Source organism: Cornus florida, unplaced genomic scaffold (genome assembly GCF_030987335.1).
Source record: "Cornus florida cultivar Cherokee Brave unplaced genomic scaffold, ASM3098733v1 CherokeeBrave_3.0.0_Hap2_Chr01, whole genome shotgun sequence".
NCBI lineage: Eukaryota > Viridiplantae > Streptophyta > Magnoliopsida > Cornales > Cornaceae > Cornus > Cornus florida.
The window spans coordinates 54,050,449-54,122,537 of NW_026775571.1; the positions used below are offsets into that span (position 1 = coordinate 54,050,449).

The 72,089-nt window shown below is 35.9% G+C and overlaps 3 protein-coding genes across 5 annotated transcripts; 2 read left to right on the plus strand and 1 right to left on the minus strand.

Annotated features, from left to right (window-relative positions):
• The first annotated feature begins 14,370 nt into the window (after nt 1-14,370).
• On the plus strand, nt 14,371-14,943 carry LOC132272446 (uncharacterized). The gene is made up of 2 exons (XM_059773596.1): nt 14,371-14,635; nt 14,720-14,943. The coding sequence occupies exons 1-2, from the start codon at nt 14,371-14,373 to the stop codon at nt 14,941-14,943; spliced, it is 489 nt and encodes a 162-aa protein (XP_059629579.1).
• An 8,428-nt stretch (nt 14,944-23,371) lies between these two features.
• Nucleotides 23,372-50,674, plus strand: LOC132297208 (CASP-like protein 5B3). Of its 3 annotated transcripts, none has more exons than XM_059794902.1 (4): nt 23,372-23,932; nt 30,048-30,132; nt 30,293-30,482; nt 50,422-50,674. In XM_059794902.1, the coding sequence occupies exons 1-4, from the start codon at nt 23,802-23,804 to the stop codon at nt 50,505-50,507; spliced, it is 492 nt and encodes a 163-aa protein (XP_059650885.1). In that variant the 5' UTR covers nt 23,372-23,801; the 3' UTR covers nt 50,508-50,674. The 3 variants fall into 3 exon arrangements, with proteins under 3 accessions (XP_059650885.1, XP_059650884.1, XP_059650886.1); XM_059794901.1 differs by having other exon boundaries at nt 23,375-23,932; nt 30,048-30,180; nt 50,422-50,661; XM_059794903.1 differs by lacking the exon at nt 50,422-50,674 and adding an exon at nt 34,545-35,002 and having other exon boundaries at nt 23,376-23,932; nt 30,048-30,180.
• Nucleotides 50,675-63,392: 12,718 nt separating this feature from the next.
• On the minus strand, nt 63,393-64,753 carry LOC132297245 (RING-H2 finger protein ATL16-like). Its single transcript, XM_059794904.1, has one exon. It carries the CDS (start codon nt 64,492-64,494, stop codon nt 63,487-63,489), a length of 1,008 nt encoding a protein of 335 aa, XP_059650887.1. The 5' UTR covers nt 64,495-64,753; the 3' UTR covers nt 63,393-63,486.
• Nucleotides 64,754-72,089: the final 7,336 nt, after the last annotated feature.

Sequence of the window (72,089 nt, forward strand, 5' to 3'; positions counted from 1 at the left end):
GAGTCTTCAACTCTAAGTCATCTTAAACAATATTTTCCTGAAAAATGTTAATAATATAGGGGTGAGCACCGCCGCTTAATAGGATATGGTGGATTACACAAATAATTTACATCCTTCAAAATCCCCAAGGATATACAAGGCTGCTTGGCATCTCAAGGATGAAAGGTCATACAACCTAAAGCCTAAACTCTATAAAACAAAAAGGGATTATACGCCCTAACTCTAATTTTCGTAGCATGATAGTCTGACTCAACTAAAGCAAAACACATAACCAAGTCATATAGCAAGAGTACCACGTCGACAAATAATAATCATAATGAACCATGAGCCAAATAAAGCACATTATCACATAATTGCTACCAAGAAACCGTAATGATAACAAGTTTATGTAATCTCTCATGAATTATGAACTCAATGCAACCCATGAACTCCATCATGACACAACTCACACATGTGAATGCCATGATGCAAAATGATAATCATGTGCTGGAATCACCAAAAACACATTCCGCACCTGTGATACCCCTCTGTTCTAGAGCCACAGGTGATCAAGTCCGAGCACAGATTCGAGGGATACCAAACAATTAAGTATATAAACAAGCATAGAATACAAGAAGATTTTTAAAAGAAAATAAAGAATAAATAAGCTGAACAAAAACTAAATAACAAATCCTCATAATATTTATAAAATGATCTAATATTCCAAAATCTCCAATATTATTACAACTCAGGAATCCATCTAGTGGACCCCTAAAAATATTCCAACTATAATTAAAATAACTAAACTGAAAAGGAATCCACAACTAAAACATGAATAATAGTCTTACGTAGTCGGAAGAGTGAGAGACTGTCTCTGCTCGGCACGAACAAGCTCTAAGACTGGAACCGTCCGATACCTGAAAAATAATAGTGGGTTAGGCCCACGAACAAGTTCTACTCTACTATAATACGAACAGAGACCCGATACGCAGATACATCCTAGATAACTCAGCAATAACTATATAGTCCATAAATATATATATCCACACTACGGGACTCTCACTGGACTACAAGGCAATCTTAACCTGATTAGTAGGCAACATGCAAAATGCACCTGAAGTGGACATGAGTGCCTAGACCTAACAGGGTAAACTTCAAACCATCATATCCAGCTATACATCCCAATGCATATACGCTCCCTAACCATCGATTCTGATACTCAAACTCATATCGTGGTATCATAAATTACATATATAAATTCTATCCTATCCATCCATAAGAAATCCAGTTAGTCATTCAACTTGTTCAGTTGATCTAACTTAAATATAATTAGCAAATAATTTAGTTAGTCATTCAACTTGTTCAGTTAATCTGACTTAAATATAAGTAGGATTTGACATTATAGTTAATCCATTCCCTTATTCCAGAATAGGTAGGAATTAGCGTTTTGATCTAATCCATCCCTAATATGCCACCGTCCCATACCGGTGCATATAATCCACAAATCCAATAATTGATGCAATTGATAAATTTAAACATCAATTTAAAAATCCAGAGCATGATATAATGACAATCAGAAATATAAACTGAGCACATTATACTGAAAAATACAGGAGTAAATGTATAACCATCCATTTAACTTGCTAACATGACGGCAATCAATTAAATCCTTCAAAGCTATTAACAGCATGCAAATTTAATTTTAAATCTCATGATGTTCAAGTTCATAACATGGATTAATCATTCTGGAATTTTATCATGCTTATTTAAATTATTTAGAACCATCCATACAAGTTCAGAACTACATTGGAGCCCTGAAAACCCAAAAATCATAAAAAAATACACCTACTGGTGTTTTCAAAAAGGGGAGCCGGCTCCATTCAAGGTGAAACCAGCTCCACTCCAAAAGGAGCCGCCTCCTTGCTATGTGGAGCTGGCTCCACTTTAATGGAGCCGCCTCCATTGAAGTGGGAGCGGCCTTCTAGTCTTCATCTTCTCCGTCTTCGGGTACTTTCTGACTTTCCAATTGCCCTTGTTAAGGTCCCTAACCCTCTATTCTAAGTCCCAGACAGTCCCAATTAATTATATGACATAATTATGCATCGTTAAAATGAATCAAAATATGCTTATGTGCAAGAAAATCAAGATTGAATCAAGAACATAAACCAACCATAAACAACAGTTTTAATTCAATTCAATTCAGTATGATTAATAGATCAATTTTAATGTCCATTTAAATCCTGGAGACTACCTAGGTATGCGCAGAACACAAGTCAAAGGGAAGGAGTAAGAGAAAGAACTTGCTTTTGAGATTTCAGATTAAAATCTCCATGTCGTCTTCCCAGATTTTTTGGTGACTCTAGTTGCAGTCGAAGCTCTCTGCTGTACTGTTCTAGCCTACACACAGCCTCCCCTTCTTCCTCCTTGGTCTTGGACTTTTACCAAAACCCTAGCCTTGGTCTCTCTCTGTTTATCTCTTTCCTTGCCTCTCTAACAAATATGTGAATAGGGTTTTTTAAAACCCTAAGGCAGACATATAATATACATATATATAGGTTTATAAAACCTAATTCTAAATACCTATGGCAAAGGAAGAGAAAAAATAAAACAAATACCTCTAATATGTCGACACCCTAATCCAACGTGATATCATATATCTATATATATAAACCATTATAATTATATAATATATATCATATTCTGAATATCACAATTAATGTAACTATTATTTTTAATTAATAATTAACATAAACATATATACTTATATACCCATATATATATGTATTACTATCCATAAGTAGTGACTGTACCCATTTAAATTCCCTATCGTAGTAGTCCATGAGACCTAATTGTTTGGTCCAGTACTACTATCCATCTCCATACTCCTTTTTAAATTAAAATTAAAATAAACAATTAATCATTTAAAGCTAACAAATAATTTACAAGCAATTTCTCACAATTAACAAACAATTAAAACACGCAATTAAATCACATATTTCAATTAAACAATTAATCAAATAAACACAAATAAACTCATAGCCACTTAATCAATTAGAAATTAAAATGCACATGAAATAACATAATTAAATTCTATTATATCCTTTTGAAAATTAGGGGTGTTACAGCACCTGCAATGATGATATGCCGGAATCGCCGGAATCACATTCCGCACCTTCAAACAAACTGGTGCACTTCCACATCCCATTGGCCAATGTCAGTAGGGGCTTACAACCTTGAGCCCACTTTTTCAAATGTGGATATATTTATCCATCAAAATGTCATGTATGCCATGCATACGCAACCCATGAATTCATGAACCGAAAAGTAACCACAATGTACCCAAGGCCAAAGTGGCATTCACACTATGACCCATGTATGATGAATATATTGTAATGCATTCAATGCCTAAAAATAAGTCTAACATTCGTGTAAACCAACACATAAGCACGCATGGTGCATGACAATATATATGCATCAAATGCCCCAAAAATGAATACAAAACCTCATTAAACGTCAAATGAATACCATATGATAAAACTACAACCCAATTCATTTCCCTCCTATCATGCTCATCATTACTACAACCGAATACAAGTCCAAGGCTAAAAGGATGTCTACTTACACACATTAAACATATTATATATCACATATATATTAAAAATAAACATGGCTCATATATACACATTTCACATAAGCATGTTTTACAACTCTCCGCATCCATAAGACCCAAAGAAATTGTAAATTACTAGCATAAGACACCCCTACCTCACTTTGAGGTGAAAACCTCGAATGATACCAAAACAAAACTACTTCAAAGATGACGTAACTTCAGGGTTGCGATAGGGACAACAAAGGCAACAACTAATCCTCTTGCGACACTTCCAAAATTCAAACCTGAGCTCAAACCAAAAACTCAAAAATGATCCAAACAAAAAACTATTCAGATAAAAAGTAAGGCTTTACCAAGGCTGACATATCTCTCTTCTACGGCAAAGGTTGAATCTTAAAGGAAGGCACTCAAATGAAGGAGAGAAGAACTAAATCTAGAAACAGAAAGGAAGAAAAAATATTGCCAGCTAAGAGAAAAGAAAAGTGATTTCTTTTTCTCTCTCCCCTCTTTATATACTAGGTCAAAAATCAAGTCAAAGTCAACCAATGGCTCCACACGACCCCAAAAAGCAAAAGTCTTCAAAACAAGCTCAAACGGACAAAACTCGTGAAAGTAAAAATATCGGTATAAAAAATATGTACAACAAAATTAACAATGTCAAAAAATAATCCCGAGCAGAAAAATCTGTCACGGACCCACATAGTGACCTCCCGGGTCAAAAATCTAAAAATGAACGAAATGATTAGTAATGCATATCTAAGAGTCCAGAACTTGAAAAAAAAGGCTAAAAGGAATCCCTAGAACACTATACACGTATCCCAATGTCATAAAATAAAGGAAAAAAAATTCAAAAAATTGAAAAAAGGATCGGTCTCTACAACCTGCCCTCCTTAAAGGGATTTCGTCCCCAAAATCCACGCACATCCTAAGGAGAACAAAACTATGATGCAGATACAGACATCATCCTAACCACACATCATCAAACCTCAAAAGATGACATCCAAAATTAAACGAAAGAACGAAAAATAAGGCTAGCCTTTAAATCCTTAAACACATCTCTAACGGATCAACACACAACTCTAATGTCAGTCACCAAAAGAAAACTCCAAAAACCAATACGTCGAATAAGAGCACTTGGCTAATGACAACATGGTAACATGGCTAGTGACTAGAACCCACCTACAACGTACTCGAATGCATGGTAGCATTGACAATGACTAGTACCAGCCTACTACATATACGTTAGTAAGGTAACATAACTAGTAACTAGCACCCGCTTACGGCATATAACTTGGTACGATAGCCTTAACAATATATATCACTAGCTCATGACATACCCCCACTTAATCTACCCATGAAACCTCTCAATACAAATGATATTCGTAAGCAATCATTACCAAAAACACTGTAGTAACGTGGCAGTGAGAGTTGGGGTATGGTCCTAGGACTTCTGGCCAATCTCAAAACTCTGAGAAGAATGCCTCAGGTACTATCACACTTAAGGCCTCCTCAATACAAACAAAAACTCCACATCTTTCATGTTAAAAATAAAACTCTTAGATCAAGACACTTAATCAAATCAAGGACCCCTCAACATTCCTATCACATAACTCCAAAATCATGAATCAAAAACCACACAAATATGTCCTTCACAATGATCAACATTACCAGATATTCCACCAAAAACCTTATACACAAAACTTCATTAATACATCGAGTCTCCAAATCAAATATCACATCTTAAACCTATCCTTTAAACAAAACATCTCCATAAGAGAATTAAAGATACAAGCATTAAACAAATCTCCCAATACAGTCGAAACCAAACTCCCGAAAGGACCCATCAATGATCATAAAACTAGACTCCATTACAATAAGTCACACCAAAAACAATACTATCCTCAATCATGCCTACACAAGGCTAAACAAAGAAAACCACAATACTAAATCAAAGTCCCTATCATGGACAACCAAATCCTGAAAAATCATAAGTCTACCATATAAGTCACACATCACAATCACGAAAACTAAGGTCACAAAACCCCATGCATCAGTGCATGAAATGGCAAAATACTTTAACATCATGTAACATGCAGATATGAACCCATGTCATCATAATTAATGAAATACCGATACAAAAATGACAATATAGGACCATGTCCCTCATCATAAAATATCACGTATAGTGACCGTCACAACTCAACACTCACATACCATATGCCCAAGATGTCATGTCACATAATCCAAATAACACCTTACAAATATGCCAAATAGCCAACATAAGGCAACCAAATAATCCACCTATTAAATAGAAATCAAATAACCAAAGGCATGCTACAAATCACTAATGATACTAGCATAATAAACCAATATAGCATATAAGAAATGCATCATTTCTATCATCACATAAATAAACACATATCCTCGACATGTTTCTAAGGCATGCTTGAATGATAAATCATATAAACATATAAATGAATACTACACATCCCTGCACTAAGTGCCAACATACGTTATTATAGAATCTCACGATGCAAGAAAAATGAAAGAACTCTCAATGTGACCGATTAAGCACCCAAGGTAAGTCTCTGAAACAGATGATATAATGTCAAAGACTTCGCTTCCTACATGGAAGTAAGTTAACCAAAATCCTTACTAAGTCCTTTCCAAGGACCCAATAACAACAATGGCGACTTCCCATAGGTTGGTCCGCTTACGAATATGCATAAACCCTGCATACATATTATCAATTCTCAGACAACACTAGGTCAAATAAAAAGAGAGAACTCTCCCCACCTTAGGGAGGTGAACAACCCATGATAAAACCCTGCATACACATTATAGGTAACCAAAATGAATATGGTACTCAACTCATGCTCTTACAAAGTGACCCCAACTGAACTCCGCATACATGCCATACATAATACGAAAAAAGAATACTTACATTACTAAGCATCTCAACGTAATCATACAATAAGGGAATGCAAATGCCAATATAAACCTACCTACCCACATAGGCGACAAGAAAATGAATGTGGACATATCTCCACACATAAATGCATCATGCATCATGATGTCCTAAATATGACTACGAAATGCAATAAATGAACCCTAAGGGTGTCGTGTCCTTAAGGGTTAAAATGAAAGGACACAATCCTAACAATAATCCAAAATCCCAAAACCGCTAAATCGACAACATACCTCAAGTCAGAATAAAGTTCTTACCCCCATGGCAAGACTGTAATGACCCGGTCATTTTCCTTCTTTTCATTTTTTTCGGTAATTTCTTTTTTCGTCTTTTTCCTTATTTCGTCTTTTTCTCGTTTATCGTTTTTCCTTGCATAACATCACTTTTTGTGCTCGGATTTGATTCCGGCCTTGCATGCATCCATGATATTTAATTTCAATGGTATCTACATTTTTACTTTTGTAGAAAAGCATGCTAAATGTTTACTTTTCTTGTAAAGGGCATAGGTGCATAACTTCTTGAAAATATTCTTGACTTTTAGGGTTTTAGTGTAATTATGTAAAGTAATTATTTTTCATCTTAGAGACCAATTTGTAATTTAATTAGGAAGATATTTTAGAAATGGGCCTTTTGTAATTTTTGTGAAGTGTGACAAGTATCACACTCCCATCGAGCCACTTGTTGGCATTGTGGTGGAACCATTTGGAGACTTAGTTTGATGACACATGGAGGGTGGAGATTCACCCATTTGTTGGCCTAGGATAGGAGCACTTGTTGGCATGGATGGTTGACAAGTGTAGGCTTAATATCAAGCCTTGGATGATTACTTAGGATAATGATAAGTGTAGGCACCATATTTTGTCTTGCATTTGTGTATGTGTGAGAGGTAGTGCAAGAGCACATAGTGAGTGGAGAATCCCACCACATTTAGTTTAGGGTTTGTGTTTTTATTTCATTTTATCTCTTTCCTCTAAAACCCTAACCTAGCCACCATTGAAGCAAAGCTTAGTTTGGAGCTTTAAGCTTCATTTCGGCCTCTTTCCAATCACCTTAGAACCTAAAGCTTCAAGTGCTTTAGCTTCCTCTCACTTTCCTCTACAAAACCCTAGATTGGTTTACCATTTTAAGCTTGGTTGCTTTGGATTATAGAGATTCAATTCTCTATTGAAGTAGGGGTGGCTGTATGTTTATCCTCTTTGAGTTTTATATATATTGGAGCTTAATATATATTGATTACATGCCTTTTAAATTCTTGTACTTGCATGTAAATAGAGATTTTATATGCTTGACTTAGGATTTGTGGATTAAAGCATGTATATAACTATTAAGTTATATAGGTAGGTTATTGTTTAATGATTTGCCTAATACTTGTGATTTCATTGAGGGTTTATTATGAATATCTTGAAATTGCACTTATGTGTTAAGTAATGGAAATTTCATTGAAAGTCTAGTATGAAAATCTTGTATGTAGCACTTGTAATTACTTGTAGGTAAATTACTATATTACATGGTTAGTAATTATGGCCTACATTAATATTAAATTCATATAGTATAATGTGTAGTATCATTAACTTGCCACTTTAGACATGCAACCTTAGGGCATGGTTTGTGTGGTTTCACCCTACTTGTGCTTGGTAGGTAGTTTCATGCATTGAGATTATATAAATGTCACGGACTTGTTGATTTTTGGAAGCTTGTATGAATATGAAATGTTTGATAGCTAGGGTTTGGCTCTAGTACGGAGGGTAAGAATTCTCCTAAGTCATAATGCGCACTAGGTTGTACCTTGTGGGTCATAATTACCCGAAATAACTTGTATGGTCTCGTGGCCACATATCCTAATCTTTCCATTATTTGATTTAGCATTACTTTCCAAGTTGTAAATCATGGATTTCTTGTAGCTTGTGATTTGGTAATCTTAGTTTAAATATGGTTAGTGTACTTATTTATGTATACTTGGATGCTATGTGTTTATCATTTCAAATATTTGTATAGCTTGAGATGATCCCTTAGAGTACCATGGAAACATAGACGTTAGGTGGAATGCATCCTTGTGATGGTCTATGTTTGATTCACATTATACTTGAAACTATAAGGTATGCGCATGCACCACATCCTACGAGTAACTTAATTACTCACCCTAATTGTTTGAGTTATTTTGTAGGTAAAGAAACTTGTTTTGGGATGCATCACATCCCTAAGTTACCTTGATACCTTGAAGTATTTTGATGTATTTTGGAAAATGTGTAAGTGTTAGCGTGTAGCATCTTTTAGTTGTAAAATATTATTTTTGTCTAGAAATATGTAATGTGTACCTAAGTACACTTTTTGGATGCTTATTTGGTATGTATGACATGAGGCCAAGAGCCATTAATTCTAAAGTTTAAATGTTTTAAAACTTGAGATTTTAGTACTTGGTACTGTTCATTGACTTTTTAAAAAAAAAAACGTGTAGACCGATCCGAAACTTCCAGGGGTCTTGTGGGTGTATTTTAATATTGCATTTTCAATTTAGACAATTTAAAAACCTCCTGAAGCCCCATTTCCTTTCCTTTGGCAGCAGCTCGGACGGATTTTTACCCTCTTGATCTTGGGGGCATTCTGGGCATTTAACAATGCATTTTTTTTTTTTTTTTTTTTTGTCCACATTGCCGTGTAGAAAACTTGATTTTATGGGGGTTTCTTCTTTAAGTTTTTCCAAAAAAAAGTCCATTTAGATGCCTATTTTTACTTTCAGTTACAGCAGCAGCACTGTAACTGTTATGACCCTCGTCAGGCCGTTAAGACATTGTTTTTGTTTTTGACCTTTCTCCCACGTCCGGACTCCAAATCGAGTAAAAAAATTTTTGACCTTGACTAATTTTTCGTCGTCTATTCAAAGGTGTGCTTGGTTATGCCTGGATATTTCTGAATAATTACCAGTTTACCCTTTTTGCTTTATATGTCCGTTTTTCTTTATTTTGCCGTTTTTCCTTCGTCCGGATTCCAAATCATGCAATTCTTGAGTCCATCACAATTAGTTTGTTATTGTCTTTCTAGTGGTGTGCTCGGTAGCACCTGAATCCATATTTTTGTCAAAATGACTATTTTACCCCTGGGGGCTTATTTGTCATATTTCTGATTTTTTGCTTCTGTGTCAGTTCTCATTGTGTTCCACAACCTCATGGAAGGTTATCAAAGTGTCTTATAGGCGTGTTGTGCCTTAGGAAACTATTGTTTTATTTCTTGCTTCTGCATTAGGATCCATTATCGGGTTAATCTTTGATTCATCACAGGACCCACTGGCTTGAAAAACCAGGGCTGTCACAGGTGGTATCAGAGCTTTTAAGCTTGAAAACCTTAGGACGATGGGTTTTGGGTGCATATCAAGCTTTTATTGACTTTCTTTGATATGTGTACGTTTTTCTTGATAACATGTTTTGATTTAGTAACATGTTTACGTGCTTATATGGTAGTATGTTTAGGAGTTTTCCTTAACTGTTTTAGTATGTTGTATATGCTTGTATGCCTTAGCATTTTGTATATGTTTGTTGGGAGTTAGCATGTTGTATATACTTTTATATTTAGCACGACTGTATATTGCATACATTTCTTGCTTGTATTATGTGCTACTTGCTCCGTGCATTCATGGCGTGAGTTGTATTAGGTCTTAACAACTTGCGTTGTTGTTGACCTTGTCCCTTATGTGTGTAGCACCATGGTTTTGACTCGCAGAGAGTCTTCTCATCACATAGGAGTGGATGAGTAGGTTGAGGAGCAGGTTGCAGACATCGGGCTCGCACGGGGTCCAGGGAGGCCCAGGGCTCAACCTCGTGGTGTGGATCCTAATCCACCATGAGCGCCGACTTATGAGGAGCAGATCGCACAGGGAGTGGCTCTGGGGATGTCAGAGTCTATTCAGTAGATGTTTCGTCAGCATATTACAGGGATGCAGATTCTGGTACCGGCACAAGCACCAGCACCAATTGCTAATGAGGCATTGGACTACTTCATGAAGTTACAGCGGGTTAAGATCGACCAGTTTACAGGAAGTATGGATCCGCTTGCTTCAGAGGCATGGTTTAATTTTATGGTATGCAAGCTCGATAACATGGAAATACCTACAAACTGATTGAGGATCTCCTTGACAGCTTCTATGTTCATCGGAGATGCCGATATCAGGTAGAGGTTTATGACCAATATCCATGATGTAGAGGTGATGACTTGGGAGGAGTTCAAGACATTGTTCTTTGACTGCTTCTTTCTGAGGGCTATGAGGCAGGATATGAGAGTGCAGTTCACAGGCCTTTATCAGGGCATGTTGAATGTCATTAAGTATGAGACACGCTTCACTTCTCTTTTCCGCTATGCACCAGAGATAGCAGCTACCGATGAGCTCAAGGTAAGGAAGTGTTAAGATGGGTTACATCTTGATATTAGGCCACGGATTTCAGTGTTGGATTTGAGGACCTATGGGGAGGTAGTGCAGAAAGCTATATTGGTTGAGGTAGAGGACCGAGATCAGCTCAGGATCAAGGGTTCATATAAGTAGTCTCGTGGAGAGGCTTCATCAGTATCTGTTGAGGCCAGTAGAAGAAGGTTAAGGCCAGGGACAGTTCACGTACTCAGGGACAGTTACAGCAGGCTCGGTCTATACCTGCAGTTCCAGTATCTTCGGGCTCAGTTCGGGGAGTGATTTGTCACCACTGTCAGCAGCCAGGGCATATTAAGCCTCGCTGTCCACAACTTCAGCCACAGGCCAGTCAGTCTCAGGCTAGCAAGCCTACAGCTTCGACGAAGGGGGTTCGCAGAGCTTGTCACTATTGCAAGCAACCAGGTCACTTCAGGAGAGAGTGTCCGAAATTGCAAGGCGGGACACAGAGTGGCATAGGTTCACAGGCCACACCGGCATAGTCAGCAGTTGTGCAATCAGGTTTCAGGGTGCCTCAGGCACCGCAGTTAGCGGCTTTACCAGTTGGTTCATATCTGGTCAGAGGCTCCACACCTACTGCTTCCGGACATCAATCGGGTCACCAGGGCAGGTCTCAGCAATTAGGGGCTCAGGGACGAGTCTACACATTGCCACAGGCCGATACCTCTGCAGGGACTTCTACGCTTTGAGGTATCTTTCCAGTTTTTAGTTTTTGGGCTAAAGTTCTTATTGACACGGGTGCGTCGCATTCATTTATATCTGCATCATTTGTACATTCCTTGGGGCTGGAAGTCACACTATGGGATGGTTTCCTTTATGTTGACACACCAGTAGGGGTCCAGTGTTTTTGGACTGTGTTTGTCGGGGTTGTGCTATCGAGATAGCTAGGCGGACCTTAAAGTTTGATTTTGTTATTTTTGACATGACGTACTTTAACGTCTTTCTCGGGATGGATTGGTTATCCTTCTTTCGTGCTATGATCGATTGCTTCCGCGGGAAAGTGACTATTTGTACTCCTGAGGGAGACTGTTTTCACTTTGTGGGAGATAGGAGCGATTCCCACCCGGCAACTGTTTTTAGTATTGGTGATTGGAGTCGCCACAGGTCTTACTTGGTTAGCCTATTAACTGAGGAGGATAGCAGCTTGGGCCGTGATTTTTTGGTAGTTATAGTCGAGTTTTTGGATGTCTTTCCAGAGGAGTTGATAGAGCTTCCTCCTCTTTGGGAAGTTATCTTTCCATTGACGTCATTCCCGATACTACGCCGATCTCTACTTGATGAACTGAAAGCTTAATTGGATGATTTGAAAGCTAAGGGCTTTATTCGTCCTAGTGCTTCACCCTCGGGAGCACCGGTTCTTTTTGCAAAGAAGAAGGATGGGTCTTTGAGACTTTGTATCGATTATCGCAAGCTGAACCACGTTACGATCAAGAACAGGTATCCTTTGCCTAGGATTGATGACTTGTTTGATCAGTTGAAGAGAGCCACTTGTTTTTCTAAGATTGATTTGAGATCGGGTTACTATCAGTTGAGGGTTAAGGATGAGAATATATCCAAGACCGCTTTCCATACACGGTATGGCTATTATGAGTTTCTAGTGATGCCATTTGGTTTGACTAATGCTCCAGCAGCTTTCATGGACTTGATGAACCGCGTATTCAGTGACCATCTTGATCAGTTTGTTGTGGTTTTTGTTGATGACATTCTCGTATACTCAACTTTGATAGAGGAACATAAGTATCATTTGAGGACAGTATTGTAAATCCTTAGGGATAATCAGTTGTGTGCTAAGTTCGAGAAATGCGAATTTTGGCTACCAGAAATGAAGTTCCTTGGACATGTTGTGTCAAGGGGCGGTGTTACAGTGGATCTGTCAAAGATTAAGTCGGTGATGGATTGGGAGCGTCCGAATATAGTGTTTGAGATTCGGAGTTTCCTTGGCCTAGCCGGCTACTACCGGAGATCTGTTCGGGATTTCTCTCGTCTAGCGGCACCTATGACTCGACTTACCCGCAAGGGGGTCAAGTTCGTATGGAACGAGGCATGTGAGTTTCCTTTTCAGGAGTTGAAGGTCAAGTTGACATCGGCTCCAGTTTTGATCATTCCTGAATGTGGTTTAGGTTATATGATCTTTTGTGATGTTTCACGGGAAGGTTTGGGTTGCGTCTTAATACAGACAGAGCAAGTGGTTGCTTATTGGTCTCGACAGTTGAAGACTCACGAGTTAAACTATCCGATGCATGATTTGGAGTTAGCAGTAGTTATCTTTGCCCTGAAGGGGTAAAGACACTATTTGTACGGGCAGAAATTTGAGGTTTTCTCCGATCACAAGAGTCTCAAGTATCTCTTCTCTCAGAAGGATTTGAACTTAAGACAGTGCAGATGGGTCAAGTTCATAGAGGACTATGACTTTAAGTCACAGTACCATTGGGGTAAGGCCAACGTAGTGGCCGATGCATTGAGTAGGAAGTCACGGGGAACTCTTGCTAGCGTTTCCATTCATATATGGAAGATGCTAGAAGAGCTTGCAGATCTTGGTTTATAGTCTTATGAGGATGTTTCACCAGCTATTTTGTTTAGCCTTATGGCTCAACCGGCTCTTGTTAGCAGAGTTATTGAGGCACAGTTGGAGGATGAGGAGATGAAGGCCATCCATATTCGAATTTTAGGCGGCGAAAGTGTAGAGGGTTGGACCTTACATTCAGATGGTGGTCTCAAGTACAAGGGGATGATGTTTGTTCCTTTGTCTTGTCGTGAAGACGTTCTTCGGGACTTTCACCACTCTCGGCTTGTAGTTCATCCTGGTGGTACAAAGATGTATCACAATCTGCGATGACAGTTTTGGTGGCGGGGCATGAAACGGGATGTTTCACAATTTATGGCTCGATGTCTTACTTGTCAACAAGTGAAGGTAGATCATCAACGACCGGTAGCATTGTTGCCACCATTTCCAGTAGCTGAGTGGAAATAAGAGTATATCATTGTGGATTTCGTAACGGGACTTCCGAGGTCTCAGGTAGGGAATGATGCAGTTTGGGTCATAGTTAACAGGTTGACTAAGACGGCATACTTCTTGCCCATGGCAGTGACAGATAGTGCAGGAGACTAAGTGGACTGTATGTGAGGTAGATTGTCATGCTTCATGGAGTTCCTGTATCCATTATTTCGGATAGGGATCCACAGTTCACGTCTCACTTTTGGTAGAGTTTTCAGGAGGCTCTTGATACAGGGCCTCATTTTAGCACGACATTCCATCCTCAGACTGATGGTCAGTCGGAGCGTACCATTCAGATATTGGAGGATATGTTACAGACTTGTATCTTAGATTTTGAGGGTAGTTGGGAGGACTACTTGCCTTTGGTTGAGTTTGCCTATAACAACAGTTACCGGACCAGTATTGGTATGGCACCATTTGAGGCGTTGTATGACAGACCGTGCAGATCTCCAATTTGTTGGACCGAGGTCGGTGATACCATTGCCCTAGGTCCTGACATTGTCATTAAGACTACAGATAAAATCAAGTTAATTCGGCAGCAGTTGGCTACTGCACAGAGCAGACAGAGGAGTTACACTGATAGGAGGAGACGATTATTGTCTTTTGAGGTAGGGGACCATGTCTTTCTTAAGATTTCTCCGCGCAAGGGGCTTCTGAGATTTCAACAAACTGGCAAGTTGTCTCCTAGGTTCATTAGACCATTTGAGATTTTGGAGCGCGTCGGTGAGGTTACTTATCATTTGGCGTTACCACCAGACCTGGATAGGGTTCACGACATCTTTCATGTCTCTACGCTGAGGAAGTACAAGCCAGATCCATCATATGTTTTACAGTGGACTGATGTGGTTGTTCGTGAGGACGTGACCTATGAGAAAGGTCTGGTCCAGATTCTTGATTCATGGGAGCAGGTCTTACGGACTAAGAACATTCCATTGGTTAAGGTCTTGTGGAGACATCACAGCGTCGAGGAGGCTACCTGAGAGTTCTAACAGGAGGTTCACTCTTGGTATCCCCATTTGTTCTCTCTTTCAAGTACGACTTGATTTCGGGTAATACCCCGATATTTTTAAAGGATTAATTAATTAGGACTAATTACTTTATTTTATTCTTCAATGATTTATTTTATTTATTGAGTGCTAGATTAATTATCTTATTTTAATTAAGTTATATTTCGTGATTATGTATGATGATTGATTGTTTGTGTGGTTGATTATTGATTGAATTATTAGTGTGTTGATTTTATTGGTATTGTGTGACTCAGTTGTAAATTCTTGTTTGTTTATGTACTTCATGTAATTAGTTATTTTAATTTCAATATTTAATTAATTATCTTATTTATTTAAATTAATTGGATTGGGTTTAAGGAAAGTTGGACCAAAAGACGTGGTCTTGGGCTTGTATGAAACCTTATTAGGATAATTAATGAAGGCCCGTGGTTATTTAATTATTTAAATGATCACTTTTTGTATTAATTATAAATATATATATATATATATATATAAATATAATTAATTAATAGTTGTTATGGAATATATATATAGATATATATTTATTGATATATATATGTATATATGATTTAATTAACTAATGGGTTAATTATGGAAGGAATATAAATTTATATATATATATATGTAATATAATATATGTTTATAGATATAAATTATTTAAAGGTTATAATTTTAATTCATAATACAAGTTGGAATAGGATTTGGAATTTAATGTGTATAAAAATACACATAAAGCTTTAGGGTTAAAGGTTTTACACGTTAGAAAAATAAAATAGACAGAGAGAGAGGAAGAAGAAGGGCTGACAATGAGGAGGTCGGATCAGAAAAGGAGGACGTCGGAATTGGAAGAGATAATTAAAGCTTGAAGCGTCGGTTTCGTTTCGAAACCTTCAAGCGAGTTCTTCTCTAACTTTCCTCTTAGAACTCATAAGGATTTCATGTTAAGTATCAAAATTTAAGGTTAAATTTATTGATTAAATGATGGTTAGAACGGAATATTTAAAATATGAATTATTATATTTTATTTTTTGGAATTTTGGATTTTTATTGTTGTATATATGTGTTGTATATTTTGTTTACATCAATCAATAGGCTAGATCTAGACCCAAGAGGGTTAATTAGTGTTTCTAGAATTTATGGGAATTTTTTGTAATTTTCTGGAATTTTTCTGGTATTTTTCTATTTTTTTAAAGGAATTTATTAGATTTATTTTCTTTATTTATTTGAAATATATATATATACCCTATTTATATATTTTATATATACGGCTTATGTATCGGCGTATGAACAAGGTATCATAATCCTATGTGGCGCGGCATACAGTAAGTTGGTGGGTAAACTGATCTGGGCCATTGAGTTGGAGTTGATGATTGGAGGATGATTTGGTGTGTTGCGGTTCCATAGAAACTCAGTGCACCACATAAAGGGATCCTAGATTAGATCTGATCAAAGGAATAGGATCTGGTGCGGTGCGCACCATCAGAGTTGATGCACCAGTGAATCATAGTACGCCACGTGTCATACTTTAATCCAGTGCGGTTGCGCTCACAGTAACCATTGAGCTCAACATATTATTATTCCTGTTTTGTTATTCGAAATTTAAACAGTCATAACTTAATCATTTTAAATCGAAATTGGGTCATTCTTGAGCTCAAATTCAAGGATTTTTCGTCCTCTTTCCAATGGTACCAATTTCATTATCAGATTCTCATCCTAATAAGAGATATTTACGTTTTAGTGAGACGGTGTCGGAAAACTATTTAAACTGGTATGGAGTATTTAGGGGAAACTATTTCTGACATATTTAGTAGCATTAATTTGTGTAAATATAATAAATTAATAATTTATTATGGAGGGAAGTGTGTGTGGCTATATATATATATATATTTATATATGCGTATATATAGTTTAATTCGTTTATGAGTTATATAGAAGGATGAATATATGTATATATATATATATATATACATATATGTATATTGATTTTTAAAAAAATTAAGGATTATTAAGGAAGGTGTTAAACACACATATATATATTAAATAATATATGTGTAGGTATATATATAAATATATATCATTTAAAATGATTAATATTATCATTCTTATTTGTTGTATCTTGATAGGTTGATTATTAAATCAATAATATGCGTATAATATGCATGAGATAGTTATGTATGATTTAGCGTATTGTTAAGTTTCAAGTGATTCATGGTTAAGATGTAGGCATGGATGAATTGCCAAAGGATTAAAAATATTACATAAATATTTGTATGAATATAATACATACATGGGACGCATGGATGAATTGCTAATTAAATGTATGAATAAATATACCTGTGGAGGCATGGTTGAATTGCCAATGTATAAATATATATACACGGAGGCATGGTTGAATTGCCAATGTATAAATATATATACTTGTGGAAGCATGGTTGAATTGCCAATATATAAATAAAAATATTTGTAACGGCATGGTTGATTTGCCAAAGCATAATTACGTTGTTATGTGTTAGATGATTAAAATATCATCTATGGTTGTTGTATGTATGGATTGGATTAGGGTTAGATATTCTTAAATGAGAATAGTTTAGTACTTACTGGTTAGTGTATTATTTTACATTAATAAAATAATATTGGGGAAGACGTGGATGATTTGTCAAAACTTGGATTTTGGATATGTGATTTAAACAATTAAAATCATTATCGGGTTGGGATTAAATAGAGTATTTCTTTTATTATTATTTGTTGTTTAAATGATTAGACAACTGACTAGGATGGGATTAAGGTCAAAGGAGTTTTTATAAAATGAAATGGTAGATTGGTCTAGGTATGAATATTATTTTAATAATTATTTAATAGGTATGGAAATTTAATAAACCTATTAATGGATGTGATTAGTATAGTATATATAATTATATATAGACATGTATATCGTGCTTTATTAAAGTTAAAACTTTATTATGTTTGGTTTTGATTAGAGATGATCTGCTTATTGGTTTTCAGAGGCCTGGTAGAGTGAACTTGCTCGTAGGGTTTAACCCACGATTTATTTTTCAGGTTATTCGAGGTTCCAGTCTCGAGGTTGAGGATCCGCAGCTGGGAGACTGTCATTCGTCTATTCATCTTGTGTACTTTTAAATAGTATGGGATTATTGGATAATGTTTTAAGAGGTCCTTGAGTTATGGGATTTCCGAATTGTAATTGTTGGAGAATCATTAAGTAATATTTATTTATTAGTTTTCTTCAGCGGTTTATTTATTCTTTATTATTCATCTTTGTATTCTGTGCTTGTTAAATACTTAAATTGTTTTGATATCCCTTGATTTTGTGCGCGGACTTGATCAATCCGTGTTCCAAAATTAGGGGGTATCACATTTCGTGAATGAAATCCTTTTAAGGAGGGTAGGTTGTAATGACCCGGTCATTTTCCTTCTTTTCATTTTTTTTTTGGTAATTTCTTTTTTCGTCGTTTTCCCTATTTCGTCTTTTTCTCGTTTATCATTTTTCCTTGCATAACCTCACTTTTTGGGCTCAGATTTGATTTCGGCCTTGCATGCATCCATGATATTTAATTTCCATGAAATCTACATTTTTACTTTTGTAGAAAAGTATGCTAGATGTTTACTTTTCTTGTAAAGGGTATGGATACATAACTTCTTGAAAATATTCTTGACTTTTGGGGTTTTAGTGTAATTATGTAAAGTAATTATTTTTCGTCTTAGGAACCAATTTGTAATTTAATTTGGAAGATATTTTGAAAATGAGTCTTTTTGTAATTTTTGTGAAGTGTGACAAGTGTCACACTCCTATGGAGCCACTTGTTGGCATTGTGGTGGAACCACTTGGAGACTTAGTTTGATGACACATGGAGGGCGGAGATTTACCCATTTGTTGGCCTAGGATAGGAGCATTTGTTGGCATAGATGGTTGACAAGTGTAGGCTTAATATCAAGCCTTGGATGATTACTTAGGATGGTGACAAGTGTAGACACCATATTTTGTCTTGCATTTGTGTGTGTGTGAGAGGTAGTGCAAGAGCACATAGTAAGTGGAGAATCCCACCACATTTAGTTTAGAGTTTGTGTTTTTATTTCATTTTATCTCTTTCCTCTCAAACCCCAACCTAGCCACCATTGAAGTAAAGCTTAGTTTAGAGCTTTAAGCTTCATTTTGGCCTCCTTCCACTCACCTTAGAACCTAAAGCTTGAAGTACTTTAGCTTCCTCCCACTCTCCTCTACAAAACCCTAGATTGGTTTACCATTTTAAGCTTGATTGCTTTGGATTATAGAGATTCAATTCTCTATTGAGGTAGGGGTGGTTATATGTTTATCCTTTTTGGGTTTTATATATATTGGAGCTTAATATATATTGATTACATGCCTTTTAAATTCTTGTACTTGCATGTAAATAGAGATTTTATATGCTTGACTTAGGATTTGTGGATTAAAGCATGTAGATGACTATTAAATTGTATAGGTAGGTTATTGTTTAATGACTTGCCTAATACTTGTGATTTCATTGAGGGTCTATTATGAATATCTTGAAATTGCACTTATGTGTTAAGTAATGGAAATTTTATTGAAAGTCTAGTATGAAAATCTTATATGTAGCACTTGTAATTACTTGTAGGTAAATTACTATATTGCATGGTTAGTAATTGTGGCCTACATTAATATTAAATTCATACAGCATAATGTGTAGTATCATTAGCCTGCCACTTTAGACATGCAACCTTAGGGCATGGTTTGTGTGGTTTCACCTTACTTGTGCTTGGTAGGTAGTTTCATGCATTAAGATTATATAAATGTCATGGACTTGTTGATTTTTGGAAGCTTGTAAGGATATGAAATGTTTGATGGCTAGGGTTTGGCTCTAGTATGGAGGAAAAGAATTCTCCTAAGTCATAGTGCGCACTAGGTTGTACCTTGTGGGTCGTAATTACCCGAAATAACTTGTATGATCTCGTGGCCACATATCCTAGCCTTTCCATTATTTGATTTAGTATTACTTTCCATGTTATAAATCATGGATTTCTTGTAGCTTGTGATTTGGTAATCTTAGTTTAAATGCGGTTAATGTACTTGTTTATGTATACTTGGATGCTATGTATTTATCATTTCAAACATTTGTAGAGCTTGAGATGATCCCTTAGAGTACCATGGAAATATAGACGTTAAGTGGAATGCACTCTTGTGATGGTCTATGTTTGGTTCACATTATACTTGAAACTATAGGGTATGCGCATGCACCACATCCTACGAGTAACTTGATTACTCTCCCTAGTTGTTTAGGTTATTTTGTAGGTAAAGAAACTTTGTTTTGGGATGCATCACATTCTTAAGTTACCTTGATACCTTGAAGTATTTTGATGTATTTTGGAAAACATGCAAGTGTTAGCATGTAGCATCTTTTAGTTGTAAAATGTTATTTTTACCTAGAAATATGTAATGTGTACCTAAGTACACTTTTTGAATGCTTATTTGGTATGTATGACATGAGTCCAAGGGCCATTAATTCTAAAGTTTACAAATATGTTTTAAAACTTGAGATTTTAATACTTGGTACTACTCATCGACTTTTTTAAAAAAAAAACGTGTCGACCGATCCGAAACTTCCGGGGGTCTTGTGGGTGTATTTTAAGATTGCATTTTTAATTTAGACAATTTAAAAACCTCCAGAAGCCCCATTTCCTTTCCTTTGGCAGCAGCTTGGACGGATTTTTACCACATTGACCTGATTTTCTTGGGGGCATTCTGGGCATCGCAATGCATTTTTTTTGTTTCCGTTCGCGTGGCCAAGTAGAAAACTTGATTTTAGGGGGGGGGGAGGGTTTTTTCTTTGAGTTTTTCCAAAAAAGTCCATTTAGGTGCCTGTTTTTACTGTCAGTTGCAGCATTAGTGGGTCGGCAGCACTATAGCTGTCATGACCCTCATCGGGCCGCCGCGACATTATTTTTGTTTTTGACCTTTTTCCCACGTCCAGACTCCAAATCGAGTAAACTATTTTTTGAACTTGACTAATTTTTCGTCGTCTATTCAACGGTGTGCTCGGTTACGCCTGGATATTTTTAAATAATACCAGTTTACCCTTTTTGCTTTATATGTCCCTTTTTCTTTGTTTTGTCGTTTCTCCTTCGTTCAGACTCCAAATCATGTGATTCTTGAGTCTATCATGATTAGTTTTTTATTGTCTTTCTAGCGGTGTACTCGGTAGCACCCAAATCTATATTTTTTGCAAAATGACTATTTTGCCCTTGGGGGCCTATTGTCATATTTCCGATCTTTTGCTTCTATGTCAATTCTCATTGAGTTCCACGACCTCATGGAAGGTCATCAAAGTGTCTTAGAGGTGTGTTGTGCCTTAGGATACCATTGTTTTATTTCTTTCTTCTGCATCTGGATCCGTTATCAGGTCAATCTTCGGTTCATTACAAGATGCACTGACTTGAAAAACCAGGGCCGTCACAAAAACCCAAACAACCCACCTCTAAACCACGAGGTAATATTGCAAAAGAATACTATAAAATGAAATGCTCTCTTTAACCGACACATCCACCTACCAACTCAATCATAAAACCCATGGACCACGTAGAGATGACGCACCAATGAAACTCAATGAAATAACGACCTTAATCGCACCATGCATAACAATGGCCAATCCATTTCCCTCCTATCATGCTCATCATTACTACAACTGAATACAAGTCCAAGATTAAAAGGATACTAACTTACACACATTAAACATTGCATATATCGCATATGTACTAAAAATAAACATGGCTCACATATTCACATTTCATATAAACATACTTTACAACTCTCCACATCCATAAGACCCAAAGAAAGTGTAAATTACTAGCATAAGACACCACTACCTTAATTTGAGGTGAAAACCTCAAATGACGCCAACACGAAACTGCTCCAAAGACGACGCAACTTCGGGGTTACGTCGGGGACAATAAAGGCAACAACTAATTCTCTTATGGCACCTCCAAAATCCAAACCTGAGCTCAAATCAAACACTAAAAAATGATCCAAATGGAAGACTATTCAGATAGAATGTAAGCCCTTACCAAGGCTAACATGGCAAAGGTTGAATCTAAAAAGAAGGCACTCAAATGGAGGAGAGAATAACTAGATCTAGAAAAAGAAAGGAAGAAGAAAGAAGAAGAATGGCTGCCAGCCAAGAGAAGGGAAAAATGATTTCTCTTTCTCTCTCCCCTCCTTATATACCAAGTCAAAAGTCAAGTTAAAGTCAACGAATAGGCCTTATACGACCCTAAAAAGCTAAAGTTGTCAAAACGCGCTCAAACGGATAAAACTCGTGAAAGTAAAAATAACGGTATCAAAATTAATGTACAAAAAAATTAACGGCACTGAAAAATAATCCAGAGCAGAAAAATTCGTCTTGGACCCACACGATGACCTCCCGAGTCAAAAATAAAAAAATGAAGGAAATGGTCCGGAATGCATTTATAAGAGTTCAAAACTTGACAAAAGCTAAAAAGAATCCCGAGAACCCCGTACACGTATCCCAATGTCACAAAATTAAAGGAAAAAGAAAATCCAAAAAATGGGAAAATGACCGGTCTTTACATGTCTAATCCGGAGGTAGCCTTTGTCAGAGCTTCCACTAGTCGTCGTCGTCGTTGGGAAATCACGGTTCGAGCACAAGCTTTGGTTTGGTGGTGTTAGCGTCAGTCTGGTGGTGGTGGTGATGTTGAAGTCTGTATGTATATATATGTATATTTACGTGTGTGTGTGTGTGTGTGTGTGTGTAAATATATGATATTGGCTACCATAGTGGTAGAGTTATTATTATTTTTTTGCTAAGGGTCATTTTGGTCATTAAAATGACTTATAAAGGTTAATATTGTGATTTAATGATTTAAATTATTCAATTTAGAAGTCAAAGGGCAATTATGTACTCTTATCATGATTAGTGTGTTGTTATTCAAGTTTGCAAATCTGGGGATGATGGATCACACCCTCTTTAAATTGTATCTATGTGTCTTTATTACAAACCTAGAGTATGAGTGCAAATTTCCTATTATTAGGGAGAGATTAGTCCCCGTCCCAAATTAAAAGTCTATTTTTAGGAACCTAACTATATAAGAGGATGAATTTTAGTATTTATTTATTTATTATAGTAGCAGTGAATGAATTACCAAAATATCCATAATGGGTCCATATAGATGTAATTGTTTACTTTTTACAACTTAAATGGAAGAAGGTTAAATTGATAATGTTAAAAAAAGTATTTTGCGATACATTTATTTTGGAACAGCTAAAAATGAGAAGGTGAACAATATGATGCACCCGTACTCTGTAATTACAAAATTCTAAAAGTGATAAATGAGAAAATGAGAGAGAGTAGTTGAATTTATTTAAAAAATAATAATTACTGTTCCAGACTTCCTCTGTTCCAAAACAAGCGCCTTCAGGGCGCGTGGGACTTCATGTCGTTTCCGTTTCTGAGATCAGCTCTTGACTATTGTGTTCTGAATGAATGTTTCGTTGAGAATTTTGGTAAAGTCGTTTGGTTTGGTAATCGGAATCAGAAGTAAGAGTTGGCTGTTTCAATTATTCCTTGTCTCACCACCCTCTCTCTCTCAATTCCTTGCAACCCACGACCAAATTCTCTTCAATTCTTCAAATTCAGTTTCTGGGTAGCAAGTGATTTTCTTTGTCTGAACAAAGGTGGGGCAAAATAGGTTCAATTTTGGTAAATTTTGATGTACAAATGAACAATCCTACACCAGTGATTTTCATCGGGTGTTCTCTCTGACCCATCAAGAGAGAGAAATTTTCTTGGGTTTGGAGAGAGAAAATGAAGGATTTTCCTGGCACTCCTGGGACTGTGACTGGGCTTGTTCTTCGAATTTTCCAGTGTTTGTTTGCAGCTGGTTCAATTGCTTCCGTGGCAACTTCTAATTCGATCTTCAGTATCACAGCTTTCAGGTATTTGTTATTCCTCAACTCCTTGAGTTCATCTTCTTTATATACGCAATTGAATATATTTAAGCTGTTCTTACAAATTAATAATTAGTCTATCTGTGTTTCATCCAATGGGTTTCTTTCTTCTTTTATTTTTTTTTTTTTTGGGTTTTGAAATGCTGAATTTGTCATTGAAATGTTTTTATTAGCTGATTTTAAAAATAAGAATCAAATTAGAGGACCCTGATAAAAGTGGCATTTGTGTGAAAATTTGTACTATATCACTTGGCCTTGTGTAAAATGGCCTCAACATCAATTAGCTCTGTAGATGTGTTCTACCTGGATTCATTAATTGCTCTTGGTTATTTTCAAGGATGCTTCATTACATGGAACATAGTCCAACTTTTTGTGTTACAGGATAGAAAATAGTATATCAAACACCAATCCAAAATAAATAAAACTAGAATTCTGCTGATGTGAAACAGCTGGCATTGGATTATATGGAGCGATTGGACCGACAATAATCCAACCGAAAACTTTTGGAAATTTTCACACCCCAAATTTGGCCATTGTGAAAAGGTTGCGGTTAATTGTAGTAGTTTTTGGTAGTTTTGTGATTTTTATTCTAGGGTAAGTTGGATTCCATTTGTTCTGATTTTTGTGGCCCTCTAATTTCGCGATTTGGGGGTTGTTAATAATTTTTTTTTGCGATTTTTCAGGGTTTTGTTTCACTTTAAGTAGTTGTAATGCTCATACTTTTTAGCACCTTTCTTATTAATACAATTCAAGTTTTCTCTCTTCCAAAACCTAGTGGATTCTAGGTTTTTTGTTCAACTTTATTGAATGCTTCCGCTTTGTCATCTGCTATGCACTTGACAAGGTTCAATGGGACATTGAGCTCATTGACTTCTAAAGTCAGCAAAACCTTCTATCCATAATTAATACTCATTGATTATTATAATATGAATATAGATTCAACATGTTATCCCGAGCCTATCCTCTTGTTTATGGCTTATTTGAAAATACATTTGGCTTAATTTTCGAAAGCCATATAACTTCTCCAAGTGATGTAGGACAGAATTTTTCAGTTCAATAAGTCCATTATCGACTCGAAAGGAGGGGTTTTTAGTGGAAATGATGCATTGAGCAAAACCTACTAGGTTTTAGCTAGTGGCCCATGTCATTTTTCGACTGAAAACCTTTGTTTAGGACTCCGAAATCACGTTTTTCTGTCTGATAGGAAGCCTGTTGATTAGAAGTCGGATTGTTCTGAATTTTTATATTCAATAGTTTTTAGTTATTAGATTTCTTGTTCTATTTTTGTCATAATTTTTAGAGAGTTACATTTACACTTATTTCTAAGTTACCTTTATTTTTTGTTTCCTAGTGTTTTTAGTTTCCTTATAGTATTAGGTCTTCTTTATTATAAATATGCATCTTTGTGCACTCAGAGTTGTTCTTGTTCATTCATGAACGGTTGGTATCAGAGCCTTGTCTTATCCTGGTTTGATGACGATTTATCGTTTTGGTAGCACCCATTTTGCCGATGATGATCGTGGAGTGAAGGCCCCTTGGGCAGCCATGCATACTCAAAAATGACGGTTTGATCAAGGGTGTAGACATATGCCAGTATTGAGATTGGTGGCAACCAGATTCGTGGTTCAGTTTAGGATCGTACTGAAGATGGGTCTCGCAGCCAACCTAACATGGGTTATGTCCCTATACATCCACATAGGTCTCCAATCTATGCGGATTATTCTGATGATGAGGAGTTCGGATTCAGAGGAGTACTTGTGATGGATCGATGTGATCGATGTAGATGTGAAACCGTAGATATCCGAAGTGACTTCCGGACAATCGTGAGTTTTAGGAAAAACTTTATCAACTCAGTTTCAATGGATGTCTTCATGTTGAGGATTTCTTGGATTGACTTGATGAAGTTGAAGATTTTTGAAATGTTTTGACATACCCGAAAACAAACATGTTCCGCTTATAGCATTCAAGCTTAAAAATAATGCTTCATATTAGTGGGACGTGACACAAGGAGCCCGAAAATGCGATGGAAAACATGTGCAATCGTGGTACCAGATGAAGAAGTTATTGATGGCTAAGTTTTTTCCATTAGAATATGAGGAGATTCAATTTCAATAGTACCAAGATTACAGGCAAAGCTCTACGAAGGTTTAGGCTTATACTGAGTTATCATTGTTTTTGAAACTCGTACAATGGAAGGGCTTGCACAATAATAAAAAATTATAAAAAAAGTTATATGCGTCTACGAATCGAAATGCGTCCAAGAATTAAAACTCCAAGGTAACTGCCTAGAAGAGGAAAAGAAAGGAGATAAAAAAGAATTGAAGAATTTTAAAAAATTCATTCAACTATTGTAAGTGAAATTGGTAATGACTTTACCACGACAAAAGAAGAAGATGGTGACAAGAAGTTCAATGCTAAAAGCGAGCAACATGAATTATTGATGACTGTTGGTTCGATTATTTTTCCAAGCTGCATGTCGAAAATGGTATGGAAGAATTCGGGCATCAAGTTGGTGAAGAATTATCATGTGACCATATTGTAAGTGAAGAATTATCATGTGAGTAGATTGTAAGTGAATGAAGTTTTTATTCTGTAAAGTGCGTATGAAGATATTTTGGTGTTGTGTTTTGGAGGTTCTCACAGCAATGAATAGTATGATTTTGTGGTAGTCAATACTTCACGTTTTTTGCAGCCAAACTCAAGGACCATTTTTTTTTAAGTGGAGGGGAGTGATGTAGGACATAATTTTTGTCAGTTCGAAAAGGAGTGTTTTTTGAGTGAAAACGACCCATTGAGCAAAACCTAAAGCTAGTGGGCCACGTCGTTTTTCAGCTGAAAACCTTCGTTTTGGACTTCGAAATCACATTTTTCTGTCTTATAGGAGGCCTGTTGATTAGAAGTCTGATTGTTTAGTAGGTTTTAATAATTAGGTTTGTTATTCTATTTTTTCGCAATTTTTGGATAAAGTTAATTTTAGGCTTATTTCTAAGGTACCTTTTATTTTTAGTGTTCTTTTGCTGCTAGGTTTCCTTGCCGTATTAGGTTTTCTTTGTTATAAAGATGCATGTATTGTAAGAGCAGAATTCAACCTTTTAATTAATAATATGTCAGATTGCTCTGCAATTTTGTTTTAACTTTGTGGATCCAAAGGCCTTGTTCATTCGTGAACGCTTCATAGCTTCCGCTTCGTCACCAAGTCAAATCTAGTTACCATAACCTCCTACCCAAAACATTAGCATTGAGCCTGTAAAATGAAGAGTATAATAGTCCCTTTATTTACAGTTCGTCTGTCAAGATATCATTGTTATATTTTGGAATGTGACCTTTGAGTATCTAGTTACATTATTAGCGAAGAATTCTTGGGAATCATAATGCTAGTTTAAACATTGGCCTTACATCTATTGACACCATTGAACTTGCATCTATTGAGACCATTGGACTTACATCTATTGACACCAGGCTTATCTCTTGGTTAGGTAGGTTACTGGTTCCAACGATGAATAAGGAAGCAGTTGGATGAATGTCATGAGTATCTGAAAAGTTAACTGAAGCGAATAAAATTTTAGGAATGGAAAATAAATGCTGCTTGTTTTCTTGAAGTAACGAGCTCTATTTTCAGTATAAAATTGTGAGGCAAATTGAAAGGACAGTTTCCATCTGCATGTATTTTATTCTTTTTTATGTAAATCACCAAGGTTGTGATTGTACTAGTTGGATTGGTCCTATGCCTGTATTTGTTATGCCAATCTAAGCTTTTTATATTCTCTGTTGTTTGGAAGTATTGAATTTGCTAATTCGACATGTATTTTTCTACAGTAAAAATAAAATAAAATAAAATAAAATAAAATATAACAAATATATTTAATCAATCTGTTCTTATAGATTTTCTTCTACATCTTTGAAGGCAACATTTGGATTCGATTATTACAGAAAGAGTCATACATTTATTAACTATTACTACTACTTTTAGGGGCCAACAGGAGTAATGGGCTAGGAAACAAGGGTATCCATCCCCTAAATCCTGGTAAAGGGAGGTTTTGATCACAAATCTATTGTGACCTTGTCCTTTACAAAATGAATGGTTGTGTAAGTTTCTTCTAATTTTTATGTTCCTCATATTTTTTTTTTTTTTGGTGTAGAACTTCCCTTAAAATTGATAGTATACTTTACTCTTCTACAGTATTTACCCTTCTTAACTTTTTTGGACAGAAACCATTTCAGTCTCCTAGAATTTGGAAAATAACGCTATATAATTAAATTGATTGCACTGTCTGTAACCTTTCGTTACTAATTTTTAACTGCGTCATCACTTTTGATCCACTTTAGCTAAACCTTTTATATATATATATATTCATCTGAAGCATCTCTTAAGTGTTTAATTTATCACTAGTTCAGCTGCATCAAGTAAGCTATTATATGTCGGTGTGTAGTTTATAATAGGGGACCTCTTCCCATATTTGTGCTGTCAATTCATTTACATTAGGATTTGAAAAGTTATAGAGGAACTGGAATCTTTTATTTTCAGTAGGAAACACTTGGGTGTTGTCCCTGTTGTTCTTAAGCAAAGACCTACATATGGAAATAAGAACAATAGTAAATTAGTGGCACTAGGAGTATGCTACCATGCAAGGGATTGAATTCAATATTAAATGCTACATCCAGCTGTCAAAAAACCGCTAATGCTCTAATTGTAGGACATAATCATTATTCATATGTTGGAACTATGGCAAATAATGGGGGAACCAAATGCTGCGCATTACATGGTTTTGCTGTTACAAAAACTGATAATGAAATTCAAAGTGATATACAGTGAAATATGGACTGGTTGTACGTTGAAAAAACACATATAATTTTATGATTTGAAGTCATGATGCCTGTCATCTAGTAGTTATTAGCTTTTTGAGGAAGTACAACTCAAACATGAGCAAGCACAACTGTTTGAGTCCATGGCAAATTGCTTTTGTTCCTTTTCATTGTCTACGCCCTTATTCTTCCCTTTAATTCTAGCCCTAAGTCATTTTCTTGGGCCTTCTCCTCTTCTCAGCCTTAGCCATAAGAAGAGAAAGTGCTTGGTGGAAGTAACTTATTGATCTTCAATCCCCAGTCACTATGAATGCCACCAATTACTGCAGTGGGATTTGTCTATTTATCCATTTCTTGACTCGAAATGGGAATAGGTTTGAAAAGGTGTTCCTCAAAACACAAAAAATGAAATTAAAAAATAATAATAATAAAATAAATTAAAAAAAGACAACAGCAAAAATAAAAACTAAAAAACAATCGGTTTTTCTTTTTACTGAGCCAACTATAGGTAATGAACACGTGCCCCATTTAACCTACAAAATGCCTTCACCACTGTGCTTGGGTTGCTTTCAGAGTCTGTTATATCACTTTAAACTCTATACGCATTTGCCTTTTTTAACAGATATTGTTAAAGGATTTATATATTTAAGTTACACCCTCTCTAATAGCTTAAGCTTTTGGAGTAGATGATTGTTAAAATGGTATTAGAGCCAATGGTCTCAAGTTCAAACCTTACTACCATCCTAATTAAAAAATTGAAAAACACGTGTTGGACCAAAAAAGAAGGCCACATGTGAGGGGGCTTGTTGAAGGATTTATATATTTAAGTTACACCCTCTCTAATAGCTTATGTTTTTGGAGTAGATGGTTGTTAACATATATTACTAACACTTATCTGCAATATATATATATATATATATATAGATATATATTTTCATTAGCCATTTACATTTTACACCACTTCTTAGTCCCTGCAATCCATCCATTTCTAATTTTCTAGGTCATCTTTTCTTTTTTGGCTGCTCATTCATTTCATTATCCTCATTTCAACTATGGTCATTAAGCGAAGCTATCAATCTTGGAATGCATGAGGTAGTCATAAGCATCAGCTCTGAAATAATTGGTTCTGTTGTTCTTTTAGACATTTCTCAGCTTTGTTTAATTATAGAAGAGTGTAGTCTGAAAAAGAAATGCCATACTCTTCTTTTCACTGATTCAATATTCATCTAAAATTTTCAAGTCAAAATTCAATTTTTTGATTATTAATATAAGAATGCTTAAACCAATTTTGCTTTTGCAGCTACCTGATTGCTTCAATGGGTTTGCAAGTCATTTGGAGCTCTGGGCTTGCTTTCTTGGATGCATATGCCTTGGCAAGGAAGAAGGTCCTCCACAATCCTCTTCTTGTCAGCCTCTTTCTTGTCGGAGACTGGGTCAGTCTCTATAAAACGTACAAATAGTCTTACTTATATTAAACTGAAGAAAGTTGTGTTTTCAAAATGGTTGTCATCTCACAGTTCCCTTTCGGAATGAAATTGTTTGTAGGTTACAGCAACATTGTCTCTTGCAGCAGCTTCTGCTACAGCCGGCATCACAGTGTTGTCCTTTAGTGACTTTGGAGGTTGCGGCTTTGGGGAAGAATGTCAAAGATACCAGATGGCGGTTGCATTGGCCTTCTTTGGCTGGAACACGATAGCAATCTCATCTCTAATTATGTTTTGGCTTTTGGCAGCAGGTTAGAACTTCTTTAGATTGTGAATACTGTCACTGTCTTATAGTTGGAATTATACTGTAAAGAAAAAGAAAAGAAGAGAAATATTTATAGTTGGAACATGTTTATTGTTCCATATTTAAATTTTTGTGATAACCATAGTCATTGTATAAACCAGAGTTGGAAAATGAAAGCATATCTCCCTCTTCTTGCGGAGGAAATCAAAAAAATAATTGTCATGGATTTAAAATTTGGAGCCATCTATCTTCCCTACGAGCGACCTCCTTATAGCATTTCAGCTATTTGCATAATGTGCTTGTTGGAGTCAAGAGGATAGGGCACACTTTGTCACGGTTTGGACACAGCCCTTGAAACCTCCTCAGATTAATAGTATAACAAACTACGGTGAAAAAATTTGGATGTAAACCACTCTTACTCCCAACTCCTACCCAAAATGGTAGATTGCAAAGTCATGTTGCAGTTGTTTTGTTTTGTTTTGTTTTGTTTTGTTTTGTTTTTTAAAGATTAGGGTTAGTCATGTTTCATTATTTTACCGAACTGACTTTATAGGCTTTTTAAATGCAGGGTGGTGTGTCGTCGCACCAACGTCTAAAAATGTGAAAAAAAAGTGTGAGTGTGCAATGTGGCCAAGTTTTAAATTTATAAAAGCCACTAATACCTCTAACTAAAAATATAGCTAGGGTGAGAAGGGATCGTCCCAAGGAATTATAGGCGTGCTTGCAATGGAAACAATGTATAGGGTTAGTAGGTCGAGTGATCAAAAGGTAGTGTGTTGGGTTGATTAGACTACAAACTAAACTAAACATGTTCAATGTAAAATAAGCAATTTAAATGCAATTTAGAGAAAACAAGAGAGTGAGGTCTTGGGGTCTAGAGGTCACCACTAAACATCACCATTCTAGACATTCAATGTATAATTAACGAGGGGAAACATGTGTTGCAATTTGAGAGTGTGTGATTGATTGTTTCAACAAGCATAGATGACTAATTAAGCATATATTGTCTAAGCAATCTAGTGAATAGCACAATACATCAAATTAAACCATTAATCCTTCCTTTAAGCTCACAATCCAAATACATCACATGGTTAAAGAATAATACTACTTGCATTTATAAGTATGGAATATCAAACAATAAGTATGAATTGTTCTCCCGTCTAACAACTGAGGCAACTACACTACAACTAAACTAAGGGCATGAAAATTAAACTAAATAAACTAAGGGAGTTAGATGCACAATCCATCAAGACATGAGTATGAACCATCAAATAAACTACAATAGTATTCTATTAAGCACTATGCTTTGACAATCTCTAGATCCATAGCATCAACACACATAGACATACATCAATAACACAAAAACTAGAGATAAACACATGAACATCTATTCTAGAATAAATAGACATATGGATAGAATGAAATGATCAATTGGAAGTATTAAACCATACAACTTATTGAATAAACAAGATTCATATATAAAATAAGTGTCAAAACAAGATTACAACACAAATTCCCTCAAAATACAAAGCATTAGAGTCTAGAAGGCATGCTTAGGGCTAACTCTAGCCCCAAGAAGGTGTTTAGCTACTCATTGAAGTAGTCATCCAACCCTCAAGAGCTATCTTCATGGTAGGATTGACCTCCTTCTTGATGGAACCCTAGAAGAATAGAAGAACTTCCAATAATGTGTCTCTAGCCTCTCCTCTTCTCTTTTTCTTCCTCTCTAAGAATGTTTCTAAGTATATGTGTCTTGATGATCTTCCAAGCTCTATGTAAAAATGGCTCAAAATCCGTTATATAAGAGGCTCAAGTGTCACACCCAATGGTTTGGATTCGTGCACTAGGGTCCTTGCAATGATTGCACCATAAGACAACTTTTAATGAGCTGGAATTTGATTTAATTCGCACGTCAGAGGGTTCGATCGATCGAACTATGTTGAGATCGATCGAACATTGGTGAGATCCATCGAATGTTGCAGAGATCGATCATCCTTGGTAGAGCCTTTTTAAATAAAGATAAATCTCTAAGATATTTTGGGGTATTTTGGGAAAGAGACAAGAGTGGTAGGTAGGGTGGTAGGTGTGGATAAGATCGAATATTTTCGATCGATCGAAGAATGGTTGGATTGATCGAACATGATGGAATCTTTTGGATAAGGACAAAGGCTTGGATCCATCTTGAAGTGTCTAGATCGATGTTGCTTTAATCGATCGAAGGAATGTTGAGATTGATCGAACTTGCTAATTCTCACACTTTGTTTCATTTTGCTTTGCCCCTTTCTTCCATTCAGCTTGGGATTGCTTCTTTTAAGCTCTTATTTGGCAGAATTAACTTATTTTTGGGATAAGTACCTAAAATGGGTAATAACATGAAATTAGTCTAAAACGGGAAAGTAAGATGGATAAAGGTCCTAGAATACCTAAGCTTAAGTGGTTTAATTGTGCACTTTTCAGCGCTCATTACACCTCCAAACTTAAATATTGCTAGTCCCTAGCAATAAACTGCAAAGTAAATGAATGAAATGAACAACTATACAACTATGAACTAGAAAGCAATAAATGGATAACGCCACTTTCGTAGGGAACACGATTGCATTTAGCATATGCAACAAGCCTTTTAAACCCCTAGGTTACTCCTAGTGGACGAGTGAAGTCTCGTGAGGGTTTCCAGAAATGATACCCGCAAACATTAAGCTCATTCTCACAAAAGAGGCACCAATATTGCAATAAGCATCGGGAGAAAACTACCTTAAGTATACAATTTTTCAATCATTTCCAAGCAATCTCTTAAAATCTCAACATCAAGCAAGCAAGTATGGTCCTCCACACATCAAGAAAATGATCATGCAAATCAAAATAACTCTAGAATCATTTTTGAGTGAACTGGCATCAAATATGTTGCTATCTGAATGACTTCTACACCAGACGGCTTTAGGGCACTAGGTGTTCAAACACCCCTAAGGTCTTACAAACTCAAATCAATTAGGATACAAATCAAAACAACCTCCATCTAATCATTTCCCACTTCTCACCTTTTGGAAGAAGTCCTCACTTTTTTTTTTTTTTTTTTTTTCAAAGCATTCAATTATTAACCTAGAGTTTGGGCCTTCCACCTTTTGACGCGACAAATTCAGTGCTTGATGAGGCTAGAATCCTGGCTGCTCAATGAAAAGGGTTTGTTATCTACTTTTGTCAAGATGAAAGCTTTTAATGCACTATTAGTCTAATTGGGATATAACCAATTCAATAATCAACAAAACATGTACCCCACAAATGAATACTTGTGTGCGCCTGTGCTAATGTAGAATCCTAGAGTGAATCTCAAAACAATTACAAAATCAAGATGATGTGGACCACAAGTGCAAACAATATAGCAATTTTTCAAAAAATTTACTCTTAAATGGCATCCACAAGGCATACAGGGAGTATTGGACTCTCAAAAGATCAAAATCATTGTTAACATGGATCTCCAATCTCAATCATGTATTTAAAGTTCAACTTTAAGTAGAATGTAACAAAGACACCTTACTCCCAAACTTAAACCGCACATTGTCCTCAATGTGCAATGAGAACAAATGAAAAGATGGAAAGAATATACCGTGGTGGAAAAGACATGAAGCCCGGCAATGATCCAATATAAAAAGAGTCTCCCCTAAACTTGGAATCAATAACTTATTTGAATAACCATACTAACAAACTCACATCAAATATCAAATGGGATAAGAATAATCAAATCATGCATTCTAAGATAATATAGCACAATATGAAAAAGAAATATGAGATCAAGCCCGGCAGTAAACATGAAAGCATGAATACACACAAGGGCATAATGGTAAAAATGATTTTTTATTTTTTATTTTTTATATGAAAGCAAGATTAAACAAAATGCAAGAAAATATGAACAATGATTGCTAAGTTTAATGTCTCTAGCTATACGGAGTGCTGCTTTAAAAGATCAAGAGATTTTTATTTTATTTTATTTTATTTATTTATTTTTTATAGCTTCAGATCGATCTGAGCTCCAATTGATCTAACTTCGATCGATCGGAAATGTGAAATCCTGCAGATAAGTTCGATCGATACACGGATAGCTGAAATATGCAGAGATCCAAAAAATTTCCAAGTATGAAACTGAGATCGATTGAAGAAAAAGTTCGATTGATCTTGGAAGACTCAGATCGATCTGAAATGAAGTTTGATCGATACACAGAGAGCTGAAATATGCAAGAAATTCTCGATCGATGGGACTGAGAGATGAGTGGATGCAGAGATGATGTTCGATCGATCGAACTTATACTAAGATCGATCGAACTTATACTAAGATCGATCGAACAAGAACAATTAAGGAAGAATTCGAACATCTCATTGAAAACATTGCATGTATTACTAAATCTCTTCATAGATTGGATTTACCAAAAGGGCAGCTTCCATATGCCTTTGGAAAACTTGTCCCTCAATGTAGGGTTTTAACCTTTGCCCATTCACCTTGAATGTGTTGCCATTATTTAAGCTTTGAATTTCAATCGCCCCATGCGGCGCAACAAAGATGATCTCATAAGGGCCTTCCCATTTGGTTCGCAATTTTTCGGGAAAGAGTTTTAATCTAGAGTTGAAAAGCCAAGCTTTTTAACCCGGCTCAAAAGATTTTTTCACAATGTGTTTGTCATGAAAAGCTTTAGTTTTCTCTTTGTAGAGTTTGGCATTATCATAGGCATTATGTCTCAACTCTTCCAACTCATTCAATTGGAGTAATCGGTTCTCTCCGGCTTTGTCCAGGTCAAGATTGAGCTTTTTAATTTCCCACATAGCTTTGTGTTCTAGCTCAACCGGGAGATGGCAAGGCTTTCCATACACAAGTCTATAAGGAGACATGTCAATGGGAGTCTTATATGCCGTTCGATAAACCCACAAAGTATCATTCAATTTGCGTGACCAAACTTTCCGGGTTGTGTTAACCGTTTTCTCAAGAATATGCTTAATTTCCCGGTTTGACACTTCTACTTGCCCACTTGTTTGAGAATAGTAGGGAGTGGCGACTTTATGAATAACGGAGTACTTAAGAAATAATTTCCTTAAGAAATGATTGCAAAAATGTTTTCCTCCATCACTAATCATTGCTTTTGGCATACCAAAACGAGTAAAGATATTGGATTTGATGAATTGGACAACCACTGAGTGGTCATTAGTTTTGGTAGCACAAGCCTCCACCCACTTAGAAACATACTTAAAGGCAAGCAAAATGTATTGATATCTATAAGACATAGGGAAAGGACCCATAAAATCAATACCCCAAATATCAAAGATTTTAACAACGAGAATATTTGTTAAAGGCATCATATCTCTTCTCAACATTGAACCCATTTTTTGACATCTCTCACACTCCTTGCAAAAATAGTAGGCATCTCTATGGATGGTGGGCCAAAATAACCCACTTTAAAGCACCTTCAAGGCGGTTTTCTTTGCACTAAAATGCCCACCACATGCAAGGGTATGGCAAAACACAAGCACACTTGGAATTTCACTCTCGGGAATGCACCTTCTCACAATTTGATTAGGACAATATCGAAACAAAACAGGATCTTTCTAATAGTAATTCCGGATGTTAGCAAAGAACCACTTCTTTGCTTGCTTTGACCAATTGGTCGGAAGTTTGCCAATTGCTAAAAAATTCACAATGTCGGCAAACCAAGGCATTTGTCCATTAGAAACTTGGAATAATTGTTCATCCGAAAATGAATCATGAATTGGTGGGCTCGAGGAAGATTCTACCACTAATCTTGAAAGATGATCGGCAACGATATTTTCGGTGCCTTTCTTATCTTTGATTTCAAAATCGAATTCCTGAAGAAACAAAATCCATCTTATAAAACGAGGCTTTATTTCTTTCTTGGTCAAAAGATGCCTTAAAGCAGCGTGATCAGAATAGATAATGACTTTTGACCCTAAGAGGTAGGACCGAAATTTATCAAGAGCGTATACTACGGCAAATAATTCTTTCTCAGTGGTGGAATAATTCAATTGAGCTCCCGAGAGGGTTTTGCTTGCATAGTATATAACGTATAGAAGTTTTCCTACCCTTTGCCCCAAAATCGCTCCCATGGCATAATTAAAAGCATCACACATTATTTCAAACGGTAATGACCAATTAGGAGGTTGCATAATAGGAGCAGATGACAATAAGTCACGCAATTTATGAAAAGCATTCAGGCATGCTTGATCAAATACGAATGGTGTTTCCTTGGCAAGAAGATTGCACAAGGGTCTAGCAATCTTGCTAAAGTTTTTGATGAAATGGTGATAAAAGCCGGCATGACCTAAAAAGGAGCGAACTTCTCTTACCGTTGAAGGTGGAGGCAATTCAGAAATAAGCTCAACTTTTGCTTTATCAACCTCAATTCCCCTTTTTGAGATGACATGACCCAAAACAATACCTTCTTGAACCATAAAATGGCTCTTTTCCCAACTAAGAACAAGGTTTGTTTTACGACATCTTTTAAGCACCAATTTAGATTTTCGAGGCATGCATCAAATGAAGACCCAAAGACAGAAAAATCATCCATAAAGACATAAAGAAACTCTTCCACCATGTCTGAGAAAATTGATATCATACACCTTTGGAATGTTGCGGGAGCATTGCATAAACCGAAAGGCATCCGTCTATAATCAAATGTGCCAAAAGGACAAGTAAAGGTGGTTTTCTCTTAGTCTAAGGGGTCAAGGGCTACTTGATTATAACCCGAATAGTCATCAAGGAAGCAATAATATTATTGTCTAGCCAATCTCTCTAGAATTTGATCAATGAATGGCAAAGGGAAATGATCTTTTCTAGTGGCGGCATTTAATTTGTGGTAGTCAATGCATACACGCCATAAATTGGTGGTACACTTAGAAATTGCCTCATCTTTTGCATTTTCAACTACCGTAATCCCCGATTTCTTAGGAACTACTTGAGTTGGGCTCACCGATTTAGTATTAGAGATTGGATAAATGATACCGGCATCTAAGAGTTTAACAACTTCCTTTTTAACCACTTCTTTCATGTTGGGATTCAATCTCCTTTGGGCGTCTCTAAAGGGTTTTGCATCCTCTTTCATAAGAATGCGATGCATACAAATGGAAGGGTCAATTCCTTTTAGATCCGCTACACTCCATCTAATAGCTTTCTTATTTTCTTTAAGCACACCCAAAAGAGAATTCTCTTGATCTTTTTCAAGATTTAAAGAAATGATGACCGGAAAAGTCTCTTTGGGGCCTAGAAAGGCATACATAAGATTGGAAGGTAGAGTTTTAAGTTCAAGAGTGGGTGAAGATACCAAAGATGGAATCGGTGGAGTGCTAGAAAGTGGAGGAAGAGGTTCTTTTGGAGTTTTCCAAGGTGGAAAGTCCAAACTTGCAATGGATTCCATTAATTCATTAATCTCACTCATTGATCCATCATTGTCAAACCCATAACTTTCATACATTTCAAGGAGACAAGATGCAAGAGGATCCTCGGCTAAAAGAGATGCAAGATTGTCCTCGGTTGGTTTTTTTATAACCATTGAAGGAATGGACTCCTCCACAATCTCATCTAAGACATCTATGAGACAATACTCGTCTTCATCAATGGGATGTCGACTTGCATTGAATATATTAAGCTTAACCATCATGTTACCAAAAGAAAGGTTCATGACCCCGGATCTACAATTGATAGTTGCACTTGCGGTAGCAAGAAATGGCCTTCCTAAGATGATTGGAATGTGGTTGGTAGGATTAGCAACCAGTTCGGTATCAAGGACCACAAAATCAATCCGGAAGTAAAACTTGTCAACCTTGATGAGAATGTCGTCAACCATGCCCTTAGGAGTTCTAATGGATCTATCGGCTAATTGAAGCACCACCGAAGTTGGCTTCAACTCATTTAAACCTAGTTGGACATACACGGAGTAAGGAATCAAACTGACACTCGCCCCTAAGTCAAGAAGAGCTCTACGAACTTCATGGGTTCTAATTACACATGAGATGGTCGCAGCACCGGGATCTTTGAATTTAGGTGGAGTGTTATGTTGGATGATGGAGCTCATTTGCTCCGTGAGAAACACTTTTTTAGGGCCTTGTCCCTTGCTTTTCCTCTTTTGTGTGCAAAGATCTTTCAAGAATTTTGCATAAGGCAGAATTTGCCTAATTGCATCTAAGAGAGGAAGATTTATGTTGACTTGTTTGAAGACTTCCATTAAGTCATGGATTTTACCTTCTTGCCTCCCAAAAGGCGAAATTTCTCTTAATACATATGGAAATGGAGCTTTTGGTTCATAAGACCTTGCAACTTGAGGAGATGATGAAGAGGGTTGTGAGTTCTTGATGGTGACATTTTCATCCAAGGAAGTAGGAATAGAATTAGGCACGGGACGAGTGTCAACTTTAGGTTGCACCGGTTCACTATCTTCTCTTGGTTGTTCAACCCTATTGTCAACTTGCCTATCACTTCTCAAGGTAGCAATGGCTTGCACTTGTTCTTGGGAAAGATACCCCGATGTAGAGTTTGCTTCCACAAAATGTTGGGCTTTAGGGTTCCTTTCCGGTTGGTTAGGCAATTTACCCATCTCTCTCGCATTCAATGCATTAGCTATCATCCCTATTTGGGATTCAAGCTTTGATATCGATTGAGAATGAGAATGCAACAAATTTGTATTCATTTCCAAACTACCCAAAGCCACTAAGACCTTATCTTCAAATGTGGATTTGCTAGAAAGTGCATGATGATGATTAGAGCTACTTTGAGAATTATAAGCTTAAGGATGAGAGAAATGATTCATACTTTGATGATAAAAAGAAGAAGGTGAAACAAACCATTTTGAACCTCTATTTCTTTGATGAGGAGGAACGTATCGGTTTTGAAAATTTTTAGCTTGAAAAGGATTTGAATGTTCATTCCACACTGGTACTTAAGCATTTTGAAGAGGATAAGCAAATGCGGCATTGACTTGTCATAGTACTCATCAAGCACATGTCCATGGGGACAATTGGAAGTAGTATGCAATACACTTGAACAAGTCATGCATGGCTCACAAGAATGATGAATATGATTAAGAAGAGGAGATGATTGGGTTGCCGGTTTTTGACTTAATAGAAATTGATCAAGTTTTTAAGTGAGAGTTTTGACCTCAACAACAATCTTCATTGGACTTTCAATTTGACACACTTTCAAATTTTTCTTTTTGTTATTAGAATCATGATTCAACCGAGAAGTGTGACACTTGTGTAATGAATTTTCACTCATTTTCTCAAAAAGGTGTCAAACATCATCTTCATGTTTTCCGAAATATGATCCTCCACATGAGGTATCAACAATGTCATTATGAATGTCGGATAGACTTTCATAGAAATATTGAACAACTTTCCATTTAGGAATGCTATGGTGTGGACATTTCCTTAGCAAATCATTCAATCTTTCACAAGCCTCATGTAAAAGTGCTCCTTCCCCTTGAGAAAATTCACAAATAGAAGTTCGCATAACATTGGTCAAACTTACGGGATAAAATTTCTTTAAAAATTCATTTTGTATTTGTACCCAAGAAGTTATTGAATTTGCCCCTAAGTTGTTGAACCAATTTTTGGCCTTATTTTTTAGAGTGAAAGTGAAGAGAAGTAACTTAAGAACTTCCTTCGGGACATTCATGTATTTCACGGTGGAACATATCTCAAGAAATTCATCAAGATATTTGTAAGGTTCCTCATCATTTAAGCCATAAAAAAGTGGACACATTTGAATTGTTATGGGCTTAATTTCATAATAATTTGCCTCAAAATTAGGAAGCAAGATGCAAGATGGTGAATGATATTCATGAAGATTGTAATGATCACGAAGGATCATTGGAGGAATTGGAGCTTGAGTTACGGGAGGAAATTGGTTGAAAAGTTGATGTTCCATGAAATTCGAGTTTACATAACCAAGATGACCCTCTAGATTTTCCATTAGGATGATGAAGGGTTGATTATGACCGCACAAAGATCAAGTAAAACAACAATGAAATCAACTAAGCAAACACTTCGCCCCCGCAACAAACAATCAACAAACAGACTTCACATACATTGATCCCATACTCCCATGCTTTGAACAATATGCAAAGATAAGTAAATTGCCTCCACGTGGGCTCACGATCTATCTATGAAATGAAAAACTTGACACCACGCGGGCCGACAATTTAATTAGAGATTGAGTTAGAAAGATCTCACAAAAGGTCCTTAAGCAACTTCAATTAAACTTTCAAGTTTCAAGCCTTGCTATGATTTACAAATTTTTAGATTTCAGCTCCTTTTTGTGCTTTTGCTTAGCTTCACTTGGCTTGCTTGCTTCCTTTACTCTTTAATTCCCTTTGCTTGACTCTCTTAGCCCAATGCACCTAGCCAATCAAGAACAAACACAATAAGTAACAAAAAATAAATAAAGTAAAGACACAATCAAAAGAATACTAATTACTATTTGTTTCCAAAACATGGCGTTGCCAATTTAAATCCTCGGCAACGATGCCAAAAACTTGGTGTGTCATCGCACCAACGTCTAAAAATGTGTAAAAGAGTGTGAGTGTGCAATGTGGCTAAGTTTTAAATTTAGAAAAGCCACTACTACTTCTAACTAAAAATATAGCTAGGGTGAGTAGGGATCGTCTCAAGGGATTATAGGCGTGCTTGCAATGGAAACAATGTATAGGTTTAGTAGGTCGAGTGATCAAAATGTGGTGTGTTTGGTTGATTAGACTACAAACTAAACTAAACAAGTTCAATGTAAAATAAGCAATTTAAATAAAATTTAAAGAAAATAAGAGAGTGAGGGGGTCTAGAGGTCACCACTAAACATCACCATTCTAGACATTCAATGTATAATTAGTGAGGGAAAACATGTGTTGCAATTTGAGAGTGTGTGATTGATTGTTTCAACAAGCATGAATGACCAATTAAGCGTATATTGTCTAGGCAACCTAGTGAATAGCACAATATATCAAACTAAGCCATTAATCCTTCCTTTAAGCTCACAATCCAAACACATCACATGGTTAGAGAATAATAATACTACTTGCATTCATGGAACATCAAACAATAAGCATGGATTGTCTTCCCATCTAACAACTAAGGCAACTACACTACAACTAAGCTAAGGGCATGAAAATTAAACTAAATAAACTAAGGGAGAGACACAATCCATCAAGACATGAGTATGAACCATCAAATAAACCACAATAGTATTCTATTAAGCACTATGCCTTGACAAAATCTAGATCCATAGCATCAATACACATAGACATGCATCAATAACACAAAAACTAGAGATAAATACATGAACATCTATTCCAGCATACATAGACATATGGACAGAATGAAATGATCAATTTGAAGTATTAAACCACACAACTCATTGAATAAATAAGATTCATATATAAAATAAGTATCAAGACAAGATTACAACACAAATCCCCTCAAAATACAAAGCATTAGAGTCTAGAAGGCATGCTTAGGGCTAACTCTAGCCCCAAGAAGATGTTTAGCCACTCATTAAAGTAGTCATCCAACCCTCAAGGGCAATCTCCATGGTAGGAATGACCTTCTTCTTAATGGAACCTTAGAAGAATAGAAAAACTCCCAAGAATGTGTCTCTAGCATTTCCTCCTCTCCTTTTCTTCCTCTATAAGAATGTTTCTAAGTATATGTGTCTTGAAGATCTTCTAAGCTCTATGTAAAAATGGCTCAAAATCCTTATATAGGAGGCTCAAGTGTCACACCCAATGGTCTGGATTCGTGCACTAGGGTCCTTGCAATGATTGCACCATGAGATAACTTTTAATGAGCTGGAATTTGATTTAATTCGCACTTGAGAGGGTTCGATCGATCGAACTATGTTGAGATCGATCGAACATTGGTGAGATCCATCGAATACTGTAAAGATCGATCATCCTTGGCTGCTCCTTTTTGAATAAAGACAAATCTCTGAGATATTTTGGGAAAGAGACAAGAGTGGTAGGTGGGGTGGTAGGTGTGGATAAGATCGAATATTTTCGATCAATCGAAGAATGGTTGGATCGATCGAATATGATGGAATCTTTTGGATAAGGACAAAGACTTGGATCCATCTTGAAGTGTCCAGATCGATGTTGCTCTGATCGATCGAAGGACTGTTGAGATCGATCTCAGTTGCTGATTTCTACACTTTGCTTTATTTTGTTTCTACTTTGTTCCTTTCTTCCATTCAGCTTGAGATTTCTTCTTTTAAGCTCCTATTTGGCTGAATTAACTTATTTTTGGGATAAATACCTAAAAAGGGCAATAACATGAAATTAGTTTAAAACGGGAAAGTAAGATAAATAAAGGTCATAGAATACCTAAGCTTAAGGGGTTTAATTGCGCACTTTTCAGCGCTCATTACACCCCCAAACTTAAATATTGCTAGTCCCTAGCAATGAACTACAAAGTAAATGAATGAAATGAACGACTATACAACTATAAACTAGAAAGTAATAAATGGATAACGCCACTTTCGTTGGGAATACGATTGCATTTAGCATATGCAACAAGCCTTTTAAACCCCTAGGTTACCCCTAGTGGACGAGTGAAGTCTCGTGAGGGTTTCCAGAAATAATACTCACAAACATTAAGCTCATTCTCACAAAAAAGGCACTAATATTGCAAGCAAACATTGGGAGGAAACTACCTCAAGTATGTAATTTTTCAACCATTTCCAAGCAATCTCTCAAAATTTCAACATCAAGCAAGCAAGTATGGTCCTCCACACATCAAGAAAATGAGCATGCATATCAAAACAACTCTAGAATCCTTTTTCAGTGAACCGGCATCAAATATGTTGCTATCTAAGCCAACTAAAGAAATGATCACATCCTTACCCTCAAACTAGCACACAAATTTAGTACCGATCATCAAGATAAATAATGGATCTTTTATTAAAACTTTATTGATCTAGGTGCGCTTATTCTTTTCACTCAATTTTTTTTTTCTATCCCTAAGGATCAAAGATGGAAGCATGGTGCAATGTGTTGATCTATTAAGCTTTCTAGCGATCCATGAGGCGAGCGTTAGGTTAATGACTCCCAAACCGGACGGCTTTAGGGCACTAGGTGTTCAAACACCCCTAAGGACTTACAAGCTCAAATTTATGCAATACACTTGAACAAGTCATGCATGGCTCACAGGAATGATAAATATGATTAAGAAGAAGAGATGATTGGGTTGTCGATTTTTGACTTAATAGAAATTGATCAAGTTTTTGAGTGAGCGTTTTGACCTTGGCAACAATCTCCATTGGACTTTCAATTTGACACACTTTGAAATTTTTCTTTTTGTTATTAGAATCATGACTCAACCGAGAAGTGTGACATTTATGTAATGAATTTTCACTCATTTTATAAAAAAGGTGCCAAACATCATCTTCATATTTTCCGAAATATGATCCTCCACACGAGGTATCAACAATGTCCTTATGAATGTCGGATAGACTTTCATAGAAATATTGAACAACTTGCCATTTAGGAATGCCATAGTGTGGACATTTTCTTAGTAAGTCATTTAATCTTTCCCAAGTCTCATGTAAAAGTTCTCCTTCCCCTTGAGAAAATTCACGAATAGAAGTTCGCATAACTTTGGTCAAACTTACGGGGTAAAATTTCATTAAAAATTCATTTTGCATTTGTACCCAAGAAGTTATTGAATTTGCCCATAAGTTGTTGAACCAATGTTTAGCCTTATTTTTTAGAGTGAAAGGGAAGAGAAGTAACCTAAGAACTTCTTCCGTGACATTCATGTATTACACAGTGGAATATATCTCAAGAAATTCATCAAGATGTTGTGAGGTTCCTCATCATTTAAACCATAGAAAAGTAGGCACGTATGAATTGTCTCGGGCTTAATTTCATAATGATTTGCCTCAAAATTAGGAAGCAAGATGCAAGATGGTGAATGATATTCATGAAGATTGTAATGATCATGAATGACCATTGGAGGAATTGGAGCTTGAGCTCCGGGAGGAAATTGGTTGAAATGTGGATGTTCCATGAAATTCGGGTCTACATAATCAAGATGACCTTCTAGATTTTCCATTAGGATGATGAAGGGTTGATTATGACCGCACAAAGATCAAGTAAGACAACAATGAAATCAACTAAGCAAACACTTCGCCCCCGCAACAAATAATCAACAAACAGCCTTCACATACATTGATCCCATACTCCCATGCTTTGAACAATATGCAAAGAAAAGTAAATTGCCTCCACGCGGGCTCACGATCTATCTATGAAGTGAAAAACTTGCCACCACGCGGGCTGACAATTTAGCGAGAGATTGAGTCAGAAAGATCTCACAAATGGTCCTTAAGCAACTTCAATTAAACTTTCAAGTTTCAAGCCTAGCTATGCTTTGTAAATTTTTATATTTTAGCTCCTTTTTGTGCTTTTGCTTAGCTTCACTTGGCTTGCTTGCTTCTTTTGCTCTTTAATTCCCTTTGTTTTACTCTCTTAGCCCAATGTACCTAGCCAATCAAGAACAAACATAATAAGAAACAAATAAATAAATAAATAAATAAAGTAAAGACATGTTCAAAAGAGTACTAATTCCTATTTGTTTACAAAACACGGCGTTGCCAATTTAAATCCCCGGCAACGGCGCCAAAAACTTGGTGTTTCGTGTCTAAAAATGTGCAAAAGAGTGTGAGTGTGCAATATGGCCAAGTTTTAAATTTATAAAAGTTACTACTACTTCTAATTAAAAATATAGCTAGGGTGAGTAGGGATCGTCCCAAGGGATTATAGTTGTGCTTGCAATGCAAACAATGTATAGGGTTAGTAGATCGAATGATCAAAAGGTGGTGTGTTTGGTTGATTAGACTACGAACTAAACTAAACAAGTTCAATGTAAAATAAACAATTTAAATGAAATTTAGAAAAAACAAGAGAGTGAGGTCTTGGGGTCTAGATGTCACCACTAAACATCACCATTCTAAACATTCAATGTATAATTAGTAGGGAAAACATGTGTTGCAATTTGAGAGAGTGTGATTGATTGTTTCAATAGGCATGAATGACCAATTAAGCATATATTGTCTAAGCAACCTAGTGAATAACACAATACTTCAAACTAAGCCATTAATCCTTTCTTTAAGCTCACAATCCAAACACATCACATGGTTAGAGAATAATACTACTTGCATTCATAAGTATGGAACATCAAACAATAAGCATTGATTGTTCTCCCATCTAATAATTAAGGCAACTACACTACAACTAAGCTAAGAGCATGAAAATTAAACTAAATAAACTAAGAGAGAGAAACAATCCATCAAGATATGAGTATAAACCATCAAATAAACCACAATAGTATTATATTAAGCACTATGCCTTGACAATATCTAGATCCATAACATCAACACACATAGACATGCATCAATAACACAAAAACTAGAGATAAACACATGAATATCTATTTTATCATACATAGACATATGGATAGAATGAAATGATCAATTGGAAGTATTAAACCACATAACTCATTGAATAAACAAGATTCATATATAAAATAAGTGTCAAGACAAAATTACAACACAAATCCCCTCAAAATAAAAAGCATTAGAGTCTAGAAGGCATGCTTAGGGCTAACTCTAGCCCCAGACGATGTTTTGCCACTCATTGAAGTAGTCATCCAACCCTCAAGGGCAATTTCCATGGTAGGAATGACCTTCTTCTTGATGGAACCTTAAAAAAATAGAAGAACTCCCAAGAATGTGTCTCTAGCCTCTCCTCTCTCATTTTCTTCCTTTCTATGAATGTTTCTAAGTATATGTGTCTTGAAGATCTTCCAAGCTCTATATAAAAATGGCTCAAAATCCTTATATATGAGGCTCAAGTGTCACACCCAATGGTCTGGATTCGTGCACTAGGGTCCTTGCAATGATTGCACCATGGGACAACTTTTAATGAGTTAGAATTTGATTTAATTCGCACTTGAGATGGTTCGATCGATCGAACTATGTTGAGATCGATCGAACATTGGTGAGATCCATAGAATGTTACAGAGATCGATCATCCTTCGCGGCACCTTTTTGAATAAAGACAAATCTCTGAGATATTTTGGGAAAGAGACAAGAGTGGTAGGTGGGGTGGTAAGTGTCGATAAGATCGAATATTTTCGATCGATCGAAAAATGGTTGGATTGATTGAACATGATGGAATCTTTTGGATAAGGACAAAGGCTTGGATCCATCTTGAAGTGTCCAGATCGATGTTGCTCTGATCAATCGAAGGAATGCTGAGATCGATCGAACTTGCTGATTTCCACACTTTGCTTTATTTTGCTTCCACTTTGCTCATTTCTTCCATTCAGCTTGGGATTACTTCTTTTAAGCTCCTATTTAGCTGAATTAACTTATTTTTGGGATAAGTACCTAAAAAAGGCAATAACATGAAATTAGTCTAAAACGAAAAAGTAAGATGGATAAAGATCCTAGATTACCTATGCTTAAGGGGTTTAGTTACGCACTTTTCAGCGCTCATCACACCCCCAAACTTAAATATTGCTAGTCCCTAGCAATGAACTACAAAGTAAAGGAATGAAATGAACGACTATACAACTATAAACTAGAAAACAATAAATGGATAATGCCACTTTCGTTGGGAATACGATTGCATTTAGCATATGCAACAAGCCTTTTAAACCCCTAGGTTACCCCTAGTGGACGAGTGAAGTCTCGTGAGAGTTTTCAGAAATGATACCCACAAACATTAAGCTCATTCCCATAAAAGAGGCACCAATACTGCAAACAAGCATTGGGAGAAAACTACCTTAAGTATGCAATTTTTCAATATTTCCAAGCAATCTCCCAAAATTTCAGCATCAAGTAAGCAAGTATGGTCCTCCATACATCAAGAAAATGATCATACAAATCGAAACAACTCTAGAATCCTTTTTGAGTGAACCAGCATCAAATATGTTGCTATCTAAGCCAACTAAAGAAATGATCACATCCTTACCCTCAAACTAGCACACAAATTTAGTACTGATCATCAAGATAAATTTTCATTAATGATTATACAAGGAAGGTATGGGTTTACTTCTTGAGAAAGAGATCTGAAGTATATCAGGTATTCGAGAATTGGGAAGGCTATGGTGGAGAGTGAAACGTGTTTGAGAGTTAAGAGGTTGAGACCAAATAATGGTGGTGAGTATGAAAGCATTGGGTTTAAGAGCATATGTTATGAGACTGATATCAAATTAAAGGTAATTGTTGAGGGAACCCCACAAAAAAATGGTGTGGCAAAACATTTATGAACTGGAATTTGGCAGAAAGAGTTAGAAGCATACATATATAGTTAAGTCTACCCAAGCAATTATAGGCAAAAACAATATCTACAACAACCTCTTTGATTAATTGAGGACTGTCAGTGCCGATGTAGCTTAGAATACTATAGGAGACATGGAGCGATAAAGAGGTAAACCTTTCTTGGTTGAAAGTGTTTGGTTTTACTACATATGCGCGTATCAATGACCACACCAGGGGAAGCTTGACCCAAAGTCACTGAAATTCATTTTCATTGGATATGGTGGAGATGAGTTTGGTTATCGACTCCGGGATGACCAAAACAAGAAAATCATTAGAAGTAGAGATGTGATTTTCAATGAAATGTGATGTATAAGGATATAGATGTGATACAGGCCACTAGTCCTGTATAGAGTGATCCACATTATGTTTAGTTGTATCACATTTTAGAAAGTATTGTGGCACCGTAGATGGTTGAGAGTTCTCAGTTAGAGGAACTTGTAGAGCAGAGTGCGCTGCGGAGTCCAACTTCTACACTTCCACCTAAAAGGTCGTCTCATCCTGATATACCAAATAAGCGTATGTGAATTACTTGTTGCTCACAGATGGTAGTGCACCTAAATGTTGTGATGAGGCATGTCAGGTGGAGGATGCTAGCAAGTGGGAGCTTACAATGAGAGATGAGATGAAGTCCCTTATCTCGAACATGGGAACTAGCAGAGTTGCTCGTGTGAAAGAAAGCTCTTCATAACAAATAGGTGTACAGAGTGAAAAAGGAACATGATGGTTCAAATAGATACATGGAGAGATTGTTGGTCGAAGATTTTCAATTTGAAGAAGGTATTGACTACACATATATCTTTTCTCCAATTTTGAAACTGAATACCATTTGTTCAGATCTGAGCATTGGCATAGTAGAAAACTTGAACCTTGAGCAATTAGATGTGAAAACTGCTTTCCTATGGTGACCTAGAGGAGGAGATATACATGGAGCAAGTAGAGGGTTTCTTAATCAAAGGGAAGGAGAAACTAATGTGCAAGTTAAAGAAAAGATTTTACGACTTGAAGCAAGCCCTAAGACAGTGGTGTAAGAAGTTTGATGGGTTTAGGTTGAGACATAATTGTTACAAGTGCAACATTAACCGTTACTGCTACTTCAAAAGGCATGAGTCGAGTTACATCATTTTGCTACTTTATGTTAATGACATGTTAATGGCGGGTTCTGATTAGGATGAAATCAACAAGTTAAAGAAGCAGTTATCTCGTAAATTCTATATGAAAGATCTTGTTACGGCAAAGGAGATTCTTGGGATAAGGATAAGCAGGTATAGTCAGGTACTTTGCAGTTGTCTCAGGTTGACTACGTTGAATGTGTTTTGCAGAGGTTCAACATGAGTAGTGCTAAGGCAATGAGTACACCCTTAGTTAGCCACTTTCGGTTATGCAATGATTAATGTTCGAAGACAGAGGATAAGAGAAAATTCATAGCTAAAGTCCCGTATGCCTTAGCCATTGGAAGTTTGATGTATGTCATCGTGTGCACAAGATTATTTATTACTTATATAGTTAGAGCAGTGAACAGGTTCATAAAGAATCCTAGAAAGCTACATTGGGAAGTAGTCAAGTGGATATTGAGGTATTTACGAGATACCACAGACAAATGCTTATGTTTTAGACGAGGCAGAGTTGAGACTACATGTTGATGCGGTAGATTATAGAAGGAGTACTACCGATTATGTCTTCACAGTGGGTATTAGTGCAATTAATTGGGTTTCGCAGTTACAAAAGATTATTGTTTATCCACTACAGAGGCAGAGTACATAGCAATGACTGAGGCCAGCTAGGAGATGATATGGATATAAGGTTTGTTGGCAGAGTTGGGATTCAAACAAGTAAAGAATGTTTTGCAAAGTAATAGTTAGAATGCGATACATTTGGTGAAGAATTTATTAGGACAAAGTTTATAAGACTTCGTCATCACTTATCAGATTGCGTTTGGAAGATGGGGTGTTGACTGAGAAAAAACTTGGCATTGAGAATCTAGGCTCCAGCTGACATGATGACCAAGACAATGACGGTGGAAAAACTTGAAAATAGAGATGATTGCATCGGCATGCACTAATAGTTAATGAAATAGATTTACTAGTTCTCCAGTTTTGAAGTGGGAGATTGTTGAGGTTTTGGAGTCTGATCACTAGTTGAATTACATTTATGGAAAAGTCCAACTCACACTTTTATTAACTGATTCAATATGTCTCAACTAGAAAGTTTTGAAGGATACAACTAGTTGCACTTTTGCTGACCAGTCGCGCTTACCTAATGTGTGCATTTGCTAGGCAAGTGGGTTTCCTTTGTAAGGGGGTTTTATATTATCCATAATAGTTTTTAGGAGTAAGCGAGAGAGAGATTGTATTGTGCCGGCCACAAGTGAGCAAGACAGAGATTGAGAGAGAGTGTGTTCTCCATTGTAATCCTTCATCTTATTCATAGTAAATTTGTTTGGTGCACTTCGTAGATGTAGACAAATGATTTTGCTGAACCACGCATATCTTATTTTCTTGCATGATTGCCTATTTTTCTTCCTGATTGCTTTATGTGTGGGATTTACTCAAACAATCAATTGTTGTTTTCTTATTCCTATATTCAACAACAGGTATAAGAAGCTTTTGCTGCGGAGCCAACAGTGTTGAAAAGGCTGGGCGGGTAGGTTTAATTAGGAGTGTTCATTTGAACCGTTGATCCGTAAATCTGATCGGTTTGATTTGGATTTTTTTTTTTCCATCGATTCAGCTCCAATTTATTTATTTTTCAAGTCCACTCCAATTTCAAAAATATATAAACCGTAAGAATCAAATCGTTTCGTAAATTTGATTCCCAAAAACCAATTCAAACCTAAGCGAACTGTTAATATTATGTATATACACAAATATATAATATGCATAAGATATTACTTTTACCTTACTTAAACCTAATTCAATCAACTCTTGCGAGGCAATGTGATCCAACAGGAAAAATAGAGTAATTACTTGTTTAAATCGTAATTAATACCTACATTTAATTATTGCATCTACACAAAATAAAATAAAATAAAATATTTAAAAATCACTATTTGCTCTAGTTTTATCTATTAGTTGTAATTAATACCCACATTTACTTATTGCATCTACACAAAATTAAATTAAATTTAAAAAATCACTATTTACACTAGTTTTATCTATTAATTGTGATATAACCCAAGTGAATAATCTCATGGTGAATTTTGAAGTGTTTTAGAAGGTCCAACACCGAGATTATCAAATTTCTTTATTTATTTTTATTAATTGTAGTATTGAATTAGAGGTAAGGGTATAGCCAAGTGGTATGTTTTTGCTACAAGATGGAAAGGGGGATAAAAAAAAAAAAAACAAAATTACATTTACATTTTTCGACTTATAATATATTTTGAAAATCTTTCTAGCATTTACATGTATTCGGTTGATTGTAAAATATTATTACACAATTTATTATGGAAGCAAAAGTTGAAAAGGGACTAATATGTCTGAAAAACAGTCATATGTGTATATAATTATCAAATATACAATATAATAGTGATTATGTATCTGAAGATATAATTTTTATTTTTTATTTTTTAATTTTTTTTTAGCAACAAGCAACATTACATAGAAAACACAATGTCGATGAACATCACATTAAAGGGCAAGAGTGACTGACCGGTGAATAGTGATGAGTGATGGCAGAGAAAGAAAAGAAGCGTCCCAATGGTCTGTTGCGTAATTTTAAAATATTGTCTGTGAATCTTCCCTCCAATAAAAGCAAGCCACCTCAACAAAATCCCCCACATAAACAGCAAAACACAAGCCAATCCAACCATCGGGTCTAAAAAGCCCAATGCCTATAGCCAAAGCCCAAGCCCATTGAAATGTACATGTCCAACGAGCTTGCAAGGCAAGCCCAACCACATGGACATCATCCAGGAAAAGTAGGAACCCATTATTGTTGTAACTGATGTTATTAAATATAGAAAGGTTCTGTAAGCAAACTATGTAAAAAGGAAAGAATGTGGGGAGCGAGCACTAACAAGCGGTGTAACAAAGAACGAACCGTGGAGGTCAAGCAATGCAAGTTCTACCATAGTTCTGTGAGTAACATTTATTATATATAGAGGCAGAGACCTCCAATAAAAGAGATACACAACCTTAATTTATACTGTGTTCTTTGAATTATGATTTCTTTGAGTGTTTGCTTTTATTTTTTGACTTTTCTTAGTTAAACGAATTTTTGCACTTACACTTTGGTGCCGTTTTTGGGAAACGAATGTTATTCTTACTAATTGTTAAAGAAAATACATGCAACATCGTTCTGGAATGACAACAGGAGATGACGCGGTCAACTAGTAGATGGAACTCATGAAAAAGATGCGTGGAGTGTTTATGCAACAGTTTGAAGCGCTTCGCTAGGTAAACGAGGCGAGTGCGACGCAAATTGTACAACTCTAGTAGTGGAATGACGCTCTTCAAGCTATGGTAGAACAAATCGCGAATCAGCCACAGCTGCCAACAGTCGATCCACAGGCAGACAGTTAGGGAAATCTCCCTGATCCTACCACCCCTTGGGTGGCACAAGACCAAACTAATGGGGGACAGAGAGATGCTCAACCGCAAGTTGAAACCTCAATTCTAAGAAGTCATATGCAATAATATAGCAGGGCAGTAGAGGAGTAGGTCGAATCAAGCTGAAGAATTATAGTTTGGTCCAATGGTGCGGCGCCTCTTCCCAACACGGGCAAGTGTTGAAGGTCTAAACACCAAGGAAATGGAAAGGGAGCATAAATAATCCTTGGTAGAAACTCCATTTACCGAAGAAATTTACTATATTGAAAGACCAAAGAAGTTCACCATTCCTATATTCACCCAGTTTGATGGAACTGGGGATCCCTCTCTGCATTTAGATCATTATTTTTAGAAGATGGCTATGGACAACCATAACGACCCACTAATGTGTAAAGTGTTCCCCACTAGCCTAACTAGAGCCACTTTAGAGTGGTTCAAGAACAAACATCATAAGTCCATCTTAGACTACGAGACCTTGTGCACAATCTTTTTGGCCCAGTATTGTGATAACAAGAGACAAAAGAAGAACATATCAAGCTTATTCACTATGAGGCAAAGAAAAGGGGAAAAGCTGCAAGATTTTATACCAGATATAACATAGAAGCCTCTGAGATTTTAGATTACCATCAAACCACGGCAGTTGAGGCCTTCAAAATAGCAATGATCCAAGGCACTAAGTTCCACACTTATCTAATAAAAAATTCCCCGCCAGACATGCCCACTCTCAATGCCAGAGCACAGAGCTACGTTAAACTCGAAGAAAATGAGGCCAACTAAAGCCAACACACTACTTTATCTCAGTTGAAAGTAAACTAAGGGACAAGGTCACCAGGTCTAAGAGGCCGAGGAGTCTCCCGGCCTCAGCCTTGCTAGTTATAGAGAAAATATAGAAGGACGAGGAAATGGTTACCTCTCTAAGAACCACCTTGGCCCGGTTGTTACAAGACAACAAATCAAAGTTTGCAACTCCTCTACAGATCCGAAAACCCCTTGAGCAGAGGGATAAAAGTAAGCAATGTGCCTTTCATAGAGATAATGGTCATGTGACTAATGATTGTAGGCCTTTCGAATATTTGTGGAAGTTATGATATTAAAGGGCGAGCTCGCAGATTATGTCCTACCGAGCTACCAACATAAGCCAAAGGAGGGTAGTGCAAGCACAAAGAGACAGGTTAACAATGAAGGCAACCCCATGAAAGTGATCCATGCCATTCATGATAAGCCCGAAGAAGATCAGGAAAGAGAAGAAGTTTATCGATCCTGACTCAGAAAGGTGCATAAGTTGAGAAAGTTAGCCACTATGAGTACCATAGGTTCGACTGTAGTCAAAAGTGGATTTGGAGATGAAGATCTCAGTAAGGTACAACTCCCCCACAAATACTCGTTGGTAGTTAGCCTGTTGGTAGCCAATTGTTTGATAAAAAAGATGTTGGTGGATCCCGAGAGCAGTGCCAACATAATAACCAAACATGCTTTTAAGCAATTGGAAGTTAATCCTGCATTTATAGGGCCCACTTATAGCCCACTAGTTGGATTCGACGATACAAAGGTTGAACCCCTAGGGGTGGTGGACCTATCCGTCACTACTGTAAAAATGACTTTGAAGGAGAAATTTGTGTTAACAGACATCCACCCATCCAACAACCTTATCATGGGAAGAGGCTGGATTCACAGGATGAATGGGATTCCCTTAACCCTCTATCAAGTTATGAGATGTTTGACCCCCGACGGCAAGGAAGTCACAGACCTCTGGGGAGACTAAGCCGTGGCCAAATAATGTTTTGCGGTGACATTAAAAGAACTACAATGGGAAAAAAAACTAATATCTGCCCTCAAAGCTGTTCCAAATAGCAACTACATTCTGTTTAAGTATCTGAAGGTAGAAGAGGAAGAGCATAGCTTGACTGAGGAACCACTCGAGTCTATGGAGATTATTCCAGGAGATCCAGGCAAGGTAACACAAGTGGGGACGGCACACTCGCAAGATGAAAGAAAAATGATTATTCAAGTTATAAGGGACAAGGCAGACATTTTTGCATGGAGTCAACTGGATATACCCAGGATACATCCCTCGGTTTCCAGCCATAGCCTCAGCATTGATCCCACATTCAGGCTGGTAAAATAGAAGCATAGAAGGTTAATTTTCTACATAAAGAAATTAAATAATAGTCGAGGAGGTGACTAAGTTACTTCAAGCAGGGTTCAGTAAGGAAGTCCAATATTCTCAGTGGCTCTCTAACGTCATGAAGGTCCAGAAGAAAAATGGCAAGTGGAGAATCTGTGTAGATTACACCAACCTTAACAAAGCATGTCATAAGGATATCTTCCTCTTACCAAAGATAGATCAAATAGTAGACGCCACCACGGGATACGAGAGACTCACCTTCCTTGATGCCTATTCAGGTTATAACTAAGTCCCCATTAACCCAAAAGATGAAGAAAAAACTTTGTTTATTATAGAAAAGGGAACTTATTGCTACAAAGTAATGCCCTTTAGTTTAAAGAATACTAGGGCAACTTTTCAGCACCTGATTAATAAAGTGTTTGAATAAATGCTCGAAAAAATGGTGGAAGCCTACATAGAAGATATGGTGGTCTAAACTTTGAGAAAATAAGAACACCCCGACACCTCCAACAGGTATTTGATGCGCTCAGCAAATTTAACTTGAGGTTGAATCCCACTAAATGCTCATTCGCAGTGTCCTCAGGATAATTCCTCGATCACATCATCCACAAAATAGGGATTAAAGCAGGCCTGACTTAGGTTTAAGCACTGGTGCAAAACCAAGAGCCCAGAACCCAAAGAGATGTTCAGGTGCTAATAGGAAGGGTTGCGGCTTTAAGTCGCTTTATGTCGCGACTCTCAGACAAGTGCAAATCCTTATTTGATGCCATCTGATCCAAAGAAAAAGCAATATGGGGGCCGCGGCAACAAGAAGCACTGGCAAACCTAAAATAATACACAAGCAACCCTCCAATCCTATCCACCCCAAAACCAGGTGAGCCCCTCATCCTGTACCTGGATGTTTCCATAATAGCTACAAGAGTGTCCCTAGTAAGAGAATAGAACAAGAAATAATAACCCATTTTTTATGCAAGCAAAACAATGACCAACGCAGGGACAAAATTCCTAAAGACGGAAAAGGTAAAACTAGCTCTGATCCATGCCAATAGGAAACTCAGGCATTACTTTGAGTCCCATAAAATCGTAGTCCTCACTACGCACCCAGTCAAAGCCATATTAGCAAAACCACATTTATCAGGAAGAATTATGAAGTGGGCAATTGAGCTCAGCTCGTTTGATATTACTTATGAATCGAGGATATCACAAAAGGGACAGGCGGTGGCTGATTTCCTCCTCGAGCATGAAGCCGAGAATGACGAACCAGCTTCTAAAAAACCAAAATGGGAGCTGCATGTGGATAGTTCCTTAAATCAATTGGGGGTAGGAGTCAGTGTCGAGATTTGAATGCCAGAGGGGACTAAGCTTCAGTAATCTATATGACTTGACTTTCCTACCACCAACAATGAGGCAGAGTACGGAGATTTGCTGGCCGGACTGCGGTTGGCAACCCAGCTCAAGGTAAAGAACTTGAAATTATTTAGTGACTCATAATTGATTATGAACCAGGTAATAAAAGAGTACTTACCAAGAGAGGACAAAATGAAAGCATACAAATGAGCTGTTGAAAAAGCAACTCGTAGCTTCAGCTAAATACGATTCCTCCAAATCCCAAGAGAGGAGAATATGGAGGCAGATAAGTTGGCAAGCACAGCCTCGACATCCACCAAGGAGTTAGCAGGATAATACCGATTGATATCCTCGAAGAGCCCTGTCTAGTCACACCCGCAGATGTAATGATGATCCTTAGAATATTGAGGGAGCCAAGCTAGATGGCTGGAGGATTATCTCAAGAAAGGCACACTACCTGAGTAGAAGGAAAAAGCTAGAAAAGTAAGGGTTGGCATTGAATATACCATCGTAAATAACTGTCTTTATCGCAGATCCTTTTGAGGTCCGTATTTGTGGTGTTTAGTACCTCTAAAAGCTCTTGAGGTCTTAAAAGAAGTTTATAAAGGAAATTGTGGAAATCATTAAGGAGGGAGGTCCCTGCCATATAAGATCGTCACATAAGGATACTTTTTACCATACCTAGCCCATGATACAAAAGAATACACTAAAAGGTATGACAAGTGTCAGCGCCACGAACATATGAGGCACCAGCCCAGTAGAATATATGCACACAATGACGAATCCTTTCCTAATGGGGGATTGTCGTTGTCGGGCTCTACCAAAAACTTTTGATCAAAATGAGTACGTGCTTTTGGCAACTGATTATTTCACTAAATGGGTCGAGGTCAAGGCTTACGCAAGTATGACTCACCAACATGTCATTAGTTTCATTTAGAATAACGTAATTTTTCGATTTGGACAATAAATCTGGACAATAAATACATTAAAAAGTTTTTTAGGAAATATGGGATAATCCAGAAGCTGGCCGCAGTATGCCATCCCTAAGGAAATGGCCAAGCAGAGATAAGAAATAGAACTATTTTTTATTATTTGAAGAAAAAGATGGAGCAACATAAATCTAAGTAGTTTGTGAACCTTCCGAGCATGTTATAGGCCTATAGAATAACACCAAGGCGACCCACGGGTTAGAGCCCTTTTATATTGACTTATGGTTCTGAAGCAGTCATCCCAATCGAAATAAGGATGGGAGGGGGCAATAATCAGCAATTGGAACACGACTTCTATCTTCTAAAAGAAAGGAGTGATGCAGTGGCCATCAGACACACCTCATATCAGCAATAGTTGAGGAATATGTAGAATAAGAGAGTCAAGCCTAGGTATTTCAGTGTGGGTGATTGGGTATTAAAGCAAAAAACTAGCCTTGTTAAGAAACTTTAACCCAACTGGACCAGACCATTTAAAGTTACTGAGGCAGTAGGAAAAGGAGCTTACAAGTTAATTGATAGAAATGGCAAGGTGTTGCCCCGACCATGGAATGCAATACACTTAAAGAGGTATTGTCATTAAAATTTTGCTTATTTAAGCTCAATAAAGGTGGTAAGCCCAAGAATGTAGCAATGTCAATCTTTCAATCAAATTCAAAAATTAGTAAAGTTTATTCTGGATTCCCAAAATTGACTTTTTGGTATTAGGTATGTAAGCCCAATTTTATGTTACTTATAAAAATAGAGAGCCTCGAATACATGACTCGTTGATCATGTACTCAAGGGCCTCTATTATAAATATTAAAGAATCAATAAAGGTATGCATTCACATAACTGTGGGATTTTTTAGTCGATGTGGGACTTTTACCACCACAATTCCCCTATAAACAAATACACTATGACACTGTAACTATATTGTGCATATGGAAGTATAAGCCACATAAAAGTGGTAGAAATGTTTTCACATAGGAACTTTCCTTCACAGTTAGGGGCAAGAGTCCACTCCTTTATAAGGATGTCAGAAAATGTAAAGAAAATTGTCTATTTTTCTTGTTAAGCGAATAAGGTTGTCCCACATGGATTAAAAATAGCCTAATTATTAATAATTGCCTACTTTATATACAATGAGCACTCCTTGCAATAATTTTGTTTAAAGCCCATACTAGGGGCTTGGTGGTATACTTATGGGCCCACGGTAGAAGGACCCAAGTTTGTTTTATTCAAAACATATTGAAAGGTATCCCACATAGACAAAAAAAAGTCACTTATATGTGAATCTTATAAAACTATAATGTAATATATAAATGGTTGCTACTCATTCCTCCGTCATTACAATTAAGCTGTGATAACATGTGGTGGTATGTTTCTTGTATCCGTTTACCAAACGTAGGTCTCCCGAAAGTTAAATCAAAAGTCCTCTAAGGCACAGAAGAATGCCAAGGAATATAAGCATAAAAAAATTACCTTGAACTCAAAGAAGCCTGAAGATTAAATTTTCATAAAAAAAATCCTCTAAGGTACAAAAGAGTGCCGAGGAACATAAAAAATTACCTCGGACTCAAAGAAGCCCAAAGGTAATTTTTCACCAAAAATCCTTTAAGCACAGAAAAGTGTCGAGAAGCATAAGGAAATTACCTCGGATTCAAAGAAGCCCGAAGGTAACTTTCCACCAAAAATCCTCTAAGACACAAAGGAATGTAGAGGAACATATGCATAAGAAAATTACCTCGGACTCAAAGAAGCCCTAAGATTAAATTTTCATAAAAAATCCTCTAAGGCACAAAAGAGTGCTGAGGAACATAAAAAATTACATCGGACTCAAAAAAGCCCGAAGGTACTTTTTCACCAAAAATCCTTTAAGACACAAGAGAGCGCCGAGAAACATAAGAAAATTACCTCAGATTCAAAGAAGCCTAAAGGTAACTTTTCACCAAAAATCCTCTAAGGCATAGAAGAGTGCCGAGGAACATAAGCATCAAAAATTTACCTCGGACTCAAAGAAGCCCAAAGGTTAAATCTTCATAAAAAAAACCCTCTAAGGCACAAGAAAGTGCCGAGGAACATAAGAAAATTACCTCGGACTCAAAGAAGCCCGAAGGTTAAATTTTTATTAAAAATACTCTAAGGCACAGAAGAGTGCTGAGGAATATATATATATATATAAAGTCCTACACAGAAGTAAATGGATATATAGCATATAAAAAGCAACTGACAAAAACGGCATGACAAAAAGCCCACCATAGAGTATATACTGTTTATACTATTCAAAACATACAAAAATATACACCGATTGTTACAAGAACAAGATGAAAAAACTAAAGCCCCAAAAAAAGTCTACTTTGTCTTGGGATCAATAGGCATGGAGCGGAAGGCAACCACGTTGTGACCAGTAGGAGCAGAAGAGCTAGGAGCCTTGGGGTCAGGAGTGTTACCCTTTACCATTTCAATAAATAGAACATCTTATTCCTTTTCTTTCGGCTCATCTTTATAAGGAAAAAAGACTTGCATTTCTAGGTCATAAGCCTTAGGAACTTTCTTCCTCTCCCCAAAGCCATGACTGAAGCTAGACCTGAAGGCCTTGACATTCCTCGAGCAAATAATCTTAGAGTAACGTTCTTGCATTTGTTTCTCTGTTGAGATGCAAGTTTGGACATAATTCTTCCACTGCAGATTTTCAGCCTCAAGCTCCTTAACTCGTCATTCAGAAACCTTGAGCTGCCTCTTGAAGAAATCTTTATCATCCTTGGCAAACCTAAGTTCCGTCTTCAGTTTGTCATATCCAGCGGCCTTTTTCCCAGCCTCGGCAAGGTCTTTCTCCAACTTCTTAATCGAGAGAGGATTGCTCCTCAACAGTAGCATACAAAGCCATTGTATAAAATAAGCTTTGCAGTAAAGGAAAGGGCAGATAAAAGTAAGCCAATAAGCTAAGTATGAGCAACGATGAGCAAATAATTAGACCAAAGTCAAGGAAATTCCTTACCTTAATTAACCGGATAGGGGCAACATAAAGAAGCTCCCCCAAGTTCATCTTCCTTATTAGCAATTCGTCCTACGGGAACCACATTCCCCTAGCCACAACAAGGGCAGCAAAAGGATCTTTCATCACGAAATCCCTTGAATGAAGGACAGATTTTTCATCCCTGGAGAAAGTTGGGAACCATGGTTCACCATTCTTGGCCATGGAAAACTCAGGAATTTCCTCTTCATTTGCTCCCCTCTCGAATGCTATGCATTTGTCTTTCTGGATGCTAACTCCTTTGCCCTCGGCCTGGTGAGGGGGAGTCTTCTTCACATTCTTCTTCAAAGGGGCAACATTATCATCTTCCTCTATAATTTCGGTTGTTTAAACAACCACCAGTGATTCCTTCACAGCCTCTTTCTTCTTGAACTCCTCGGCTCTCTTATTTCGTCCTTAATAAGTTCAAAATCATCGAAGACAGGAAGTGACAAGTCCATGGTTGTAACTGTTGAAGCACTCGATGCAAGATATATCTATAAAATTTTTTGAGGACAAAAAAGTTTTCACTAAAGGATGATCCTTCCACACCTTCGTTTTGAGAAGGGAAAGTCTTTTCTTAACGATCAAAGTAGGGAACGAAACTGAAACAACACTAAGAAATTCTTAAATATGATGAAAAAACAATACTCGGTAGCCGGAATAGTCAGAATGAAAAAAAGGGAAGCTCTTCAATACCTATTTTCCCGAATTTATGAGGGATAGAGAGCTCTTTGAATTGAGGGACACTCCAATTTCCCTTGACCACAATCATCACCTCCTTCTATCTCTTTTCGGAAGTGGAAAATCTACACAAATTATTTGCTTAAGGGGGGAAGAAAGATAGTATCTACATATCTCGCCCTGATGTTTACAGATCTTATATCTAACTAGAAGGTTGGCAAAATTTAAGTTAATACCTTCTAACCTCTGTTGAACTAAGAGGGAAGACAAGACTCGGAAGAAATTAGGGTTCACTTGAGCAGAACAATCCCTAATTTGTTAAAAACAAGACGATAAAAGGGATGAAGGGGAAACCGTAGAGTATGTAAATGACTAACGGAGAGTAGTAGTTCATTTTCCCCTACTCCTTCCCCTGAACAGAAATCTAAATTCAAGGGGTATGCATAAATCTCAACCCCCTCAGGGATCTCAAACTCCTACATGAGAGAATCGATTACAACGGTTCTACGGGGAGAGATAAAATCACATCCCTCTCGGCTTCCAAAAAGGATCTATTAGACCCAGAAGTAGATACCTCGGCCTGAGAGGAAGATTCCTCCTCTCTCGTTGGAGGATCCATAAACGGAGAAATAATTCTAGAAGACTTATGGAGAGTGGAACGGATCAGGATGGGAGATACAGAGGGCGTGGACTCAGGATTGATGTCAGTGCTATCCAAGGGATTTGCGCTAATATTCGAAGTCATGACTGAAATCAAGAAAAATACTATATGGAAACAGACCAACAAGAAATCGTGAAGCAGATGGCGAAGTATCTCAAAAGTAGTAATGCATGCAAACCCTAGACCCAGAAAAGAAAGTCGACCAAGCGAAGTCTAAACCTTTGCAAATGCGAATCGTTTCTTAAACTTCAAAATACTCTTTACTTTAATTTCCTTCAAAATAAGGGACCATTACCCAATCTAAAAGGAAATTGGGGCAAAGTATGGAGGGAAAAATCTCCCCTCCAATAAAAACATGCCACATCACGAAAAACGCCACGTAAACAGCAACCACAAGCCAAACCAACCATCGGGGTCTAAAAGCCTTAATGCCCATAGTCAAAGCCTAAGCCCATTGAAATGGACATGTCTCTAGTCCAAACAACGAGCTTGCAAAAGGGCCGGCCCAATCCATATGGACATAATATATCCAAGAAGAGTAGGAACCCATTATTGTTGTAACTGATGTGATTAAATATAGAAAGATCTGTAAGGAAACTATGTAAAAAGGAAAGAACGTCGGGAGCGAGCACTAAGAAACGGTGTAGCAAAGAAAGAACGTGGGAGACGAGCAATATTGCAAGTCCTACCCTAGTTTTGTGGGTAACAGTTTATTATATATAAAGACAGAGACCTCCAATAAAGAGATACACAACCTTAATTTATACTCTGTTATTTGAGTTGTGATTTCGTTGAGTATTTGCTTCTATTCTTTGATTTTTCTTAGTTAAACGAAATTTCTGCACTTATACCTAAACGTGTTGTCTTAAAAAAAAATTTTAAGAAAAAAGAATTAAATTGCAGCTGTAATCCAATTTTTTAGTGGCAGACAAAAATATATGCTGCCAAAAACAATTTATGACAGTATTTTTATATGCATACTCAGAGTTTGTAAACCATTCAAGAATTTAAAGTCACTAGTGTGTATATATATATAAAAGGAATATCATTTTTTTTATTTACATTTATAATATATATGCAAGTTTTTTTGTTATTTATTTATTTACTTGAATTACTTTCAAAATTTTCAACCAGACACCGCAAAAAAGAAGAAAATGGGACTTTTTCATGTAAAATGTTTTCCATAATCTTTTATTTATTTAAAACGTATTACCATAAAATAAACCGATAAAATTTATCAAACACGTTATTATATGAATTAATAATAGGTAGGTAAGTGATATGCCTCCTACTCAATCTCTGATGGATTATTCTTCCAGGCTGGAAACAAGTGTGAACATAGAACAAGAATCAACCACAAACCAGAACCATACATTCCATCACCAAAACAAATAGTATTGACAAAGAATTGGTGGTTTTTGTGACTATTTCAGTAAAATGGACCCCTTCTCCACCTCTTATTTCAAAGGAAGGAAACTGTCCCTCTCAACTTCTCCTTTTTTCTTCTTTATATTAAATTCTTGCTTTTAGCTCTCTCTCTCTCTCTCTCTCTCTCTTTCCAAAGGCACAATCATTCAGTTGAATCATTAATGGAAATTCAAACCAAAAAAGAAAAAAAGAAAAGTAAGAAAAAAGTTAGGTCAAGCAATGATGCCTGTAATCATGACAGCAAGTCAATTGGAACATACTAGATTGGAAAATCCCTTGATCTCATTCCAAGACAATTCCAAAAATCAAATACAGCTATTTAGATTCATAATAAATCTAAAATCTCAGTATCTATATCATAAAAACTAAACCCCCCACCAATATATATATATATATATATATATATATATATATATTAATAATAATAATAAAAGAATGGGTCTATGGGTACAAATGAATTGGTAAAACTGTACTTCTTGGTCACATTTCAAGACAATTCCAAAAAATCTAATACCGCTATCCTTCTCAATTTATATTAAATCCTGTTTACAAAGAACGCAAACTGACCCATAAAGGTTCATAATAAATCTAAAATCTCTATATCTATAAGAATTTTGAATTGAGAAATAATTTAATGCATAATGACAAAAAGAAGAGCAGGATTGGTAAAACTGCACTTCCTGGTCTCATTTCAAGACAAATCCAAAAATCAAATACATCTAAGTCTCCCAATACCAATTAAATACTGTTTACAAAGAACACATACTGACCTATATTGGTTCATGATAAATCTAAAATCTCTATATCTATATAATAAAAACTACCCCAAAAAAATTTATAATTTAGACCTAATTTAGAATGAAGAAAAGAAGAACATGGGTTTTATGGGTCCAAATGAATTGGCAAAATTGTACTTCTTGATCCCCTTCCATGCCCAAATGAGAATAAGGACCGTCTAACTGAGCTAACCTCACTAACATGTCTCTTCTGTTGTACAAGTTCTTGAATTGCTAAAAAAAGCTGTGGATCGGCAGCTGAGTCCATCGAAAAAGATCTCCTCGTGGGTTGGATTGAAAACTCGTCGTCTTTGTGTCTAATATCAATACATTCATCACCTATACTCGGAACATGATTGAGTCTCTTCACTTTGTCGAAACGTCTACTTGATGGCGCCCATAATTCTCCTGAGTTTGATCTTTCTTGCTCCCCAAGCGACGATTCGTTATAATTGCTTAGCTCTCCCAACTCAATGACCACAAATTCTTCATCATTTTCTAAGTTGTTTTCTTGATCTTGAGTACTTGAAGAGCTCGGAGCTGTATTGTGTTGTTCCACTGCAAATGATGATGTTGTGGCAGCTGAAATGCTTCTTCTGCAAAGTGGGCAATTGGCATTGCTTTGCAGCCAAACATCAATACAATCTATGTGAAACACATGGCCACAGTTTGGTATGACTCTTAGATTCTCTTCTTCTTGAAACTCGTTCAAGCAAACCGCGCACTCACACCTACTTGTTTGGCTTTGTTCCTTCTCTTCTTTCTTCTTGAATTGAAATATTGGGATTGATCGGATCACTGATTCGTCTAGTCCTCGGTTTTCCATTGCTGGAGAGTGGATTATTAGTGGATCTTCGCGGTGTCGGTTTCTTGAGAAAGAAAAGCGTCTCAGAAGATCGATACGGTGCCAATTTAGGCAGCATTTGATGACAAAGATATAGTAGCTGACTAACAAGAAAGCTGTGGCTAAGATGCCTATAATGGCAATGGCTATGATTGGGAAACTTGTGGGAGAAGAATGCAAAGGAGTGCCAAAGATTGAGCTTGGTGGGGTTTTGTTGGGAGAGAGAGGTTGGGATCCATGGATATTGTAGTTTTTTATCACAAGATCCATATATGGAAGAGTTGTGTTATGGAAGGTGTATGCTAATGGGTTTGTTTAGATCTTGAAGACGCAAGAACATGTTGGAAGATTTATGTGTTAGGTAAGAGATGGGTAGAGAGGGAAAGGAGGGTTTTTAAAAAGATGGGTCATCTGAATATCAATACAAGAGAGCAAACCAACACTGATATATCAATGAAAAAAGTAAGGGGAGGTGGGCATGGAAGACATGAAGCTATTGGAAGAGGGTGGAGAGAGAACATTAAATGAATTAGGGTAGTATTGAAGTGGACATATATATATATATATATATGCTTGGAATTGAATTGAATGAAAATGTGTTGGATGAAAGAGTATGGTTATGCTTGGTTCAACAATTTGAATATAATTTTGGAAAAATTATAAAAAAAAATGGACTTTGAGATGTTTTATTACCTAGAGATGGAGTCAAAGTTAACATTTTTCAAATTCATGAACTTTGACTAAAATTTGATGTGGACATGAAAAAATACTATTTATTTACTCAAACTACCTTTAGTATCTTTGGGTACTACTTTTGTGTATGTAAGTACTATCTTTGCGCATATAAGTGCCACTTTTGTGATCAAAGGTATCACTCTTGTAATCATATGTATTACTTTTATGCACAAATGTATCACTTTTATATAAGTAAATACCACTTTTGTATAGAGGTACCATACCACGTTTGTGCATGTAAATACCACTTTTGTGCATAAATATATCACTTTTTATCCAAATCATTTTGATTACTTGGTTTACACAAAAATGGTACCTATTTTCACAAAAGTAGTACTTACACACACAAAAGTAGTGCTGAAGATAATAAGGATAGTTTGGGCAAATGAATAGTACTTTTCCATATTCACACCAGATTTTGGTAAAAATCCATGAACAATTTGTGCAAATAAGGACAAATCATAATTTTAGCAGTAAAATTACTAAATTAACCTTACTTTATCATTAACAAAAAATATATAAATAAATAAAAAGAAAAAAAAGGTAAAATGTCAAAATTAACCTTAAATTCATATTTTTCTTCTTCGTCTGCTATAACATAATAATACTTTATATAATTATATATGCTTCATAAAATAAAATCACTACTTAACTATGCACCCACCAGTCTTATCTTTTATTCCATATCCGTAAATAAACCCAAATATTTACAAAAAAATTGAGACAACATTGCTTAACTAGTAAGGAATGCCATGTTTTATTCATGCTCAAAGTTAAATTTTGAAGAAGGAATATGTAAGTGTAAAAATTTGCTGATAAAAACTAAACAAGTCCACACAAAAGAAAATACTGATAGAATTGATCCAAACTTCCTAATATTGCTTTGATGTGGCCTCATCTGAATACAAGAAGTAATTTTCTATCTAATTTTCCCTTTATTTTTTATATATCCCTATATTTTTTTAATGTTTTCTATATATTTATACCAAAAATTTGTAAGTGGTTCTTAATTTTTTCGATCTCTTCATCTTTTTGAAGAGATTGGAATTGGATTGCTAATTTTTTGGAGGGTTCAAGCAACATCTTCTTGGTTGTGCTCTCTGGCTCTCCGCTAATACCATGAAATTTCTTGGGGCTTGCTGATTCCAGTTGCTATGTTTTAGAGAAAGATACTCACTATCAACGACATAGAGAAATTTTAGAGAAAGGGTAAAAAAATTTAAAGAGATATTATATTTTCCAATAGAAGGAGAGTTCTAGGAATGGAAGGAAAATATATAGAAGTTATAGAATTAGAAAAGAATATTTGCAGGAAAGATCATGCTTATATATATATATATATATATATATATATATATATATATATATATATATTAAAAAAATAATATTCTAAAAAAATAAAAAAATAAAAAATGATGTACAGATTCCACAATCTCACTTGACATATCAAATAAAATATAGTATCATAAAAAAATAAAAATTAAAAAATTAAAATGATGACTTCTTGGAAACAAATTGTTAAACGGCAACATAAAAATATTTTTTAGAGACAGAAAAATAATATTAGAGAGAGAGATTTCCTTGGATAGGTCTTCAAGTACATCTAAATAAACCCATTCACTGTTCAAATATATACAAAATTGGTAGGGGCACAAAAAGGGTACTTTTGGATTTTAAGAAAAAAATGACATCACAAATGGCTATTTGTCATAAGATTTATTAAATATGGGGCAATTTACTCAAAATATGGATAATATAGGGAGTTATATGCATTTTTTTTTTCTAATAAGGGTGTTTTTTGCACATTTTTTATATAGCAAGGGAGTTTTTTGCACTTAACCCTTTTAATTATGAAAATTACTCTTAGAATAATGAACCAAGCTAGCCTAAGGCTGAGATTTACTTGCTCATTGAATAAGGGTACTATTGAAAAGGCAAAGAATTAACATGCCTTTAATTATCTTTACTATGGAGACAGAGAGAAGGGAAATCTGAGGACAGGGTGGTTGGTCAATTTCTGGTGTAGGAGAGAAATTTGGCTGCAAAATAAAATTTTAAGTCTTTGTATCTACATTGGAACTATATTATTATCCACCATTAAGGTAAGAAAAGTTATAATTTTCACACCCATACCATGTGACATACATATTAAAATTATGGAAGTACAAAGTAAGTGTTATAATAGGTAATTGTCCCACATCGGATTCGGATGGAGAGTATATGAATAAGATATAAATGGGTGGAGTATGAAACATTTCCCAATAGCTTAAACTTTTGGGTAAATGGGCAAGCACCTATCCATTGTAGCTGGTATCAAAGCCACACCCATTTCTTGATTTGGTACTACAACAAGTGCCTCGCTCGGAAGGCTTTTGGGTGAGCCACCTGGGTAGGCAGGGTGGCCCGACCGCAATAAGAGCGTTATGAGTTCGGGTGGGGGAGAATGTTATAAGGGGTAATTGTCCAACATCGGATTCGAATAGGGAGTGAAAGGGGTATAAATGGGTGAGTATGCAGCACTACCCAATAGCTTAATCTTTTGAGTAAATGGGCAAGTGCCCACCCGTTATAGTAAGTTATATTGATTATAGAAATTTCAAACTCCAAAGGTATATGAAATTTCATAAAAAGGGACCTTATTGAATGATTGAATTTTTAGATTTTGAGGTCTTGCTGACAAGGTGTGCAGAAGAGGCTCATTAAGAATTTATTTGAAAACATAATTTGAAGTCTTTCAATCTATAATTGGAGTTACACACTTGATCTATGATATAAATGGATTATGAAAGTAGCAATATGCCAGTATTGGTTGGAGAAATATCAAACTCCTAATGTACATGTAATTTCATATATATATATATATATATATTTATATATATATATAGAGAGAGAGTGGTGGTCACCAGAGAAGGTAAATGATAATTTTGCCCATACTATAAAACAACGTAGTTTTAAACTTATATAATCCTTACTTAAAAACGACGTAGTTTTTGAACTTATATATATATATAACTAACCAGAGTTAGGGATTATAACAGAGAGAAGGATTACTAGGAGCGCCCAATCGAGACATCGTCAGTATCAAAAGCGTCGGCGACTCCCACGACGTCATAGTATTGTCAGTGCTTGTGACTCATCGAAATTTGACAACATATTGGATTTGGGCATGCTATTTCCCTTCATAATCGGGTCATTGACATGGGACGTTCAACATTTGATTGAAAATTTGCATTTGGTGAGGACTCCATAGATTAAAGACTAGAACATGGCTAGAACTCCAACGTTGAAGATGTAATACTCCTAGTTTTCAAAAGGATATAATTGGAATTAAAATTTTTATTTCTTGTGCATTTTTAGTGATTACGTGGCTATGTGTATATGTGGATTTATGTTATGTGTTTAAATGAATTAATTGTTTATTTTTAAGTGTGTGCTTAAGTGTTTTTAAATTAATTGTTGTATGATTATTTGTTAAAAACTAAAGGATGTGTTGTTTTAAAAGTAATTTTAGTTACTAGTTTAAATATGTGTTTTATTTTATTTTTAGTTTAAAAGGAGGGATTTAGATAGTAGTAATGGACCAACAGTTAGGTCTCATGGACTACTTGCATAGAGGTTGATTATGGGTACGAATAATTACCCGTATATGGTTCGTTGAATATATATACGTGAGTATATATATTTAAAAGGATAAAGTATTGTTATTATTATTATTTATTTATTTTAATGTTAATAATAGTAATATTATGTTGGGAGATTATATATATATATATATATATATATATACACTTATAAATTATATATATATATATATATATATATATATATATATATTTTTAGGGTAATATATGTGTGTAGTTATATTTTACTTTTATTTTATTTTCTTTTGTGTTAGCTGACTTAGTATCGGGTTAGAATTAGGTTTGGAATAAGTCTATAAATATTTATGTTTTGTCTGCCAAGGGTTTAGAACCCTAGTCACGTAGGAGTGGAGGCAGGGGAAAATACAGAGGGGTTTGAGAGGAATAGTTGGGAGTTTTGGCCTTAAATTGAAGGTCGGACCAAGGAGGAAGGTTGAATGTTGTTCAAGGGTTAGAACTAGAGTAGTAAGAGGCTTGGACGGTGGCCAAGGATCACCGGAAAAAAACTAGGAAGAAGAAGTTAAAGGTTTCAATTCGAAACCTAGAGACAAGTTTTATTCTTACTCTCTCTCGTTGACCTATGTTCTGTGCATGCCTAGGTAGTCTCCAGGAACTTAACGGATATTAAAATTGGTTATGTATGCATGTTAATTCATATTTTAAACTGTATTATATGTGTTGATTAACTGAAAATTAATTATTGATCAAATCGTTGCATATTCTGTTTTAATTCTTGTAACGATACTACTGAGTTTATATGATTTTTCTGGATAATTTGGGACTTAGTCAGACCTTTAGGAACTTAAACTAAAGATTTTACAGAGTTTTTAATGTCATCGGAGATGAAGACGATGACAGAAAGTAAGGATAGAGCTGGCTCCTAAGGGGAAAGAGCCGGCTCCTTTTATTTTTCAACCCACAGCACTCTGTGAGAGAGAGCCAACTCCATAGAATTAGGGAGCCAGCTCCCTTGGTCACAGAACTGGTTCCCAAGGTTAGGGAGCCGACTCCCTTGTGTAAGGAGCTTGCTCTCTCATTTTGAGAGCAAGCTCTCTTGCATAGTAACTTGCGGGATTTTTTTTTAAAGTATGGTTTTGGTATTTTTTTGAGTTCTTAGACTGTTCTGGATTGTTAATAAGGATTCTAAACTGTGTTTTATGATATATTAAAACTCAAATAGCATAATTAACATCTGTATGCTAGTGAATTTAACAGTATGAAAGTTTAAACAATTTTTGTATGTTGTTAACAGATGTAAAGGATTTAATCGTCTAGTCTTCTTTTAGCTGTTTAAATGACTGTAATATAATTTTTAAATCTGTATTGGGTACATAATAGGGTCGTATATGTAATACCCCTAATTTGAAAAGGATAGTCTCGGTATTTATTTATTTGTTTTAATTGTATTTTTAATTATTTAATTGATTATTTGACTAATTGCTTATGTGTTTAATTGAATTAGGTATTACTTGATTATTTGATTATGTGTCTATGCATTATTTGTATTTGTCTATGTGTTAATTGTTTAATTAGGTTATGTGCTTAAATGGTATTTTGATTAATTGTAAATTAAATGTTTTCTTTTCTTTTATTATTATTATTATTATTATTATTTTATGGTTATGGTTAGTAGTAATGGGACAACCAATTGGGTCCCATGGACTACTTGGATAGGAGGTTGGATGTGTATGAATTATTACCCATGAATAATTATATATGTATATATATAGATATATATTATATACATATATAAAAAGGAAAGTAATTTATTAATTACTTTTATGGTAACTTGGGTAGTAATATTTAATTTGATGTATATGTTTTATATTTAAATAATAAAAATATACATAGATTTGAGACGTGTTATGTTTTAACTTACTTTATAATATTATGGTAACTTAAGTATTATTGGATAATCCATTAATAAATAATGGAATGTGTATAATTTATTTATTTAATAAACATATACATAAATTATATACATAACATATTTTACTTACCTTTTTAATATATATATATATATATAAGGGAAAGTAATTTGTTAATTACTTATATGGTAACTTGGGTAGTAATATTTAATCTGATGTATATGTTTTATATTTAAATAATAAAAATATACATAGATTTGATACGTGTTATGTTTTAAGTTACTTTATAATATTATGGTAACTTAAGTATTATTGGATAATCCATTAATAAATAATGGAATGTGTATAATTTATTTATTTAATAAACATATACATAAATTATATACGTAACATATTTTACTTACCTTTTTAATATTTTAATATATATTTTTTTTAAGTTGACTTGGATTGGAAAAAGGGTCAGAGTTATTTTATTTAGCCTATAAATATATAGCTATAGGTTGTAAAAGGGGGTTAAAAATATTCACGTGATATATTCTAGGGAGAGAGAGAGAGTTAGAGAGGAAATGAGGAAAAAACCCTGTAGAGAGAAGATCAAGGAAGAAGAAGTTTAACTTTCGATCCAAAAGTTTAAGGCAAGTTCTTCTTCTATCTCTTTCCCTTTGATTCGTGTTTCTATGCATGCCTAGGAAATTCCAAGATTTATTAAACACATAAAATTAAATAATTATGCATGTTTAATTGGATTAGAACATAGGTTTTATGAAATTGGTTCATATCTGTTCTTGTGTTATGAATTGATAAATGCATGATTTTGATTTGATTTTCGGTGTGAATTTTTATATGTTTACGTTATGTATTTTTCATATCTGTGGAATGATGGAACATAGAAACATACCTAGGATTCCTGAACATTAAATAGGAACTAGGTTTAGGTTTAAATAAATTTAAATAGACTCAATCATAATGATGCTTGTTATTTGAATGTTTTAAACAAACGAATGGATTTAATCTTTTAAAATGTTTTAGCAATTAAGATTAAATATGTAGGATGAATTGGATATGGAGAATGCTTATTTGACGGTATAATAAAATATCATCATGTATAAGATTCAGTTTGTGTGAGACATATGATATAGCAAGCTTAAATAAATAATAAGTCATTCCTATTTTGTGATAACTTGATATCATATTATCATAGTTATTTCTGGATTGTTTGATGTATTTCCTTAATCGTTACATCAATTGTTAGATTGTGTGGTTTAATGCACCAGTATGGGACGGTGGCATTCTAGGGACGGATTAACTTATCAGTTAAGTCCTACCTATTTTATATAAGGGAATGGATTAACTAAAATGTTAAGTCCTACTTATATTCAAGTCATGTCAGCTGAACAAGTTGAATGACTTATGGAGGATTAATTAATTATATAAGGGAATGGATTAACTAAAATGTTAAGTCCTACTTATATTCAAGTCAGGTCAGCTGAACAAGTTGAATGACTTATGGAGGATTAATTTATACTGTATAGGATGGTTACTAGATTATATATATATAAGTATGGTGCCATGATATGAGCTTGAGTCTCAGGGATCAGTGGTTAGGGCGCGTATATCGCCA

Excerpts from the sequence above, each read along its gene's own strand:
- LOC132272446 (XM_059773596.1), top strand. The coding sequence starts at position 14,371 with ATGGCACCATTTGAGGCGTTGTATGACAGACCGTGCAGATCTCCAATT. Across the intron at positions 14,636-14,719 it reads TCTGAGATTTCAACAAACTG|ACCTGGATAGGGTTCACGAC; the intron begins GCAAGTTGTCTC and ends CGTTACCACCAG.
- LOC132297208 (XM_059794901.1), top strand. The coding sequence starts at position 23,802 with ATGAAGGATTTTCCTGGCACTCCTGGGACTGTGACTGGGCTTGTTCTT. Across the intron at positions 23,933-30,047 it reads TTCAGTATCACAGCTTTCAG|CTACCTGATTGCTTCAATGG; the intron begins GTATTTGTTATT and ends TTGCTTTTGCAG. Across the intron at positions 30,181-30,292 it reads TCTTTCTTGTCGGAGACTGG|GTTACAGCAACATTGTCTCT; the intron begins GTCAGTCTCTAT and ends AATTGTTTGTAG.
- LOC132297245 (XM_059794904.1), bottom strand. The coding sequence starts at position 64,494 with ATGGATCTTGTGATAAAAAACTACAATATCCATGGATCCCAACCTCTC.